This window comes from Acomys russatus, chromosome 15, assembly GCF_903995435.1.
Source record: "Acomys russatus chromosome 15, mAcoRus1.1, whole genome shotgun sequence".
NCBI classification, from domain to species: domain Eukaryota; kingdom Metazoa; phylum Chordata; class Mammalia; order Rodentia; family Muridae; genus Acomys; species Acomys russatus.
Window position 1 is genome coordinate 35,411,724 of NC_067151.1, and position 72,089 is coordinate 35,483,812.

Consider the following 72,089-nt stretch of genomic DNA (forward strand, 5'->3'; position numbering starts at 1 on the left):
GGAGCTGAGATGGTAGTGGGTCAGGCTTAGTTGAATGTATGAGTAATGGTAGTCACCCCATGTTTTGTTTCCAACTGGTCATATCTGAGGATGCAAGTTCTCTGTGTTCTGAGGTTAGTGATTTTAGATTTGCTTTTTCTGACACTGCCAACCAACACCACTAATGACACTTCATAGCTGCATTTATGTCCAGGACTCAGAATTTATCTCTAGGCTTTCCAGTCTCTAGACTTAGTTTAGCAGGGATTCAAGTGTCTCTTGAGTATAGAGAATATTACTGTTGTTCTGCTTTACTGGAAAGCTGCCTCTGGAGTTGGGTCATGACTCCCCTTCTCTAGGCACAAGGATGTTTGTTTAAAAGTTTCCTCCCAAATTTCTGTCCCATGTTAGGTGGGCCATCTGACAGATAGAGGAGAGCAAAACAAAAGGATTTAAAGTAACTTGCTTTTCAATGACTGCTATCAGTAATAAATATCCATGTAAAAGCTAAAGTAAGTTCTGAAGGTCTAAAAAAGTATATAAAGGTCTGAGGAAACAAAGGCTTAAGAAAGTTCTGAAAGTATTAAAAAAAAAGTGTTTTAAGGTGTGTAAATAAAAAGTTCTAAAGGTCTAAGAAAGTGATGTAAAGTAATGAAAAATGTTTCAGATTCTTCCCCCTTTATGCTATTGTTGTATTAAGATTTTAATGGTTCAGGGAACCTACATTTAATGGTTCAACCCAACCACTCATTTGGTGGGGTCTGAAGACTGTTCACCAAGAGGTTGCCAAAAGGAGATACTTGACCCTGTAATGTTTTAACCAATTTCTCAAACAGCTGTCTCCTGTGCTTACTTTCTCTATGGTCAAATTAGAAATAACTGTCAACACTGGCCAGAGACTTATAAAGGCTGCCCATATTGGTCTGGTAGGAGACACGATGCATTTTCAGGAAGGCATTCTACCTTTTATGAAGAGTGGGAGATTTTTTTCTATTGAATAATGCTCCAGCCACTTCAGAGAATGTTGGTTGTGTATCCTTCCTGTGTTAAACTCAGGACTGCCATTTGTGGCCTTGCCTATTGGACAATTAGATTCTCTTACCTTGTTGCTTAGTAACTCCTCTGAGCCAAATATCACTACTATCCCTATCTTTCCCAAATCCTTTTCTTTTATATCATAGACTAGTTTAACAGGGACAGTTTATGGACACACTGGACTCCTCAGATTATAGCAATACCCTGACCTCAAATACTACCACCTACCTCCTATGTCTGACCAATCACTACACCTCAATCCTCTATGGGGCCCATGTCTACTGACGCCTACCTGCTAGGTGGTCTGGGACCTGTGCTCTGGTGTTCCTTTTTCTAAAACTAGTGGTGGTACCCAGTGAAGAAACTTTGCCAGCTTCCATCAGAAAGTTAATAGCAACATGACAGGACAAATGAATGTTTCCGATCCTACCTTTTCTCACAGTCCTGGGTATAACTGTTGGTGTTGCCACTGGCATGGCAGGACTGACTTCTTCTTTATCTATTTACCATTTGCTTTCTTCTAAGTTCATCCAGGATCTTCAATGGGTGGCTCAGGCCATCATTACCCTCCAGGAACAGATAGACTCACTGGCCACTGTCGCGCTATAAAATCGGTGAGGGTTGTATTTACTTAGAGCAGAGAGAGGTGGTCTTTGTCTCTTCCTCAGAGAAGAATGTTGCTTTTATGTCAACCAGTCACATATATTAAAAGAGAAGATCCAGCCCTTCCAGATGGATCTCCAAAAAGAAAAACAACAACACCAACACCAACAAAGAGCTCCATGCCTCTAGCCAGTGGCTCACTGAACATCCAATATGGAATTATTGATATCCCACTATGAATACTACCCTTCTTAACCCCCTTTCTCCTCCTTTTATGGTCCTACTAATTTCACCTTGCCTCATAAAATTGTCTAGATCTGTTCAACAAAAGGTCTGAAAGATTTCTAATGGGGCATTTAATCAGTTACTATTACAGAATTATGAGACCCAGTAACAGGACTGGAGGCCTGCAATCTCTGATATGCCCTGACGGTGACGATCAAGCTTGCCCCAAGGACTTTGATGCTCCCAATAAACAGAAAGTAATCTAATGATAGCCCCTTACTGTTTATTAATAATAAACAAAACATGGGGATTATAGGGTAAAAAGTTTAAGCTCACTTCCTGGTTTTGAAAACCCACCAACCCCTGAGCTTGAAAACCCACCAATCCCTGAGTTTTTCCCAAGATTGGGTCACAGAATCCCACCAATTCCTGAGCTTGTTCCAAGATCAGTCCGCACAATCTCACCTATCCCAGGCCACCCTGGAAATCTCTACGCTGGAAAACTCTGTCCCCCTGTCTCCTGCTCAGTTCCTTACTGCTTCTCACCTAAGCAGAGGCAGCCACCCTCTTGTGTCTTTCCCAATAAATCTCTGTGTGGTTTGTTGTGAGGTACGACTCTGTGGTATTTCTTGGTTCCCAGGTGCCAGGATACCTTTCACCTCTGAGTTTCAGCACTTACACTGGGGAACTTTCCCCCTCAGATAGGCAACACTTGGGAAAACCTTTCCCCTCAAAGCTGTAACATTTACAGGTGCCACCTTACAATAGAGGCAGGTATTTTACCTCTTTGAAAGGACTTCCTGATAAGGCATTCTCAAGGATACTGATGTACCCATTTTGAAAGGGGTGCTCCTTCTCTCCACAGGACAGCCTGGTACGGAGCCAACATCTACAGGACAAGAATACTGTAGGGCTTCTTAATAATATGGGGCCTAGGTTGAAATGGGAAACTCACTAATTGGATTTATGGAGAACTCAGATGAATAAAGTTAGTCTTAGGAGGGCATATTAGAAGAGAAGCAATGTTACCATCTACTTTTAGTGTGGCTCTTTCCCATCTTAATTCAAAATTTTGTCTCCCAGGTGATTTTTTTTAGTCCTATCAACAATATTAACCATTGCTATTGCAAAGACCGCAGATAACATAGCAGACAAAGAAATCGCAAACAAATGTAAGATGGCGGAATGAGGCAGCCTTCACTTAACAACAGCCCCATTCAATTACAGTAAGCAGTACAATTTCTCATCATGAAATATTTGATATGCAAATGAGGGAAGAGGCAATTGACTGATGTTTGCCTCATTGAGGAATTGATAGAAGCTAGGTTTACAGTGCAGGCAGCTGGATGTTCACTCAACATCCTTGCTATTGTGCTCACAGTTTGGCTGGAATCAGCTACAGCTTTCTGTTTGGGGATAGTTTCTGGACCAAGTTTGCTTTGGGGAGCTGTTCTGCTTATGGTGTTTTTTTAAAAATTGTTTTACTTTTTTACATATTCATTTATATTATTACATATATACAATATATTACCTATAGCAAGAAGAACCATGACATAATCAGGAATTATATAATTGTTACATTCTTAGTGTTTTGGCTATTTGTATTTGACAGCCTTGAAGAAGACATCTTTCCTATCTTGGTGAGCCTAAATTTCTGAATGTAAATCAATCTCCATGACACATTGTCATTATCAACTTAAAACACCTTTCTAGACCTAAAAACATCTTAACCCCTGAACAACTAAGCTTCATTGTAAAACTAAGCTACCTGGTCTTCAACTCTATCAGAGACTTGAGAAGGAATATACGTGATTAACTGACTATGCTGGGAGTACAGGTTAGTAGCTTTCCAAATGAGAAGATGACAGAGACAGTTTTCTACCTGAATAGTCACCCCAAACTCTCTATAATATTGGAGGCACAGGAAACAGTGGACTCTTGCTTGGTGCTCACACGTACATGACCAGGTATAAAGAGCAGGCGTGCCATTAGGAGTCTTTTCATCCTGAGCAGATGGATACTGTTCTCCCTTTCCCCATGGGGTATTGGCCTACAGCAGATTTAAAGGCAGAGGTATGCAGTGAGGTCAAGGGGGCAAGTGTGCCCCACAGTTGCATCCTATCCTTCGCTCTTCTTCTTTTCTCTAGGGCTCCCATTGTCCATTATTTCTGAGTTTTAATGCTATACTCTCCAATAAAAGAAAAAAAATAGGTAATGATCTATCTGTGATAGAACTATGGGTGTTTGACCTAATGATGTCTCAAAAGCAATGGCCATTCATCCAAAGCCATATTTTGCAAATTCCAGTATTTTCTTGTCCTAGCATTTTGTGGTCTAGGTCCTTTTGATGCTGGGTGGTATCAGTGTGTTGCAGCTCCCAGGCAGCCTCAGTCATCAGCGAGTGGGTGTCCTGTGACTCTATAGTATATCGTGTCATTATGCTATAGTGTTTATTCAATTTATTTGTGGCTTATGATGCCTTCAACTTACTAGGGCTTATTAGGATGAGCTTGGAAGTGCAGCTGCTAAGCCTTCGCCTCTTAGACTCTCCTCTGAAGAATACTGTTTCCTCAAATTCATGACCATCCTGTCAGCAACAGGACTCCACTCTCCTCTATGTTCTCTCCATGAAAAAGGCAACATAGGAAATAACCAACCATAGGAGCATTTCTTTCTCATTCCCCGAAGGAAGTCTTAAATTCTATAAATCAGGAGGCACAGGGGATTTCAGAAAGCCATTCAAGCACACATTTCGATTTAGAGCTCATTGATCCCATGTTAGCACGCAGGGAGGAAGTTAGTAGAGACTGCCCTCATCTCTGTCTGTCACAGAAGACCTTGTCACTTGTGTAGGGGAGTGGCCAGCCAGGTAGACAAAGGTGTCAAGCATTCCTGGAGACTTCCAGGGCTTGGAGACAAATCTCCGTGGAGGAAGGTTAACGTCAGGAGAGAAGTTTCCTCTCCTGCCTCATTCCGCCGGCATTTCCCTTCAGTCAACAAAGCAAACAGACTCAACCATCGTGGGGACTGTAAAGCTCCCTCGTTAGTAATACTCAGAGGAAATATCACTTATTACCCGTTGCCTAGTTTCTTTTCATTTGAAAACACACTCGGGTAACAAACATGGTGCTACCTGCAGCTAGGAATTGGAGGGTCCTCTCAGTAGCTGTGCTGTTCTTCCCTGTGCCACTGAGATTGGTGGTCTTCACACTGTCTCCTTTCTACAGCCCAGGTGTGTGCACTCAGCCTGAGTGTTGCCTTTCTCTTTTGTGCCTGTTGTGAAGCAGATTGCACAGCTGGAAACAGCCTGAATCCCCTCACTCCTAAGGTTGATATCCTAGAGGTTGGAAGTGACTTTCTACTACCAAAAGGTATAGCTTCATCAAGTCCCTTCCCTCAGGGTTGGGGAAACTGAGGAAGAAGGGACAGAAATACTGTAAGAGCCAGAGGGGATGGATAACACCAAAGAAACAGTGTCTTTCAGACACAACAGGACTGGTGCACATATGAGCTCACAGAAACTGTGGCAGCCTGCATAGGGCTCCACACAGAACCAAGCCAGAAAGGATACCAGTGCTAAAATGGGATCACACTTACGCATCATCATGCCTAGCTTATTTATTTATTTTTGCTTCCTTCATGCTATACTAGCCCTGCAGCTGAGCTTATACCCCCAACCAGTTTTCACAGCAAGATGTGAATATCTGTAGAAGACAAATGACTAGAAAATCATCTCAGTGATATAATCTAGTAATAATCGTTCTTAATTGGATATGACTTTGTGTGTACACATAGAACACACTTTCTGTGTATCATTTAAGTGCTGGAGAGCATCTTTTGTTAGCGAGAAGCTCAATGTATATGAGATAACCTATGGTAGAAGTCGATGGGCCTATGTAGGCTTTAGTGGCACCCCTAGAGTGATAATCATTTCTGCCCTACCCGTTGCTTTGTGTTTCATGACAGTGCTGCTTTGGCCATCAACTCCTGCTATGTGACACCTGGTGTGGGGACCGTTAAGGTATGACAGAGGTGCCTCTCAGGTATGGATTTCCAAAGAATTGAATGGTGGAGGCCTGAGAGAGCTGGGCATCTTTAAGGTCTCTCACAAATCCTTGGGGACTTTTGGTTGAGTCTGGACCAGATCTAGACCTCAGAATGATCTTACGTCATGGTCTTTCTGCTCTTTTCCCACCACTGGGCATTGTTTGGGACAGCTATATCCTACAGCATCATAGATGGTCACTGCTCAACATTTTGTTTATTTATTTAATGTATGGGGTGCTTTATCTGCATGTATTCCAGCATGCCAGAAGAAGGCATCAGATCACATTATAGATGGTTGTGAGCCACCATGTGGCTCGGGAATTGAACTCATTACCTCTGGGAGAGCAGGCTGCACTCTTAACTACTGAGCCATCTCTCCAGCCCCTGCTCAACATCTTTGCTATTCAAATGACCTCAAAGCAGTGGTTTATTGAGTTATGTTTAATGATTGCATCTCTAAAAGAAAAGTCCTGATTTATAGTGTTTGTTGATTTCTATGATGGAAATAAGCTCTCCAAGGCCATGTTAAGCCATGAAAGTAATACCCCTGGGAGCCGGGAGGAGATGCACACATTATAACATCATGCTCTTGAGAGTCCAGTCAGCTCCAGGATACCACTGCCTCAAGCAACCACTCATGACAGAGATCTGCTCTGAGGATGTCAAATTTGAACCATTGTTCTTGCCTATTAGGAAACTGTTAGAGGCATTTTCTAAATAATGTACATATCTCATCTTTTAAAACTGGGTTATACTGTAGTAAATTCTCCACACATCACTGAGAGAAAGGCTTAGAGAACTGAAGTGGTGTGTGTGTTTGTATGTGTGTGCACGTATGTGTGCACGTGTATGTGTGCACATGTGTGTGAATGCACATATGTATTGTGTGTTTTTTAGGCTTTAAAATGTGCTAACACCCGAGAGATGGCTCAATGGATAAAAGAACTTACTATGCAAACATGAGGGTATGAGTTTGGATCCCAGCACTCACGGGAAAGTCAAGAATGAATGCACATACACCTGTAAACCCAGTACCGGAAGGGGCTTCCTGGTCATCAGCTTAGCTCCAAGTTCAGTGTAAGACTCAAGGAAAGATGGTGAAGAGTGACAAGGCAGGATACCTTGTGCCCTCCTCTGGCCCCATCATATGTGCACAGGTGCATATACCACTCCCCAGCAACCTGTATCCATTTCATAATGCTCCTTCTTCCCAACCAATTCCTACATTAAAGACCATCCATCTTTTTTATTCCCCTTTCTCTTTCTTCCTTTTCTTTGTAGCTTCTGGGGAAAGGAAGGTACTATAAAACCATACTTAGTATATAGTTAGCAATGGGATCCATTCAGACACCCAAGAACTGGGCTTTTCCTAGTGTTTAAAGTCATACATCTTTTCAGTGGAATTTGCATTATTTTCTAAGTGTTTGGCCAGTGGTTATAACCAATATCTGCTATAGTCAATTCTCTTTGAGAATCTCAGTTATAAATTATGATACACGTTCACTTTAATATAAAAGTTGACAGTTTCCCCCTAAAAGACTACCTAGAGATTTTTCTTTGAAATGAAAAACAAAACAAGACCTAACTTAGACTATAATCTATCCTGGCCAATCTTTTGGTGGCTGTTTAGAAAGATGATTATGGTCACTGAGATGGATCCCTGTATGGACACAAGTCCCTTCTGGATATTCCTGCTAGTACGACCTTTCCCTGGTCTTTTGGGGATTCTGCCCGTTTTTGTTTACTATTGAAAACTAATTAGGACTTTGGAATAAGTCCAACATTATCAGTAGACTATAGACTACTCCCTGCTGTAGAGGGATGTCAAACTCCTTGGGGTAAGCTTGAGCTCTACCACCAGGGTATAGTTGGGAATTACAGGCCTCTAGTTCTATAGCCAGGGACTAAAAAATGTGTAACTACAGCTGATTAAAAGCCTGGTTAGAAACCTTTTATATCTGTTGTAGAAGAAATCTAGATAAGAAATTTATAAGACAGGGAGCGATAAATAGGATTAGGATGAGAAGGAAAATGGTGGTTAAGAAGGACAATAGAAGGGTTAAGAAGGACAGTCCAGTTCCATGTTGAACAGCCAAGGATACACCAGCCAGTCACTGAGCTGCTCCTTATGGTTTTGGCAATCTGTCTGGAGTTTTAGGATGTTGTCTTTTATCATCCCGATTTGATGATATAGAAGCAATATTCCTCCTTGAAGTAAAGGGCAAAAACTACCCCTCATTGCCCTTGGTAGATCTAATCTTCTCTGATTTTCCCTAATGGTTTTCAAGTGATTTGCATCAAAACAAGAATTTTTCTTAAAGCCCTACAATAACCTTCTTGTTTTGCATAGTAAAACAAATCAAGTGCCCTATTTTATTGTAGAACTATTTCAACTAATGAATTTACCTGTTGTAGATTTGGGTCTCTTTAGTTTAAACAGCTTCCTTTCCTGGTATGCAAATAGGCACTATAGGTAGCCATTTTGTCTCCCATGCCTAACATGTCAACCTTTTGTAGAGGATAAGGAGAGATGTAAGCTCTTCTGCAACTATTTCCTACTTAAGTTAGGACATTATTATCAGGGCCCAGGAAGCCTGGAATGTTAGTCAAAGGCTAGGAGGGGACTCAGGCATTCATCAGAAGCAGCTGGTTAGCTGATACAGCTGAAATGAAAGGGAGCAGTCACATTGACTGGACTGTTTTACATCAGCTTTCAGTAAGTCCAGGGATGGAAGCCATTTGGAGCAGTTTGTAGTTAGGAACTGATTCCTGGATAGTGTCTGTCAGCCAGGTGGATATCTTCTGAGACAAATATAGACTAGGGACAGAAGTTAAAAGTTTAGGAACTTAAAGGAAGATCATACAGATGAAACTTTCAGGTCCATAGTCCTGGTAGTTGGGGGAGGGGAGCAGTCCCAGGACCAGCAGGAGAGAGAGAGATCACACCCTTGGGAATAGACAGGTGGGGAAACAGACTATATTCATCTTGAGTCTGTTTGACTTGTGAGAGGTAGATCCAAGTCTTATGACTCCCTCAATACCCTGAAGCTTACATTTTTTGTTGACAATAAGAGATAAAAGTTTTAGATATATTAGCATTACCACTATTTGTAATCTGTATGAAATCCACACTGTAGAAAAAGCAGAAAACAGGTGCCATGCCTTTGAATCATAGCAAAAACTTTGGGTTTTCCCCCCTCTGTCTTGAGAGTTGGACATATAGATTGGACATAGATGATTTTTTTGATGTTTATACTTTTTATTTTTAAAATTCTGTTTACATCTACAATAAATTTAAAAAAAGAAAAGAAAAAAAGAACTCTTCCATAGCCTCTCTGATGATACTTGCAGCACTGAGGTATCAAAAAGAAAAAAGAAAAAAAAAAATATATATAAACCAAAAAGTTGCTTTCCTAATTTGTAAATAGAAAGTGAATGAAGAAAGGGTGTATTCATGCAGGCTTATCCACTCCTGGCCCATGGGCCCCCCTCTCGGGGCAGGATGGGGACAGGGTGAGGAGAGAGGCAGAGTATCCTGGGAACCTTTGGAGGTGCTGAAATGATCGAACGATATAAAATGATCAGATATTTAAAAATTAAGACTGAAAAAGAATGTCTCCACCCTGCCCCTCCCCTAAGCCAAAACAAGTGTGCTTTGAAACTTTAAACATGTTAAATATTAAAATTGTCGCTTTTTTTTCCCTTTATAAAATGTTGGACATAGATGATTTTTATCACCATGAGAAGTACCTTTAAGTCTATACTAAGAAAACAGTCAAAGGAAATTTAACATCCTGAGCTTGTTACTGAATAGTAAGCAGTGCTTTATCCACTTATCAGAACTCTGAACCTTCACAATAGTGGGGGAAAGAATTATGAAACGATTTTTTATTACCTTAGATTACTTTCTTATACCTTTATACTTTGCATTAACATACCCTAAAACACGATTTTTTCACATCCTCCAACACTTTCTTAGACCCTCAGAACTTACTTAAGCTTTCACATCCGCCATCTAACCATTAACAAGAGACACAAGTAGTTGTTACTGAGAGAAGTCATCGCTAAGCTTTAAATTCTTTTGTCTTGCTCTCTTTCCTCTGTCGTAGTCAGGTGGCTGCCTCACACGAGACAGAGCTTTTTGAGGAAACCTTTAAACAAAGGCTTGAGTCTAGAAGGGGGAGCCTTAACTCAACCCCAGAAACCCTAAGAAAGTAGAATGGCATAAAACCAGCTTTAGTATTATCCATACTCAAAAGACATTTAAATGCCTGCTAAACCAAATCTAGAAACCAGAAAACCTAGAGATAAATTCTGAGCCCTGGCCACCAAAGCAGTCATGGCAAGTGACATTAGCAGTGGTGTGGCCAGCAGCTGGCAATGGCAGAGAAAGCAAACATAGAACCAATAAACGTCCAACACAGAAAGCTCATACACTCAAAGGAGACCAGTCAGAAACAAAACATGGGATGGCCACCATCTTTCATATATTCAACTGAGCCTGTCTCACTTCTGCCTCACTCACAAATCTTATTTATGGACACCAAAGAAAACACAGACCCACCTGCACACACAAAACAGACAAAATTTTCTAAATAGCGAGAACCAGGTGGGAGGGGGATGGCTCACTTTTTGCCCTGAATGGGAGTGAAGAGGGTTTTGTAGCTGGATGATGAGAAAGGGATGATGTTTAGCTATCAATGGGTTTTGGATGTCCCGTACTAAGGATGCATCTAGGAGGCTGGCAAGGAAAATATATGTCATACTGTGTGATTTGGAGGAGGAAAAGAAGGAAAGGAATAGTCAAGCAGATGAGGGATCAAAGAAAATAGAGGCTCCCAACAAGTCAGGGATGGGACAAGTTGGTACTACTAGGGAGGAGAGGGTGAGGGAGATCCTCCTAAAATTAAGTGGTAGGATTTGGTGAGGCTGGTAAGACTATCCCCTGCCCCAACAATATGAAAACAAGAAGGAGAGGTGGGTCCTCAAAACTTAGTCAGGACTGAGTAAGTGTCCCCACTATCCAGAAGGACAGAGATAGGTTCCGCTGATACTGTAATAACTACCAGGGGCTCCTTGTCAGATATGGCGGTGGTCAGGCCAAGGGAGCTGACCATGGCCTTACCTGGAATGTCGGCTAGACCACGATCTAGGCCTGATGTCTGCACACCACATGGGAGTAGTCAACAGCCCAATTTCCCTTCTGAAGGACATGGTCTTGATGGCTTATGAGGGCTTAGGCAGATCTGGGCCCAGTGATCTTCCTGGCTGTATATAAATCAGGGGCCAAGGGGTTCTTGGGCTTTGGGAGGTAAGGGAGCCTAGGCAGTTGCTATGGCCATCTGAATGGCCTTAGACAACATCAGCTAGTTTTGTTTTCAGAGTTTTATATATTGCTTATGGTACATCTTCAAACCTACCACAAAGTGGGCTCTGGGTCCCCTTTCTAGACATTTAATTTTGGTCCTAATGTCAGGCCCCTCCTGGGAGAAGAAGTAGATCATAAGGAGTTGTTTCTCATCTTAGGTTTTGGCATCCAGGCTGGTATATTGTAAGAGGTCCTTTGTAAGGCAGTCTAGGAATTAAGACAAGTTTTCTTGTTTGTCCTGGATGACCTCTTGGATTTTTTTTTTTCATAATTTACCATTTTAAGGATAGTCTTACAGAGACTGGTCAGGAGACAAATTATAAATCGATTCCTAGCTAAAATGACCCCTATCGGGGCATTGCAGATCTCTCAACCCCCACAACTGCCTCAGCCCTGAGTGGGTGGACAACATTAGTTTGGTGAGTTTCCTCTGCGTGTGCCCTAGCCTGTCTTCAGAGTTGCCTGCACCCCTTGGGGAGAAGGTTGTTGGTGAGTCATGTAAGTGTCATGAAAGGTAAGGTTGTCAGATCAATTGATATACTAGAATTCTTTAATAAAGGTGGAAGAATTAGTGGCATATGGCCCCAATCTTTTTTTCTATTTGAGAGAGTTTGCTTAGGGAGAAGAGAACAAGTACCCTGATGAAGCCATCCACCCTGGCCATCCTCGGCAAGGGAGAGCCATGGCCGGGTGAGGCTTGCTAGAAGGAGGTAGAGGGAGTCCCGTAACAGAGCAGGAGCAAGTATCAGGAGGACGAAGGGCTTTGGTGGAATGAAAATGGGAGCGTTGATTTGGATGTCCTATCACTGGTAAGGGAGAAGGGGAAACTGGAGAGGTCAGAGGAAGAACTGAGCTGTGAGTTGAGGCAGATGGGGAAAGCTCTTTAGCTGGATCTAAAGCAGTGGAGGAGTCATCTGTTTTGGTTTCATAGCTAGGAGGAGCTGGCTTCGGGAACAGAAAGAACACAGAGAGTACTTGGAGTTGAGATAAGAGAAAGCCCCAGACATACGCAATTTCTTTCCAGTTCCCTGGTGGCTCACAGTAGTTGTAAAGGTCCAGATTACTATTAGGATATTGGGTGCCGTTATGCAGCCATTTGGTTGTCTAAGGGATATTGAGGCCAAATGGAACACAGGCACCAGGAGAGCCTGTCTGAGTCATCACACTAATAGGAGGGTTTTTCTGGCATAAGGCTGTTTTGGCAGTTAGGAGCCAAAGAATACCACAAAGACACACCATGAAACAAACCTCACACAAGAGATTTATTGAGGAGAATAACACAATGACAGGAAGAGAAACAGCATCTGGCTGGGTAGAATGGCAGGCCTTTATAGGGTCTTTGGAGCATGTGTAGAGAGTTAGTGGAAAAGTACATTGTAGCCAGAAGTATTAGTTGAACTAACCTTGAACCATGGGTGTGGGGATTTTGAAGTCCCAGCTTCAGGGATGGGCCAGGGCCAGGGCCGGGATGATTTTCCAATGGCTTGTTACTCTACATACACCAGGCTTGTTCTTATACTTATTCTCTCTCTCTCTCTCTCTCTCTCTCTCTCTCTCTCTCTCTCTCTTTCTCTCTCCTTTCCCCTGATGGCCATGTCAAATCATGTTTTCTTGTATAAGAGTTGCCTTACCATGCCATGCCATTCTTACCAGCAATAGACCAGTAACTAAAGTATTGTGAGGAGAAGAGAAAAAAAATTTCAAGAGATAGAGGAGTTTAAAAAAAAAAAAGGAAAAGAAAAACAAAAAGAAAAGAAAAGCTATTCAACCTTTGATCTACATGTTCTTATTGGGCCATATCACAACTGGACTAGGAGTGAGGCTATTGTTATGAGATTGGTTAATTCTCTGGGATATCAAGGTATGAGAAAAATGGAGAGCTTCCCCACTGTATGCATGTTCTCCTGCTCAACCAGAATGGTGATCATGCAGTGCCTACTCAGGAATGGCCAAACCTCTCTCTGTCCATCCCTGATTTATGCTTTGTCAGTTGCTGACCTTGACTGCACTTGGCCAGTGTTACTACCCTCTAACATTTTGGGCATTTTTCTCTTAATCTTTGTTCTCACATTTGCAAGATTAGCTTGTAGCTTTGTCATGGCAAAGAGAAAACCCTGCCAAAGTCACCAGGCATAACTACAGGCTTTTCTTGATGACTGCATCCTTAGCTCCTTGTCTGTGGGGTGGCCCTAGGCAGAAGCTTCTGGTTAGAAGCCATTCTTACTTCCAGTTTGGTCTGCTACATTTAGTTGCCTTAGAAACAAGGACATATGAGAGGGAAATTGTGTGTTATACATCTTTCTCAAAGGTTTTTGGGGACCAGGTGGCCTGCCACTACTATCTATGTTTGATTGGATTATCTTTTGGTACCTAGTTTCTTGAGTTCTTTATATACTTTGGATATTAGTCCTCTATCAGATGTAGAGATTTGGCTGCTGCTTTGTCCAAGCAATGGACAGTATCCTTTGCAGTGCAGAGGCTTCTCAGTCCTATTTATTGTTTGTCTTAGTGCCTGTGCTAATGATGTTCTGTCAAAACGTCTTCTGTGCCGATGAGTTCAGTGCAATTCCCCATTTTTTTCTATCAGGTTCGGTGTATCTGGTTTTATGTTGAGATCTTTGATCCATCAGGAGTTGAGTTTTGTGCAGGGTGGGTGATAAGTGTAGATCTTTTTGCATTGTTCTATGTGCAGACATCCAGTTTGACCAGCACCATTTGTTGAAGAGGCCATTTTCCCCCAGTGTATATTTCTAGCTTCTTTATTAAAAAACAAAACAAAACAAAACAAAACTAGCAAACTAACAAACAAACCAGGTGTCCATAGATGTGTGGATTTAGCCTGGGTCTTCAATTTAACTTCATTGAATAATATCTGTCAATCTGTTTTTATGCCAACACAATGCTGTTTTTTTAAATTACTGTATCTCTGTAGTACAACTTGAAACCAGGATTGATGTTGCCTCCAGCAATTCTTTTATTGTTCAGAATTGTGTTTAGCTATCCTGGGTTTTTGGTTTTGTTTTATTTTGTTTTCCACATGAAGCTGAGAATTGTCCTTTTAAGAACTGTGAAGAGTTCTGTTGACATTCTGATGGGGATTGGCTGAATCAGAAGATTGCTTTTGGTAGGATGGCCAGTTTTACTATGTTAATCCCACACACCCACTAGCATGGGAGAGCTTTCTGTCTTTGAAATCTTCAACTTCTTTCTTCAAAGGTTTGAAGTTTTTAATAATACAAGTCTTCTCCTTGCTTGGTTAGAGTTAACCCAAGATATTTCAATATTTGATGCTATTGTGAAAGATGGCATTTCTCTGATTTCTTTCTCAGTCAGTTTGTTGTTTATATCCATGAGGGCTGCTATTCTGAGTTAATTTTGTATCCCAGCACTCAGGAGGCAGAGTCAGGTGGATTGATGTGAGTTTGAGGCCAGCCTGATCTACAACGTGAGTCTAGGACAGGCAAGGTTACACAGAGAAACCTTGTTTGAAAAACAAAACAAAACAAAAAATTGTATTTAGTTACTTTGCTGAACGTGCTTGTCATCTTTAGGAATTCCCCAGTGAAAATTTTAAAGTCACTTACTTATATTATCGTATATCTGTAAATAAAGGTATTTTGAATTCTTCCTTTCCAATTTTTATCTCCTCGTTCTCTTTCACTTGTTGCTCCAGCTTAGACTTCAAATACTATGTTGAGTAGGTCTGGAGAGAGTGGACAGCCTTGCCTTGTTCCTGATGTTAGTGGAACTACCTTGAGTTTCTCTCCATTTAAGTTGAAGTTTACTATGGGCTTGCTGTAAACTGCCTTAATTATGTTTAGGTATGTTCTTTATATATCTAATCTCGCCAGGACTTTTATCAGAAGAGGGTATTAGGTTTTGTTAAAGGCCTTTACTTCATGTAATGAAATGATCATGATTTTTTTTTCTTTTAGTTTGTTTATTGATTTTCATATATTGAACCATCTCTGCATCTCTGGGATGAAGCCCACTTGATCATGGTAGATGATACTTTAACTTTGGAAAGTGGTATGTGTCAAGAAAAATATTCCTAAGGGGAAAAAAAAAAAGAAAAATATTCCTTTATTTTAGATTTTCCAATTTGGTTGAGTACAGCTTTTTAAAATATGTCCTTATGGTTTTGTGAACTATCTCAGTATTTGTTGTTATGCCCCCTTTTATTTCTGATTTATAAAATTTGGGTATTTTCTCTCCACATTTTAGGTAATTTGGATAAGGGTTTGTCAATATTACTGATTTTCTCAAAGCACCAAGTCTTTGTTTCATTGATTCTTTGTGTTGTTCTCTTTGTGTCTATTTTATTGACTTGAGCCCCTAATCAATAAAATTGACTTGCCATCTATTTCTTTCGGGTGTGATTTCTTCTTTTACTTCTAGAGCTTTTAAGTGCAATGTTAAGTTGCTAGCATGAGATCTCTCCAATTTCTTTATGAAGACACTGTGAATTTGCCTCTTAGAAATGCCTTCATAGTGTCCCATAAGTTTGAGTGTGTAGTATATTAATTTTCTTTCAGTTCTGGAAAGTCTTTAATTTCTTTCTTAATTTGTGTCTTGACCCACTTTTCATTCAGTAGGAAACTGTTCAATTTCCATGAGTTTGTAAGCTTTCTGTTGTTTCTGTTGTTATTGATATCAAGATTTAATCCTTAGTGGACTTACAGGATACATGGTGCAATTTCAATATTTCTTGTATCTTTGTGTACACATATGTGATCAATGTTGGAGAAATTTCCAGGTGGTTCAGAGAAGAAGGTATATTATTTTCTGTTTGGGTGAAATGTTCTGTAAGTATCTGTTAGGCCCACTTAGTTTATAATATCTACTAGCTCTAGTATTTCTCTGTTTAGTCTTTGTCTGGATGACTTATCTATTGGTAAGATTGGGGTATTAAAGTCTCCCATTATCAGTGTATGAGGGTCAACATGTTATTTAAGCTGTGGTAGTGTTCCTTTTACAAACTTGGGTGCCCTTGTGTTTGGAGCATAGATGTTACGAATTGCAATGCTCTCTTGGTAGATTTTCCCTTTGATGAATATGTAGTATCCTTTACTATCTCCTCTGATTAGTTTGAGCTCAAAGTCTGTATTGTTAGATATTAAAATGGATACACAAGTTTGCTTCTTATGTCCATTTGCTTGGAATATCTTTTTGAATGAGTATTCAGACACTACCCTGAGGTAATGTCTATCCGTGAAGTTAAGGTGTGTTGCTTGGATACAGTAGAAGGATGCATACTATTTTTGTATCCATTGTGTTAGTCTGTATCTATTTATTGGGAAATTGAGACTACTGGCCATACCAATGACCAATGATTATTTATTCCTATTATTTTGTTGTTGTTGGTGGTAGTGGTAGTGTTCTCTCTCTCTCTCTCTCTCTCTCTCTCTCTCTCTCTCTCTCTCTCTCTCCCCTCTCTCTCTCTCTCTCTCTCTCTCCCCTCTCTCTCTTTCCCCCCATGCCGTGTGTGTGTGTGTGTGTGTGTGTGTGTGTGTGTGTGTGTGTGTGTGCGCGCCCGCACACGCATGCATGCATGTGTGCATTTTCCTTCTTTTGACTTTGCTGGCCTGAGATTATTTATTTCCTGTGTTTTTTTGGCTGTAGTTAATGTCTTTAGATTGAAATTTTCCTTCTAGAAACTTCCATAGGTCTGAAAATGTACATATTGCTTAAATTTGGTTTTATCATGGAGTGTTTTATTTTCTCCCTTCATAGTGATTAAAAGTTTTACTGGATATACTAATCTGGGCTGGGGTTTGTGGTGTCTTAGAATCTGTAGGACATCTGTTCAGGCCCTTCTGGCTTTTAGCGTCTCCATTGATAAGTCAGGTATAATTCTAATAGGTCTGCCTTTATTTGTTACTTGGTCTTTTCTCCTCTCAGTGTTTAGTATTCTTTCTTTGCTCTGTAGGTTTAGTGTTTTGATTATTATGTGTTGAGGGGACTTTCTTTTTGGCTCAGTCTATTTGTGTTTTGTATTCTTCTTGGACTTATATAGGCATCTCCTTCTTTAGGCTAGAAAATGTTTCTTTTATGATTTTGCTGAAAATATTTTTAGTGACTTTGACCTATGTTTTTTTCTCCTTTCTCTATTCCTATTATTCTTAGATATGTTTTCTTTTCATAGTGTCTCTGATTTCTAGGATGTTTTATATCAGGAGCTTTTTTATATTTAAATTTTTTCATCAATGTATCTATTTCTTCTATCGTATCTTCAATGGCTAAGAGTCTTTTTTCCATGTCTCGTATTCTGTTGGTGAAGCTTACCTCTGTAGTTCCTGTTTGAATTTCAAAATTTCTAATTTTCAGAATTTGCTCAGTTTTGGTTTCTTTATTGATTCAGTTTTTACTTTCAGATCTTGAATAGGTTTGTTCCTTTTTATTTTCTTTTAACTGTTTGTATTTTCCTGGATTTACTTAAAGGATTTATTCATTTCTTCCCACTGTTTGTGTTTTCCTGGGTCACTTTAAGAGATTTATTTAAAAAAAGAGAGAGAGATTTATTTAATTCTTCTTTGAGGGCCTTTATCATCATCAAACAGGTGGTTTTAAGGTCTTTTTTGTGTTTCAGCTGTGTCGGAATTTTCAGGGCTTGTTGTAATGTTGCTGGGCTCTAGTGGAGACATATTGCTCATGGTGTTATTGTGTTTTTATGCTGGTGTTTAGGCTTCTGAGTTTGGGATGATTATAGGTCTAGGTGCTGACTTCTGGTTTCTCTTTGTTGGGTGGGTGTTTTGTTCCCTAGGTTCTGTTACCATTCTGGATTTTAGGAGAATGTGATGACTGTGTGCTGCCTGATAGGAAATTTTCTGTGAATCTGATAGTTGTGGACTCTGGGAGAGCCAAGTAAAATGTGGTTTTGGGTATTGCGGAATGACATGTAAGAATGAGGATAGGCTGGGTAGCTGCAGGGGCTCACAGGAGGAGGGCGAGCAGTGTGTTCAACCAGGAGCTACTTATTTAGTTTCCTTGAAAAGAGAGTCGATAGTAAAGAGAGGTCACCTCAGAAGTTCTCCTGTAATGCTGATGATGAGACTAGGGGACTGAATCTGTGACCCTGGCCTGCTCAACTGGTGTGTTCTCAGGGACTGTCTACTGGTGCTGGAGGCTGGAATAATGGGATGAGTTGAGCAAGAAAGGTTGGAGGAGATCTTTGTGATTGGTATGGCATGGGGTCAGAGGGTAAAGAGAAGCCACAGCAGGGGATGAGACTGTGGGGACTAAGACTGAGTCTACTCGACTAAGACTAAGTCTGTCTACTTGACTCCCTGGCAGGAGTGGCTTTTGGGTGAGCAGGGGCTGCCTGCTGGAGTTGAGGGCTGAAATAAAGCTCTGAGTTTGGGGAGGGAGGTGAGGAGGGGAAAGCTTGTGGGATCTACAAGAAATGTGCGCAGGGTTGGGGGAAAGCGAAGGCTGCAGCAAGTGTTCTGTCACAGAGCTCGGGGTTAGACTGAGGGTTGGGTCTGGAGGAACTGAGGAAGAGGAGACAACCTGAAGTCATTCTACCTGGTTCCCTGGCAAGGGTGGCTTGTGGGTTAGCATGAGGTGCTTGCTGGATCTGGGTCACAACCCAGTTTTAGATCATCATGATCATCTCCCAAAGAGAGCATCCCCTGGCCCCATCTTTCCTTTTCCACATCTCTGCCCTCCCTCCAGACCTAGTAAACAGCTAATCAATTTTTATCCTCTATCTTTGTCTGCTGCATACTAGCTTGTGTGATACATAGTCTTTCACTTGGCATAACTTTTTCAAGTTCATCTAAGGGATAGCCAACTGTGACGTGGTCATCAACATACACTATTCCTTTTTATTTCAGGAATTATTCTGTTGTATGGGTATATTGCTTTAAAAACTTTTTTTTCGTGTGTGTGTGTGTGTGTGTGTGTGTGTGTGTGTGTGTGTCTGTGTGTGTGTGTGTAACTTGCTTACCTTTACCTGGATAAGTCTATTTGATAATAGGATTGAAAAGATCACTCTTGCAGCACCACCTTGTGGACAGTAGTGAAAACACTTTCTTTATTGTCGGGTTCAGTTAACAGAAAGAAAGAAAATGATGCAAAGTTTTGCTGAAGTTTAGCATATACCAGTCACCCCCAAGTCCTTTTTTGGAAAGAGATATGAGATGAATACTTTAAATATGGTTAAACCATGGCTGTGGAAGTGCATCTCTGTTGGTAGAGTGCTTGCCTGGCACATAGGAAGGTCTGGGTTAGATCTCCAACTGTATAAATCAGGCTTGCTGTTGCTTGCCTGTAATCCTAGCATTCTGGAGGCAAAGGCAGGAGGAACAGAAGTTCAAGGTCATCTTCAGCTACAAAGAGTTCAAAGCCAACCTGGGATCCATGACACCCCATGCCTCATAAATAAATGAGTAAATTAAGTGAAACTGGATGCTATGAAAGTAACTGGCTGAGCTCACTCGAAGTTGGTCGTCTTTGTTTTTTTTTTTTAAAGCACATTTACTAAAATACCTTTTATTTAGATTGTTTCTGGTGACTACTAATAATGCCTTAAAGATTTATGACAAGATGCATTTCTGCAGTCCAGTTTTTAGTTTTTCCTGAACTCGAGGCTGAGTTCCTGTGAGGCCACTGACCTACACCCCAGGTCCAGCTCAAACATGTCTATCTATAACAAACCAGATGGAAACAACTAGAAGTGCACTGCTCCTTCACTTGGCCTTCTCTGACCTCATCTTGGGTCTGGATTATCTTTTGCCACCACATTTTCTTTCACTGGTGCCATCTGTGTCCCTTTCTTGTGTCCCTTAGGTGGTCACTCCTGCTCTGTGTGTATTTGGGAAGCCTTTCCCCCTGTGAAATTGCTCTCTCTCTCTCTCTCTCTCTCTCTCTCTCTCTCTCTCTCTCTCTCTCTCTCTCCCTCCTCTCTCTCCTCTCCTCTCTCTCTCTCTCCTCTCTCTCTCTCTCTCTCTCTCCCTCTCTCCCTCCCTCCCTCTCTCCTTCCCTTTCTCCCTTCCTCTCTCCCCATTCCATTTTTTCCCTTCCCCAAAGAACATTGGACCAGAATATTCAATATTTTAAAAGTTACATTTAAACAACTACTCTGCCAGAAATGCCCAAGTTTATTTTACTTCAGGCCTGTCTCTCTTCTAAGAGGTCCCATGACTTGAATATGTCTCCCAGTGTTGGTGCAGGCTGTGTGCAGCCCAAACCTAGCCAGCGGGGAGAGCTCCTCCTCCTCTTCATGCCTACTTTCTTCTCCCTTTCTTCACCAGTTACCAAATCAGACCCTCAGAAGGCAGCACTCTTCTTTCATCTTCCCCTTAGCTTCCTCATGCAGCCTAGCTCCGCCTACTCTTTCTTTCACCCTTCAAGGGGCTCGCTTCAGTCTCCTGTAACTGCCCTCAATCGGCTCTGATCATCTCACCCACGTAGCACTGACAACCGTCCAGCTGGTCTATGCATGTACTCTGGGCTTCTGCCAGTCTGTTTCCACACCGAGGCATTTGTTCAACACATAAATCCTGCCAGGCCGATTAAAATCCTTCAAGATTCCCCTACTTAGATCTAGCCAATGGACAGGAGATTATCCACAGTTGTTGTGTGGAGAGTGGGGACTGACTCTGACATGAACTCTGGTGTCCCATATGTGACCACTTCCCCTTGGTGGGGAGGCCTGGTGGCACTCAGAGAAAGAATAGGCAGGCTACCAAGATGAGACTTGATAGGCTGTGATCAGATGGTGGAGGAGGAGATCCCCTTCTGTCACAGATGGTGGTGGGGGGTGGGGAGGAATAGGGTGAAAGAGGGAGGGAGTGAGGAACAGGAGGACACAAGTAAGGTGATAACAATTGAGATGTAATCTGAGTAAATTAATAAAAAAATAAAATAAAAATCCTTCAAGATTATCTAGGGCCCTCCTGTATAAGGCCTTGTGGCAGGCCCTTGCCTGTCAGTCCCACCCTTCCCACCTGCTGTCCGCCTTGTTCTCTGCACAGCAGTCCTTCTGGCTTCTCTGTTCTCCTGGCGAACTTCACACCTGCTTGTATTCCACTCACCGTTTCCTCTGCTCAGCCTTGCCACTTCAGCCTAGCTAACTCTCCCTTAGATATGCCTTTTCCAATTAAAAAAAAGTAAGATTGCCATATCAAGACTCCTTTCCATCTAAACGCTAACCTCAGTTTCCCCTTTGGAGTAATGGTGGGGTTTTAACTCATGCCACCTTCCTAGGAAAGCTAGAGCCCCATGACAGCTGGGAGGAGGTGTGCTGATTTCGCTGTTTTCAGAGCTGCAGCACAGTGCCTGGCACACAGGGAGGAAATGGCCCCCATAGATTCATATTCTATACTTGGCCCTCAGCTGGTGCTGCTATGTGGGGAGTTTCTGGAACCCTTGGGAATTAGAGGTTAGGTAGAACAAGCAGGTTACTGAAGATGCGTCCTTGAAGCTAGCTGTTGGCCTGGCCCCTTCTAGTGTCATCTCCACCTTGATGGCAACAGCTCTGTCTGGCTCTACCCTCCCTACCATGACTGAATCCTATGAGACAATGAGCCCAAAGGAAGAATTCCTTAAGTTGTTGTTATATATTTTGGTCAAAATGACAAGAATAGTAAACAACTTGAATGAATGAATGAGATGGCTCAGAGGTTAAGAGTGCCGCTTGCTCTTCCAGAGGTCCTGAGTTCAATTCCCAGCAACCACATGGTGGCTCACAACCATCTATAATATGATCTGATGCCCTCTTCTGCAGATAAAGCACTCATATACAATAAATACATATTTTAAAAAAGAAGAAATGTCTCAAAGTTCCCACCAAGGCAATTATGACAGTTAACATATGCTTATTGTTTGTTACTTATGTTTAAGTAAGGTTATGTCCAACTGGAAATGAAGGTTACCTGTGATCTGGAAAAGGCAACAGGAGCCTCATCCAGTTGCTTTGGGCTATTTCTGCAAGATGAGGAACCAAGGCCTGCCAGCCCCTTGTCTAGCCCTATCTGGTCTAGTGACATCAGTAAGATTATAGTTGAATTTTCTTTCATGTTTCACCTTTGATAGTATACTATTCGTCTGAGTAACATACTAGTCTATCTTTGTCTTAGGGTTTATATTGCTGTGATAAAACACCATGACCATAGCAACTTGAGGGAAGGGTTCCTGTTATCTTACAGCTGTAATCCATCACTGGAGTCTGGGCAGTAACTCAAGCAGGAAAGTGAAAGTAAGAACTGATGCAGAAGCTATGGAGGGAGTGATGCTTCCTGGCTTGTTCCCAGTGGCTTCTTCAGCCTTTCACATAGCACTTAGGACCTCCTGTGCAGGCATAGCACCACCCACAGTGGGCTGGGCCATCTCACATCAATCAGGAGTGAAGAGAACACACTAATAAGTTATGTACGGGCAAAGCTTATAGATATTTTCTCAATTAAGAGTCCCTCTTCCCAAACGACTCCAGCCTGAATCAAACTGACAGATATTTCAAAAAGAAAATATCTCTCTGTCATTATCCCATTCTCACTTAAAGGCATAGTCAGTTTAGGTCGCTATTCAGAAAAAAAAAGTAATATACTTACCTTCATGTAAACAGCTTTTCCCTTGTTTGAGGAGCTAATGGGGAAAGCAATAAAGTCATTTCCTTTAAAGAAGTTTAAAGGTAAACTGATAGCCTAAGAAATGTACAGCTCGTGGGGAAGGTTGGAAGTCCTGAGTGAACAAAGTCCTGAGTCAATGTGTGTTGTTGACATAGGCATGCTCATGTCAAGGACCATGGCTTTAGACCATGGGAAAATGGCAAAGCTTTACCCCACTTACAGAGACGGCAACGTCTTTCTTTGGTTGGTGTGTGGATGTCTATAGGGTAGAAAAGGCTTACTAGTCTTCCTTCCTAGGTATTTACAGCCGGAGGACGGCTCCCCTACAGATACTGCTTCTATCTAGATTGGCTAAACCTGTCTCCTTGACCAGCTGTATATCATAAACCCTGCCCCTCGTTTGCCAGTATTAACAACCCTGCCTGCTTGTGCAGCTGTATGCAATAACCACCCCCCCCCCCATTCCGCTGTGTAGTAAACACGCTGAGCTTCCGGGCTTCTGAGGCTTCTCCGTCAGAGAGCCCTGTCCACCCACCTTGTCTGTGTTTCTGTCTTTTATTTGTTCCCTCACTGCAACAGTCAGGTTCCTCCCTGGAGCCACGTTGGATGAAAAAAAAATAGCTACTTACAAATAACATAGCTCCATCTTAAAAATAAATCCAGATATGAGTGGGTGCTTCACTTCAAGATAAAATAAAAACTCACTTACCCAGAATATTGGCATGTCATACAAAGTGAAGAATACCTTTATATATAACAATTATTATCTTCACATGTAAACATAAGAGCTTAATCTTTCCTTCACTGTTTTTTTTAAACAATAGAATTTTGTTCCAGGAATAATTTAGCACAGATTACAACATGTGAAACATGGTAAGCTAACATAGCTACAAACAAAGTAAAAATTAAAGACCATGAAGCAAACAAAGAACAAATAAATGTAGGAATAGAAATAGAGGAATTAGGCTATTTAAGGATCACTGTGCTTCAGGTAAGAGTGGTTGGTGTTTTCTCAACTGTCACCCCACTCTTCCTCCTGCAGAACCCTGAATTTCTTTGTGTAGCAAGTCTACCTATGATCAGTCATAAAAAGGACCCACAATTGACCAGAGAGAGTCATACATTCGTCAAGAACTAGGCCCTAGAGAGTTCTTGTGCCAAGACAACATCCTTATTGCTTGAGACTTGGCAGTATCTCTCAGACCGACTGCTTCCTGACGTTTGCCTTCAAGCTTTCTGTCATCAACTCCCAAGGAGACAACTTAATACACCTAAAACAAACTGAAATTTGTTTCAGACCAAAACCTCCCCCAAACCACAATGTAGCTAAGACTAAAGGAGGCCAGGGTTTGTAGGGTTGCACTTACTGTCTGCTCTATTTAAAATTCTAGATGAGAAGACGAAGGTGGTATAACTGGCCATCCGAGCCAACAGACTTCCTCTCCTGACACAATTTACTATTCACATTGAAGCTTTGTTCACCACATTCGTTTCAGGTTATAAAACTATTCTTGAGCCAAATGAAAAGGCGTTTAATAAATTAATGTGGACACTGAGTGCAGAGAATTTCCTTGGAATCTGCCCTCTGGTTTCCACATCCAAAACCCCAAATCTGTGAGTCATCAGATAGGGTGTAGGGATGGAAAACTGTCTAGATGTTTCTCCCATACATCTTCTAGAAAGAACGTGTGATAGTGTGCTTACCTCTTCAGAAAATGTGTGAGCATTTAACTTAAGAGAAAAAGATCCCATTCTTTAAAGGATGTTTTCCTCTTTGAACACCGGGATGAGAAGAAATTTTATTTTATGTAGGAATAAGACTATCTCCATTTATGTTTATGATATTATTTATATCTAGTTTAGGAGAAAGGCACAAATAAAACACTGGTAGGAAGAATGTCTTTTTCCACCTGAGCATCTGCAGAGCTCCTGCCCACAGGGCACAGGCTTGCTGGCACTCTCCCAGCAGGAAGAAGCCCCTTTACTACTTAACCGCAAAGAATCAGCTAAGGCGGCCATGTGCCCTTGAGTCCTTGGAGAGAAACACTGCCTGTACCAGGAGACTTCAGATGACTTGAGATCTTGCCATGGCTAAAAGCTGATGACATATTCCTGATGACTTCATCCCCAAATGCAAGTGAACTCCCAGCTTCAGTTCTTAGTGAAGTCTCAGAAAAAGGACAAATTGGAAAACATGAAGAAGAGAGATTGTTTGATTGTTTGTTTATTTGTTTTCTTGAATCAAGTGAATGAACCACAACTCAGACCCTGGGGTAAAAACATGTTCTCTACAGCACACAAAGAGGAAAAAAAGTGAGAAACTGCCAGTGGCACTTTTCAGTGGAGCTTATGAGAGAGGAATGCTGGAATTAAATGCCCACCCATGTACTTTCTCAAATTGTTTGTTCTGACCCCTCAGATGAGCTTCTAGTTTCCTTTTTAGAGAAAGGGACTAGCTCCATTCCAGTTGACAGTAGCGTCTCTCCATTTGGTTCTGATTGCCATTTCCACTGAAGAAAACCATCTTCCTGATCCGTGTTTATCTTCATGGTGGTCCCCTTCCCAGTGATGGGCATGAGTATCTGAGGATGGGACAGAAGTATTGACACCAGGAAGCCAGCATACAAGAAAAGGCTGTGGCTCTGCCCAGGGAACTATGGTCTGAGAACTGGCTAGGTGGAGGGACTCCTGTAGGCAGTGGGTTGAAATAACCGTATAAAATAAGTCTGTAGTAGCTGGGCTTGCTGTGTGCTGGGGTGAGAATATTCATGCCGTTTAATGCAACATGATGTGACACAAAGGCGTTGGTCACTGATATTGCCAGGGAAACAGGTAAAGGAAAGCTCATCATTTTTCAAGAAGAGATGTTTTTTGGGGGGTAGAGTATAGAAAGGGAACCCAGAACTTGTTTTCCAGGCCTAGGTCGGTATCTTATGGGTCAGATGACATTTGAGAAGGCAGGTAAAATACCATTGCTGTGCTTCATGGATTCATTTATTGGCTAAATATAGCAGCTTTAGAACTAAGAATAGGTATTAGATAGGCTGGTTCATACGGCTATTGGGGTTTTAGTGCTAATGTTACATATGCTCTCAACACCGGGATCAGAACGGAATATGTGTGTTGTTTGTAAGCAGGAAAAAAAAAATGGTGCTTAGCTCACAGGTAAGAAAAAGTAAAAATTGTAATAGATATTAAAGAACATGCAGCCAATGCCACACTAAGTTTAGTGAGCTACTATGCATTTCTCACAATTACAGAAAGAATAGGAGCTGTACAAACACGTTCTTAGGTCCATTTCTAAATGTGGTGAGAATGGCAGAAAGTTAGCTAACCCCAGGCTTATGGTGCTAAATGCAAAGTCACTGACAAAGCCACCCAACCAGAGCCAAGTTTGGCAGACAAAATCTAGTTTGTCTACGTTAACATATGGTCAAAGGTGCCAGCATTTGAAGACATCTTAAGGTTAATCATTTTTCCTCATGAGTTTAAGGAACTAGAGTTGTCATTGAGACAAAAATGGGCTTCCTGTCTGTGTCTTTCCCAGGAGCTGCTAAAGGTTTGCTAGCACTTTTTTGTTTTTGTTTTTTCAAGACAGGGTTTCTCTGTGCAGCCTTGGCTGTTCTGAACTCACTTTGTAGACCAGGCTGGCCTCCTCGAACTCACAGTGATCCACCTGCCTCTGCCTCCCAAGTGCTGGAATTAAAGGCGTGCGCCACCACGCCTGGCTGGTTTGCTAGCACTTATGCACAGTGAGTTCCCACCAGTCCATCCCAGGATCTGGCTCAGAATTTGCCCTCCAGAAATGCCTTTTGAATTAATCTGAACAAAAATTAATTCTCGCTTCAGCTGCTTATGTCATTGGTTGATTGTCTTGTGTTTGCCTTTGTACAGACTTGGCCTGGTGGAGCTCTGTGTCTCCTGGGGCCGTGGCCACCTCATGCTCAAATATGTGGGCATTGCAGAAGGATTTCTAGAAGTTGGACTCTTCAACCTTTATTTTATCTTATCTAAAGTTTGTTACTTCTCCTTGTTATTTCTAATGCTAACACATACACACGCACCCACACATATAGGCACATGCCCAAAAATGCCTCCATTTTAAACCCCACGTGACAATGGATTTAGACCAAGGCATTTAAGAAACCGAGTCTAAGTATTTCTTGCAGTGGTAGCATGAATAACCACACAGCTGATAAACAAGGACAGCCATCTCTCTGGATGCACTAAAGCACACACTTGGGAATCTCAAGTGCTCACCTATTGTAAGATGTACAGGCTTTTTCTGTGACGGCTGGCCACTGTAAAAGTGCAGATCAAAGACACGCTCCATTTTCCAGTCTGATAAGAGCTGTCTATTTGTGCAGAAAAGGATGCTGTAATTTCCATTGATGTTGCACAACCAAATAGGGAATGTGGGAGTCTTCAGCATGCTGCCCACCTGGAAGGGGAAAGGAGAACGCAGATGAACATCCAGATCTTTCTGAATAGTGAAAGAGCCTGATGCATTCTCCCATTTAAAAAGCAGTTCTGAGCTTCCTATTGGCGTGTGTAGCTTGCTGATCATTGTATGTGGTATAGTATTCAAAATCAAGGCTCCGTGGAGAATGAATTTGCACTTACAAATGGTTTTGCAGAGTGGTAATGCCCCACTTTGCTCTGAATAGATTGTGCCTTTTAAAAGGCAGCGTCTTTATGGAGAAAGTGAAGATGTTCTAGTTTGGCTTTACAGTGTGGCAATATAATAACTAATGAAGTATAAATGTAGATATGGAAAATGAGAATGCCCATTCTGTCTCTGTCATTGGCTAGTGTGATTGCTCACAGTGTAATTCCCAAGGTTTTAAGGTTGGCCCCTGCTTCATGCCAGCTCATGTTAAGTTTCTGGTAACACTAACAATGTATACTAGAGAAAGAAGCTTCTAGGAAACGTGGGAGACACACTGATGCACACATACACCTACAAGTTAGTATGTAGGTTATTGGTGAAGATGTACATACAACAGAGTGTATTTGGTTCATATGACCATGGTGGATTGAAATTGAGGTCAGTAAAGAATGCATTCAAAATTGATGAAAGTCAGGGCAAGTTTAATGCAATGGCAGTGGGCAGAGTAGGGCTAACATGGTCTGACCCAGAATGATGGACTGGTCTTCTTCATTTATGGGGCCTTCCCTCCTTTTTGTTCCCTCCTGATACCTACTATGCAAATAAGGGACTAAGTGTGGCACTTCTTACTGGTCAACATTTGGCTCTGGGGATTACAGGGCAGTAACTCTGTTATGAGGTTGATTTTGATTGGTTGTTTTAAGTGGTAAGATGGATCCTCCAGAAGTTGATAGCAGTCATGACACGGTAAGAGTTTAGTAGACCATGACACTAACATGTTGGGTTGTTAATGGCATAGAATGTTTCTAGTTGTAATATGTGAAGCCAACTGACTCCCCTAGTGTCCCAGACTTGTTTGTTCCCCACATTTGTTCTTGATAGAGCAGCAAGGCCAATCTTGGGTGTTTGGGCTAAAGATATTTTCTTAAGGCTGAACAAATTCATATCATCACTGTCCTACCTACTGTAGTTGTTCAGTCAGGGCACTGTGGGAAGCAATCATGAAGGGCAAGTTGGCTGGTATACAAATAAATGCCTGCTGGCCTGCTCAATGGCCCTGTAGGTAATGGGTTGTCTAGAATTCATGCTGAAGCATCATCAGCACCCAGGATTGTTTGATTCTAGAGAAGACAGGTTTGACAATTCAGTTAAAAATTCAGGCACCCTACACAGAGATCAGGTAGACAGTGGCCAGTGGTGTTAGAAAGGGAATTATCTAGGAAAGCCACCTAAAGACAACCTGCCTAAGACAGCCAACCCTGGGAAGCCCTCACTCAGATTTTAATGAGTTAGCTTTTAAGACTTTTTTTTTCACCTCATCTCCAACTGTTGTTGACTTGTTTGTATAGCTACCCCATTTCTTCTCTGGAACCAGACAGATACCTCTTTGAGCAGCCATTACTAAATAAAGAGCACAGCAGTTTAGGGAGACCAATCCTATCCTGTATACCTGAAGAGCATTTGAAATGAAGCCAAAGGTCAGAGGCATAGGGACCATTACTATGTCTAAGGTTCTTGAAAAATAGGTCACCATGCAAGTGGCTAGCCCCAGCATTTGGCAGAGGATGCCTGGGGCAGTTGTCTTTCTTTCATGAGTCTATAAAGACAAGGGTTGTCTTAAGGCCAAGGGCAGTAGTTAGGACCTCTTTGTGAGACTATGCACTTTATCCATATTGAAGTCTGATGTACAGACTGATCTTTAAGATCCTGAAGGCCAAAAAAAAAAAAAAAAAATCCTGAAGGCCTCATAAAGAGGTTTATCTATGAGTCCAAAGAGCAATACATATGTAGCAGTCAGTACCTTCCAATACTAGACAAGAACATAATTGTTATCTATAGGCGAGAATGGCCATGTCTAAGGTTCATTTCTTGAAGGAGCTGGGCAGCTTGAAGGAACTTGCCCGGGATGTACTTGGACAAAGAAGAAGGCATCCATTAAGTCTGGAAGTAAGCAAGGAAGTTTCTGGGAGTTTTTCCTAAGAGAGTGTAAAATTTGGTTCAACATGATATGGAGAAGCCTTAGCCTCATCAATGGTTCTAAGGTCTTGCCCAAGTTGGTTAAGTATCATCAGGCCTTGGTCTATGGAGATGGGTATGTTTCCAGGGATTACAGGGGGCAGTACAGATTGATGGGCAAAAGTTATGAAAAGGGGTTGTAGCCGCCATAGGCCTCAGACTTGAAGGAGTATTAGAAGAACCTAGAAAAGTTTGAGAAAAACTCTTTCAGGGGTTTCAGACAGTGTCATCCAGGAAGAATGGCATGTCAGACTTCAGAGGAAAATTTTGTGTCACAAGGACCTAGTTGTGTTTCTGAGAAAGTTTATGATCAAGATTATTAAAGTAACTTGGAGTACATGTAGAATCCAGCAAACTAGAAAGGGGCCACTCATGGTGAGGAGAGAAAAAGAGATCAGAGGTAGTATGAAGCTGAAAAGGAGAAACTGGAGGCAGGTTTAGAGAGGACAGGTTCCTCACACCCAGCCAGGACACACTCATCATGGGCGGTCTTCTATCTGGGCAAGAATTAGTGCCTCTGGTGTAAGGGTAACCTGAGTGGCTGGCTAGTTTTATGGCAACTTGATACATTGAAGAGGAGGGAAATGCCTCTACAGGATTAGGCTGTAGGCAAGCCTTTAGGGCATTTTCTTAATTAGTGATTGATGTGGGGGGGGGGACCAGCCCATTGTGTGTGTACCCACCCCTGGGCTAGTGGTCCTGGGAAGCAAACCAGTAAGCAGCACCTCTCCATGGTCTCCGCATCAGCTCTGGCTTCCAGGTTCATGCCCTGCTTGGGTTCTTGCCCTGACTTCCTTTGATGGTGAACTGTGGTGTGGAAGTGTAAGCCAAATAAACCCTTTCCTCCCCAACTTGCTTTGGTCATGGTGTTTTTTCACAAGAATAGTAACCCTTCAAACCAGGGATGAGTGTGCACTACCTACATGCAAAGAGAAACACCCCTAGGTTTAATTTCAGACGCATTTCCCTCAAGTTGTAACTAAGATTTTAACTGTCCATGAGTTAAAACGATCACAGTCTTTTCTAGGCCATCTTGCAATAATTCTTGCTTGGGCTAAGATTATATGTAATGAAAATATGATACATATGGCAAACAATTATTAATATTATTAATATTAATATTCTGAGACAGTTTTGGTGAATATCCTCAAACTTGCTATGTAACCCAGGCTAAGCTCAAGCTCATAACCCTCTGCCTTTGTCCTCTAAGTGCTGAGATTACTAGTGTGTACCACCATACTCAACTGGAACACAAAATTATTTATTTATTTTTAATTTGTTCATCCCAATTGTTGCCCCCTCCCTTGTCGCCTCTTGGTCCCACCCTCCGCCCTCCCCACTCCTCAGAAAGGGGAAGCCCTCCTCCCCTATCATCTGACCCCAATCTATCAAGTCTCATCTGAACTGCCTGTATTCTCTTAGTCTGCATAAAAATATATTTCAAAGAACATTTGTAAAATGGATAAAATTCTACTGGTCCTCACTGCATGCACCTGGCCTGGTGCTGATACCCTGGCATTTTTACTTTATGCAGCAATGCACCTGCTGTCTGTCCTGAGCTCAAAGCTACTGGACCACTTCTGAACTGCACAGTGACCAGATTTCACCCTGAGCAGGCCGTGTTTCCTGCCCGGAGAGATTGTGATGGAAAGGAAATGCCCTGCATGACTGTCATGGCACTTTGGGTAACGAGTCAGGAGATGAGCCTTAAGATTACCACTGAGAAAACAGCTGGTCTAAAGTAACGTAACTGGTCAGGCAGAAATGAAGATCTTCTAACGAGACATTAGTGACTCTTTAGCAGCTGTCAGACCATTAAAACAATGGACCCTAAAGAAATGAGACTTTCCCTGAGAATCTCATGCTGGGAGAAAGAAAAGGCCCCAGGCAAGAGAGAAATGTGACTCCAGTTCCAACAACCTGTCCAACCACCTTACAGGATGGACCTGGAGGTGGGTGGATGGAGGGCGGGGCCACCCACTGCCCAGGATGGTTTAGATATGCATATCCTTGACCTCACTTCAGGATCCAAGGGTGGGCCTAGAGGAGTGATTGGATCTCTCTGGTCCTCTTCCCAATGTGCCCACACTGAACAAATATCCCCTTTCTGCCTTCCACTGTCGATTTAGCTCTTTTAATTGGCTTATTGAGGACAGGTGGCTAAACTTGTCTTGGGTCACAGCTGTGACACCCCCACCCCCAAGTTTGAAAAACACTAAGTCCTGCACAAACAAAACCAAACACCTTCTGGTTAAGTCCTGTCAGCTCTGGTTGAATGTTGTTACCCCAGCTTCTACTCCCCTTTTGGCACACCACGTGACCATTTGAGGGATATTTTCCAGTTTAAGCGTTTTAATTGTTTTTGGATAGACATGGCTTACAAGCTAACCCTCCCCCCTTGCAGGATTCTAAATATATTTTATTGGTGAGATTCCACCAATTCTGAATTTGTGCATGTTGCCATGGTAAAAAAGGAAATTAAATTGTGATACAGTGGCACTATAAATAAAACACCTTCGCTCTTAGCTTCACTTATTGTGTAATAAGCTCAGTAGTTTCAGCATTACTTACACCAACCAAAACCTCTGTGACACCAACCTTTCTTTAATCCAGTGTAAAAAAACGGTAAGCACAGGAAAGATGGGCACGGTCTGACGCTAGAGAGCAAATACTGATGCCATGTAGATTTTCCTCTTGTGCCCCTAGTATAGTGGTACTTAGAAAGTGTCTTTGCATAATGAGCTTAATATCGTAAGTCCCAGGGCCCCAGGCTGGTAATGCGAGTGGGAGAAAGGTGTCAGAAATGTGCTTTCTTCCTTGAGCCCTGGTGACAATTTTAGCGCCTAACTGTTAATGCTCTGGCTTTTCTCTCTGCCACCTGGAACACATAGTTGCCGGCAACTTCTCCGGCAGAGTTTGTAAGGTATGTTGTAAAGACAAATTAGATCATGCTTGCAGGGGCGTAACCTTGGCGACTTAGTGGCAAGTGCAGTGAGAGAGCCGGGTCATTAGGTATTTTTCAAGGTTGGATTTCTTCTCATCAGGCTCTCCAAAGGGAAGATGTAAAGAGAGGAGAGAGTACCACTGGGATGGAAGTAGATGCTGCCAGGGCTGCTGTGGGAACGATTCTGGCAAGGCTTAAATGACTTCATTCCTTTCTAAAAACCAAGAGTTGATTTTTCTTCCCACTGGCAGGTGTGACGATACCGCGAACCTCCTAAGGCTTTCCAGATGGTGTTAGACTCAGATCGCTTTATGTTCTCGCTTAGGTATTGGAGCCTCACACTCAAACCTGTGCCTTCAAATAGAAAAGTAACAGTGAGGCTTCAAAATAGTGCCTCGCCTCATGGGTAGCTGGCTGCTTCCTGCAGGAACTGTCAGTCTGGTGAGCTCTCGGGGGCTTGCCCTGTCATCTAATGAGAACACTATTTTTTTTCCTTTTCTTTTCTTTTTAAATCTCACCCACTGAGCTGTGACATTGGGACAGGAAGATGTGTGATTTTTTTTTTTCAATCTCTGCAGTTTTTATCACAGAGCAAGAAAAGATTGAGGAAGACAAAGGCAGGGCTACAGAGTGGGTTTAACCGCAGCCACTGACCCAAGCTGTCAGGCAGCTGCAAGTTACCTTCTAAACTTAGAATCCTTTCTTCTGTTAGGTTCTCCTCATCAGTGTGTAAGCATATTATTCAAATCTGTTGCTCTCACCCTGGGTAGGACCCACCGCATGCCCTGAAAGCAGTACACAGCACACCCATGGGTCTCATGTGGTGTTACCATGCCTTGGAGCAGAGAGGAAGGGCCCTGGCTGTGGAGGGTCACCAAGCCAGCAGGATGGGTAACGCGATTCTGAAACCTTCTCATTTTCCTTCTCAAGCAAATGCCTACTCTGCAAGGTGTTTTCATTCCAAGATAGGATGTTGTGAAATATTTGACTTCAGAGTCCACTGAAGTCAGCGCAGATGGGTACAGCACGTCTCTGAGCACCATTTAAGCTTGTCCTAAAGAAGGCAGAAAGTGTAGATACCTGATTGATGTATCTGCCTTTACAGAAATTAAGTGGTGGAAAATACTTTAGAAAGCATCTGACCCGGGATTCATATCAACATAAATTCACAACAGCTTTAGCTTTAAACTATTCAATGGTCATAGGTTAAAACCCTTATGCTAGGCAGTGGTAGGGCACATGTTTAATCTGGAAGCACAACCAGGTCGATCTCTGTGAGTTCGAGGCCAGCCTGGCCTACAAAGTGAGTTCCAGGACAACCAGGGCTACACAGAGAAACCCTGTTTGGAAAAAAAGCAGAACCAAAGCAAAACAAAAATCCTTGTCACTGTTTAAATATTAGAGCCTTCCATCATTGCGTCTCTGGAAAATACTAAAGGTTGCATAAGATCAAGCTGCATTTATACTTGATTCTTAAAGTGCTAAGCACTAGTATTCTAAGAACTAATATTATATATTTATATTTTATTGGAAAATGACTGACATGGGACATCAGAGACTGTGAGCTTCGAGGGTAAATAGTACAAGCCTCACAACCCTGCTCTGACACGTGACTAGTCAAGGCTTTGAGCAAGTTCCTCTACTGGCCTTCCTAATCTCTTAACTGAAAGACCAAGCAAAAAAAAAAAATCTAGATTTAATATTTTAGCTTTGAGATAGTAGGAAGTCTGGCAAAACTAGGTGATCTCAGGCTGGAGACATGGCTCAGAGGTTAAGGGCACTGGCTGCTAGTCCAAAGGTCCTGAGTTCCATTCCCAGCAACCACATAGTGGCTCACAACCATCTATAATGAGATCTGGTGTCCTCTTCTGGTGTGTAGGTATACATGCAGGCAGAACACTGTATACACACAATCAATCAATCAATAAAAACTAGGTGCTCTTTGCCCACAGCTGTGAGCAACAGTGAGCAAAGCCACTCAATAATATACCAGCCCGCTACCATCTGCCAGGAGCAGTGAGAAACACACATGTGAGTGTGTGTGCAAAATTATGTCAATGCTAAGTGAGCTGCAAACTGATTTTGTCCTGATATAGGAAGAAAATATGAATAGAATTTAAAAAATACTACACATAAAACCAGCCGTGTATGTGTGTATTTTATATCTCCACATTTCAGAAGCTTAAGTAAGACAAATGTCATCTTGTAGCTGCTCTATAATGCGTTTTTTTAAAAAGCCAAACTCCAAGTGCATGACAGAAACATCATCGTAAACGTCCCCAGGGTTTCAAGCCATTAGTGTACAATTTCAGGCAATTTTCACTGAGGGCACATTCATAGACATCTCCCTGGGGAGAGAACTCTGAGTCCAAGAAAGAAGGATGAAAAGTCACATTAGTCACTTTCCTAAAAGCTGGAAGCATTTTAGATTTGATTTCTATGTAGATTTTAAAGTGACCCCAGGCAGTCTCTAGGCCCTGCCCTACTTCGAATTGGCAAGCAAACCTTTGGATGGTGCCCATGTACTCTCCTGCATCGTGCCCTCTTCCCAGCAGAGAAGCTCTCATTTTTTTTTTTTTTTTTTTTTCCTGGATGTGCTGTGGGCTCTCATCTGTCTTTAAGGTCCTTGCAAGCATCCTCTTCTTATTAGAGGATGTTTTAGGCTCTGCAGGTTATTTTTCTTTAGAACATAGTTCAGTCCTGGATCCCTGTGAATTCTTAACTCTGATGCACTCCACCCTGGTGGCATTTTCTCGGATGTGGTCCTTTTCTTCAGAGCAGCAAGGCAGCTGCTTTGCAAACACCTGTTCAATTTCAGCCTCAGATAAAGCCTGCAGCTTGTTCGCAACGCCTTGCAAATGTTACAAGGGAACAAAAGGCTGTCCACCTCATCAGCACCGGCGAGACAAGGACATGCTGTTTCTCATAGGTTCTGCTGAAAAGCTGGCTTCCCGGGTCCTCACATCATGAATTTAATCATTGAGCCAAAGGAGGGTCTTTAATCTCCTCCTTCCTTTAGAAAAGTAATTCTCATATAGGAACAGTCCTCTCTCGTCACCCAAGGGGGACATTTGGAAATGTTTGGATTTGTCATGATAGGGATAGAGCAACTTGTGTCTAGTGGGTGCTGCCCGAGAGCTTGCAGTATGCATCACAGGGCCCCCCAAACGCATTGGCAAGTATCCACAGTGTCCAAAGCTGAGAAGCCTCACTCAGGACAGAGGTTTCTCAGCCCTCACTGGCCCTTAGGGTCACCTATTTAAGTTCAAGTGTTGAGGGTCCCACAGATGAAGTGACACTATTTGGAAGTCAAATAGCCTTTCATTTTTAGGGCCCCATGCAGAATGAGAAGGAAGTGACTCTTGTTAAAAACTTAACTCCTGGGGATGCCCCCAGTAGTTTCCAGAACTTTCTGAATGGGGTTGGTATGCAGCCAGGCCTATGTTGTTGCTAACCTGCATTTACCACTTGTGTTATTCCAGAACAGCGGTTTTCAACCAGTGGGTCACCAACAACCCTTTCACAGGGGGCATTTAAGAACATCGGAAAGCACAGATATTTACATTGTGACTCGTAAGAGTAACAAAATTATGGTTATGAAGTAGCAACAAAAACAATTGTCTGGTTGGGGTCACCACAACATGCCGAGCTGTATTAAAGGGCCGCAGAATCAGGCAGGTTGAGAACCATTGCTCCAGAGTAATCAGCACATACCATGTGTGGCCCACTTAGGACTCATTTTTGTTTCTGCACACAAGTTCTTTCAACTAGGTGATGCCGAATAAGCCTGCCCTGAACACTAGATCATCTGCCATAAGTCTCAAATGTGCAGAGGACACTTTGGCCCTCCACGGGGGTTAAGATTCATGACTCCGTTTGCTTTGTACCAGTCCTACAGCTCAGAGGTCAGCGGAGGCTCCTTCAGTCACGAGCTCGAGCCAAGTGACTGGACAGGTCTTGTCCCTGCTGAGGTTCCCAGTGTCGGTGGATTACCAGGCAGGGCTATTCTCTCTATCACTGTGAGACCTATCTTAACTTTGCACCAAGACTTCCAAGCACGGGAGGGGCTGCCCATTGCTGGAATGTGGTGTGGAAGCCAATGGAAGGGAAGAAACTTTTAAAACAAACACTTATTTATTTAAATGTATACAAAGAAAAAATAATTGCTGGGTTTATATCACCACTGCAATAAAGGTTACAAAAACGATCTTAAAATTAAGTTGATTTAAGGGGGAAAAACCCATCAATAGTAGTATAGGTGATGTAGGGAAGTGGTACAGCTTCTAAACAACCCTATAATACTGTGAAAGACCTTTGTAATAATAGATGACGTGCTACAATTATTGTCACCTGTGTGTCCTACCTCTTGGAATGCGACCTAGTATTTTTCTCCAGTTTTTCTCAAAACAGAATCTTGGCACATTGCTGAGTTCTGAGAGGTACAGAGTATTAGACCATAGGCGTGCAGTGACTATGTATGGCTAACAGAAAAGCAAAATATGTGAAAATAAACCTTTACTCCTCCTGCCTGATTTTCTTTATTATAGTTGCCAAAGTCCAAAGTGAACCCCCAAATTTTCTAGAAAATGTGATTAGGGATTTTACGACCATAATACACCTGTTCTCGTCCAGGATGTACCAAAGTTTAGTCTTTTCTGCTCATGTAGTGGCATTCTTTGGAGCCATGGAATTCACTAAAGGCCTGATTCTCATTAGCATATAAAGGTGAATTTGAAAACTATTTCGGGGGAGTAATACAGGATTATACAGGAGGAAGAAAAAGAGAAGAAAGCATTTCTGAAAAGAAAGACCACTGGGGAATGGGATTGGGTTAATTTCTCTTAGTTTATTCCATACTTCTCACTTTTTGTTAGATGGATCTGGATTATACATACACTTAAGGCGCAATAGAGAAACCTGCACAACACATTTGTACAGAAAAGTGAGCAGCCTGCCAAGCTTGGTGCCATTTTCTTGATGTCATCCAGATACGTGCGTAAGAGGCCAGGTCTGTGAATAACACACGCATCGTAGCTGGACACAGGTGGAGAGGTAGGCGAGGTTATGGATTTGAACCCACCCTGTGAGAAATCCTGTGCACATGAAGGGTATCTGTATCAGGAACAGGAGAACTGGCAGGCAGTATAGGGGCCAAGCACGGTCTTTGCTTGCCACCAGGGTTAGGAAGGGTGGGCAAGGGAGCCTTCAGCATAGGGAACTGCCAGGTATCAAGATTACTCCAGACAAGGGCTGCTTTCCACAGAAGTGGCCTCGCCTCTCCCAAGTGTCAGGATGAAAAGGCCTAAAAAGCTTTGGATTATGGTTTGGGAAAACCATTTGCTCTTTTACCTCTGCTTGTACACGGTTTGCTTTCTGCTTTCAGAGGTTGTATATGCCCTGAGGTGAAGATGTTTGTCACAGACATATCATAACTGGGGTCCCCATTCTAGTATTTAAAAAAATATTCATCAATTGGAAAAATACACATGTCCATTTGCATAAATAAAGAATTGGGGGCACAGCTATTAGCTGGCAGGATTTCAGAGAAGGAGCCTGTGGCTGCCTGGGTAGAAAAGAAAACTTCCATGCGTCTGTGTGTTTCAAATACTGTCTTTTAGTAAGTGTTTTCACACATGTTTCTCATTTTATATGTACTTTGTAGGCATTGCAACGTGAAATGCAGTGTGAGGATCATAGTCTTGGATGTTTCCATTTAGACGCTGTGAGAGAGAGAGAGAGAGAGAGAGAGAGAGAGAGAGAGAGAGAGAGAGAGAGAGAGAGCAGCAGGAGGGGGTATATATTCCAAAGGCACCAAAAGGAAAAAGACACTCAGGTCTGAATTGATATCAAAACTTTTAAAAATGGCAAAATACTTGCATTCTGGTTCTAGAGTTAAGAGTCAGGACGCACTAACCTGTGAGAGTCGGTCACCCTCAGAAGTCTCTTTACCCCACTGCAAGTAGCCAACATCACTGCGGGTCAAGACGCCATGTAACGTTTCCTCATCCTGCCCTTTCTCATAGCCATTGAAGACATTTGGACTTGCTCTCCCAGTCAAAATCATGTTTATAACGGCCTAGATTGAACATTTTGTTAATATTTACGTTGGGTAACAATGAAATGAAGACTTTGTTTTTAAAAAAGCAAAAAAACTATTACAGAAATGGTCTGGGGTGCAGTTCAGTGATAGAGTGCTTGCTATCAGGCCTAAGGGCCTACATTCAACCCTCAGCACAAAAGGGAAAAAAATCACATCAAATGACCATTTTTAAAAAAAAAACTGAAAAAGAATGCAGCTATACAAACACAATTCTGGAAAGGCCTGTGTGCGCTATGCAATTGGTAGAGTGACCAATAGTTTTCTTGACTTTTCTTGAGTCTGGCCCTAGGACTCATCCCTCCCACGGCTCACTGACTTCCTTTGTATTTGTTTTAAAAGTTTTCCAGTGTTTATAAGTCAGGAAGCATGAGGCCAAAGGGTTTTATGCCATTTGATTCTGTCAGATATCAGGGAGTCTTGTCAAAATTCTGTTTCCGAGATCTCTGGCTTCTGTGGGTAATCTAGGAAGGACTGTGGAAGCCAGAAGCTAGGGTCTGGTAGCAGTACTTCATCTTTCGAAGACAGCATGGTTAGGTTTTGCTCGAGGAGAGAATGGACTTCCTTAGAAACCAAGCCCGATTCAATGTCTACAAAAAAAAAAAAAAAAAAAAAAGTAGTCTTCCCACCTACCTGCCTGCACAAGACACTTCCAGCCTGAGGCTGCAAGAGATGAGTGGTGCTGGCATCCAGGTCCCTCTGAAGCCTGAAGAACGAAGGGAGACGTCAGCATCTGGCCAGAAACAGTGGTCCTATCGGGATACAGCAGTAACAAGGCTACCGTCCCCTGCACATGTCCTTCAATGCTTCTACGTCTCATAGGACTAGGACCTATGCAGGGGTGACGGGGGAGCGATGCTTTGGACAGTGAAGGAAGGAACAAATGGTAAGGAAGGGGGATAAACACACAGACATACAGTAGAAGGCCACAGAATCTCTGTGTGTGCTCTAGATGAGTGCTAGAGAGACCGCTTATCCCATGACAGGTGTTTGGCTGACCGTGGTGACGCATGACTGAGCCAGAAGAGTGTTGGCTTAAAGCAGGTCTGAGCAAACTTATCAAGTGGAAACCAGAGTGGCTGCAGCTTCATTCTTAGCTTAAAGATCAGAGAGCAGAGGCTCCTACCATTGACGGTATAAGGAGGCCAATGTGACGCTTGCTGTCAACCCTGAAGCGTAAGTGCTGAGAAGGAAATAGCATGCATTCTTGTGTTGATTTATTCGTGAGACAGAGGGGCATGCCCTCTGTAAACGATGCCTAAAGATTTGGTGAGATCATGGGGCCGAGAATAGCGCTTTTCAAAGTACAGCATAAGAGACGGTGGTATAGATCTGAGCATTTAAAATTTAACAGTAGCTAAGCTTGGTGGCACAGTATGTGCTAAGTCCCACCTATGAGGGAGGCTGAGGCAGAAGGATGGCAAATGTGAGGTCCGCCTGGACAAATTAGCTAGAACATTCCTCAAAACTAAAAAATGAAACAGTATTTAAAGGCCTAGGTGTTGTAGCTCAGGAAAAGTACTTGCCTAGTGTTTGTAAGGCCTTGTGTAGTTCTAACCTCAGCGCGCACGCACATGCATGCCACCAGCCCCCATGCACACAGAGTTTATAGAGACGTATTATTAAATACATGGTTTTGGTTGTTATACTTGGGGTTGAACCTTAGGCCTCATACATGCCAGTCAAGTGTTCCATTGCTGGTCTATACCCCTAGTCTTATATTAATAAAATCATGACACATCTATAAGAGTCAGAGGACAACTTGTGGGGGACATATTGTCTCTCACACTGTGGGTTCTGTGCCTCAAACTCAGGTCTGAAGGCTTGGTGACAAGTGCCTTTCACCAGCTAACCCTTCTTGGCAGCTTACTAGCTCCCATTTCACTCCTTATTTTGAGTTAAAAATCATACTAAGTTGTCAAGCCTGGCCTTTAACTCACCCTGTAACCTAGGCAGACCTTGAACTTGTGACCCCCCTGACGGAGCCTCCTGAATGGCTGGGCTTACAGGCCTGTGCAGGCATGACTATTATATCTTTATCGTAGCAAATACCTTAGCAAGAATTTAAATATTAATGTTTAGAAATAGCTCTACACTTAAATACATGCTTATTTAAATAAACTTACTAACCAAATAATAGCATAGCCTATACAAGTGTGAGTCATAGAAGACAAATTTTAGTAACACTGGTTCAGTTCTTGTAGTCTTCTCTCCTAGGAGCCACTACACCTTGTCAGACCCTCAAAATTGTGTGTTTATTTTAGAACACAGAAAAAAAATGCCTACTTCTTTCATGAATCTTTCTGTGCTTACTGTAGGACCACTCCTTCTCTAGAATCCACCAAGAGTCATTATTTTTACACCACTTTGAGATGTCAGGTACTGCCCAATATTGGGTTTTGCCCAGTGTTTCTGGATTTATCTGTTATCTTTCCCAGAGTGGAACCCACAGAGGATCAGTGCCTCATCTTCCCTTCATACTTCCCATGATGCCAAGCATAGAGCATTGCATAGCACAGACAAAAATAAGACATCTGAGGGTATATTTTTTGTGGATAATAAAATATTCACAGAAATACTTGACAAAAGACACCTTGCCTATTCATATGGACAAATCAACCAAGGAAAAAGACAATTGACAGATAAGCATCGGATAAAATAAGGGATGAGAACATTTTACTACCCAAGAGCTCACATCTATGGACATTTGTGACATTTACCTCTCAAACGTTCTGGAGAGCACCAGGCTGTAGAGGAAGAGGATGACACCATGGCTTCCTTCTCCCATGAACTATTAAAAAAAAAAAAAAAAGAGAGAGACAGACAATTTTGCTTAAAAGCACTTCAGATAGAGGGCACATGTGTGGGTATGACTTCAAGGTCTTAGCTCTAAGAAAAGCCCTTCTCCTTCCTCATCACTGGAATCGTGGAGTCTCTCTTCTTTCCTGAGTTGTTATCATCATCTCTCTCCATCACCTCTTTCCCCACTTGAAGACCACCAAAGGGCCAGCATTCACCAAATGGCCAGCATTCACTCAGGATTCAACTTAGCCTTTCTTTCTTCTACTTCTATCTAGTGGTTCTCTTTGAATCACAGCTAAGATGTACAGTTTGTCCCCTAGTATGAACCTTGGTGCTACACTGAGCTGTCTTCTGGGCCCTGCCTTTTCTAGTTACCCTATTAACTCAGAAGTTGCAAGAGACTCACAGAAACAGCTTTGGTTTTTTGTTTTTGTTTTGTTGTTGTTGTTTGTGTGTGTGCATTTGCAGGTGGGCAAAGACAGTTTTATCCAGCAGCTTCTTTAGTTTTAGCAGTTTTTAATTTTATCTGACACTTTCAGCCATCATTGCCTTGTTTTCTCCCTGGGATTTGTTGCAAAGGTCAAATGAAATAATTAATTATGGTATTATTATAATTGTATAATATAATGGTATAATTATCTTGGTTCTTGGAACATTTTGGATCCACAGAAACTGTCCCTCCTTAAAGCTGTTCTGCTTAGAATTTTCAAAAGGTAATTTGTGACCCCATGGATCATATCCAAACTGTCTGATCAAATCCAAGCCTCTCAGGGGCTAGCCTTAGCTTACTGTCAGTATTCTTCTTACTGCAAATTAGCCCCTTTGCTGGCCTTCTGAGTGTCGAGGGATAAAGCAGAAAGGCTTTTATCAAGACACATTTATATTTCTTTGTGGATGAGTGTGCCTATGTGTCCATCTGTGGTCTGGTAGAGTACAGAACCCACTGGCCCGAGAACAGGCTCCAGTGGCTTAGGAGGCAGACAGGAATGCAAATCAGTGTTCTTCAGGGTGTAAGAGAAACGGGCAGGGTGGGGCCTGAGGCTGACTGGAAATCTGTTGTGTATTAGTTACCTAATTGCTGCTACAACAATACCACAGACTTCGTGGCTGAAAACAACACTGAGTTACTGTCTAGAGCTTTAAGCTCAGCATGGGTTTCAAGGGACACAACTGAAGTGACTACCAATCTGGGTTCTAATGGAGATCAGCTTTTCCCAATTTGAACTCTGTCCTCATCTCTTATTCATGACCCACTACCTAGCTCTTTTCTCTATCCTTACACCTCTTTACCTTTGCTACCCCCGCCACACCCCACTTCTCCATTTGTAATGGACACCATAGTTAATAAGCTCTACCAGTGTAATTCAGAGTCACCCCCCCCCCCCCATTTCAAGATCTGGAGTCACACCTGCACGTCTCTTTTATCAGCTGTGACTCTCCTTCATCCTCTCACAGTTTATCCCATGGCAGAGGCAGCCTGCCATTTAACCAAAGATGTAAAAGAATGTGAGACCAGTGTCACCATCTTTCTGGGACAAATTCAGATTCCATGATTCTGATGTGAAATTTTCTGACTATTTTTTCGGCACATGTGGATTCAGATATGAAGAGTTGTGTAATACTATGCAGGTTTGTGCTCAGCTCGCGTGAGACAGTGTACTGATTTCCCAAGGTTTCTGTCACACTAGATCACAAAACTGCATGTCTTAAAATAACAGGAATCCATATCCTAATACTTCTGAAGAGTAGACGTTTGAAATCAAGGTTCAGAGCAGGGCAGTGCTCTCTATGAAGGCCCTGACCAAGGGCCCTTCCTGAATCTTCATACATTGCTTGCTGACGTCACTGGCATTTGTTGCCTTGCAGGCCCATTGCTCAGACCTTTCTCTGCCTTAGCTGTTTCTCATGGAACTCATCCCATGAAACAGTTTGCAAATTTTCCCTCTCACCAAATACCAGCCATTGGATCCTGGCTTACCCTGATCCAGTCTTGAAAAACTCATTTCCAAAAAAGGTCACATTCCTAGGAACTTCAATCCACATGTTTGCAGGGCACAGGAGTGTGTGTGTGTGTGTGTGTGTGTGTGTGTGTGTGTGTGTGTGCACCTAGGACCTTAGTATTCACATAGTAGGGGTTAGTTCAACTGACAACAGTGATCCTCCTGCCTACAAGTAGCCCCAAGTCTCCATGCTGAAATCTCTCTCTAAATAAAATGAGTTTGGGGACAAATGCAATTGATAGTAAGTGGGACTTGATTGAGGTCTGTTGATTACAATGTGCTGCCTCACCTTAGGGGATGGCTCCCCCTCACTCAAGACATGGTACCTGTTCCCCCTTAGTGGCTTGGCTTGACTCAGGTGGCACTCATGCCAAGTACCAGCAATGCATAGTTCTCATGGGCCTATGGCATTTTCTACTCTCGTCTGCCCAATTCTTACTTAGTTTTTGACCGGGACACGCATTTGCGGCCTCGGCTTTGATGCTCTGACGGAAACCCTGTCCACATTAGTTTAACCAAGGTTGTCTAATTGTGTAAATCCTCACGCCTAAGTTCTCTGCCCCAATTGCCTTTGCAATGAGTTTTATAAAGCAAGCTTCCACACATGCACTCTGCAGCTTATGGGCGCTTCACGGTTAACTGTTAATTATCCTCTGCTTTCCCAGTAGTTTTCTAATTGTTCAGAAAATCATGGTTCATTTTCTTTTCCTCTATAGAAGAGTCTTAAAACAAAACAAAACAACAACACCTTTTCCTGCTCTACCCTGATTATTCACTACTTTGCCCCCTCCTTACCCCGCGTGGAGAAGAAGGACAGTGCATATCCCATGGAAAGTGTCATTAGATGAGGTGAAAGGACTTTGCCTTTGCAAGGCCATAAGTCACTTACTTGAAGTCAGGGTGACCCATCTTGCAGACAGCTTAGTTTTCCTCCATTTCTGTTTGTTATTCATTAGGTGTTAAGCCTGCCTTAACATTTTTCTCCCCTCAAAAGAAATCCTGCTATACCGTCTTAGAGGTGCTATTCTCTGGCATTGATTAGCTGAAGAAAGGAGGCATCCATGAGTGGCCTCTGTGTGATCAGGCCTCTTTCTAGGCTATGAGGAAGGAGAGGCAGGCTCCTCTGTCTCTTGTTCTGCCCTTCCTTAGCCTTCAAAAATGACCTGGTTTTCTTAACAAGCACCATTAGGAATACACTTTATAAAAGAATGAAGATCTCTGTAAGCTCAGTTCCACATGAAGGAATTATCCCAGCATTTAAACACTTACACATTGTAAATGATCATAGATGAATTTCTCAGTGGCTCCTTTCTCTGAAAATTCAAACAGCTGGAGCTAGAGATGGGGAATTGAAGATAAAAATGAAAAGGATGATAAAAGGCACCTCTAAGATAAAGCATTCCATGGTTATTACCTAAAGGGAGGTTTTTTGGGTTCATTACAAAAATCACATTGCTAAAAACTGACATCCAACACAAGGCCACATAAAATATTCATTATGAAGTCATGGCAATATCTCCAATAGCAAGACCATAAGCAGATTTTTTTCCTAATAGAACTTAACTATATGGTAACAGACAGAGAAATATAGTTAATGATGATTTGCAATGTGGATTTTCCCTTTTTTTTTTTTTTTTTTTTTTTTTTGTTTTTTGTTTTTTGTTTTTTGTGAAGCATAGCAAACCCAGGGCTTAGTAGTACATGATACTACTAAGATACCTTGAAGCCTACCACCAACCCAGATGCAGAATATTCTTGATTAAAATGAACATTAGGAGAAATTAGCCACTTCAGCTGTTCTGGTCACTTCCAACCCTTGGTGCATCCTCTGAAGATACTTCTGGCTAAGTCAGGTCATCAGTGGGGGCTGTGCTCCCGTGACCATGAGCACACTCAGGTGTCACTGCCTTTTCAGCAAACACAGTGGCTGGAGTGCACTTACCCTCTCAATGAAATTGTCAGTGGAGTAGTGAAGAGTCGAAGTGCTACGGAGGTCTTTGGTGACAAAACAGAGGACGGCTTTCTGAGCTGCTCCTGCAGCCCATAGGATGCTAGCCAGCACTGCAGCTAGAGCCTGCTCCTGCTCACGCTGGCTCAGGTTACATAAGCTGCAAGGCAGGCAGTGAGGGAATGAGCAACCTGGCCTGTGATGGTTCTGCCCTTCTCTGGGTGTGGAGGATAGCCTACAGGTTCCTTCCCAGCCTGCAATGTGAGGATGCTGCAGGACACGCTGTTCTCTCTGCATGGATCATACCTGCAGTCCTCGCAGCCGCACTTTGTTTCCCTCAGCAACATCAGCCTATCCTGTGCACTCCCTTGCCCTCTGCCTCTGAACTCCAAAATGGGTCGCCCTGAACTTGCAGCCAGCTAACACAGTCATTTATTCCAGTGCAATCCCAGATAATCCGTCCAGTCTCATCTCCCGGATGTCCGCTTTGCAAAACCTCTTCCCAGAGGGATCCCTGAGAACCTCCCTGCGCATTTCAACCCCATGCCTTTCCCTCAGGCACATATACCTTCTGTTTTCACAACCCCCCTTTCTACCTGGTCACATCTTAAAGAGGTAACCGCAGCTCCCCACTTTGCCATCACTCATGGCGCCCAGAGCTTTGCACATATCACGCCGTTTAATCCACGAAAGTGCCGTGTGGCAGTAGTAAAGGTGTTCCCTTTTCAGACGTGAGGAGAGTGAGATACAGACAGAGGGTTAGGCTCTGGACCCTCAACTTTAACAGGAAAGACCTCTGGTCTGCACTCAGGCTATCTGAGGGCCTCCAACTTCTCTGGGAAGTGAGAACGGTCTTTCCTCTGCTTACTTTTTGCCTTTAAATTTACCATGTGCTTTTCACAAAGAAATGCTGAACAAGGCTACCCGATATTTATATAGTTTATCTAGCTCTTTGATGGGATGGAATAACTGCAAAGCTCGAGAACAGACAGAAGGACAAAGACAATTGGAACAAAGACGGTTCAGGAAGGCTACATGGAGCAGGGTTCCCAGAGCAAAGACTTGTTTATATTTATTCAATGCTTTATTTTAGCCCAGGCCACACTCTAGGCTGCATGTGTGTGGGTCTGTGCGTTGTTTCAGATCGCTCCTCCATGTTTTCCCTCCATTTACTTTGGGTCCTGCTCCTTGCGACTCCAACTTTTCCACTTTTCTAATGGGTTTGAGTCACTTTGCCCAGAAGTGACTACAAATAATGTACTTTCCCTTTGGATGACCCATCACCAGTGACTGGCTGGGGTGGGACATATAGAAGCCCTGCCTCTTAATTGAACATGGGACACACTGAAGAGCAAAATGTGTTTCCTGGTTTCTCCTCCAATCTCACTGATGTGTCTGGGGACCACTGCCCTCCTTAGGTGACTTCCTTGTTCTTCCTTGCCCTCTGACAGATGTCTCCCGAGGGAACTCCCCTAGTAAATCACTTGCATAAGGAATTTATGCAATGTATTCCATCGTCTCCAATTTGGGGTGATAAGCTGCCTTGATGGAGGATAGGCATCTGCCTTTTGCTCATTTTTATTCCTTTACTATCTAACACAGAGATGATGAGAGCGGTTTGTTAGTTTCTAAGATTAACTAAATAACGTTTGAGCTGATAATTTAACAAAAAGGCAAGTACAAAACAGCGTCCCGTGTCAGCAGGTTAAGTAGGAAGATGGATTCCTTGTCTGTCAGATTTTTCATCTGACAGACTGCTTGAGTCTCTTTAGAGATGTCAGATTGGATCTTGCCATAGAATATGGACAAGAAGCATCCCTGGAGCCCAGTGTTTCACTTTATGTGGCAGGTTGTCTGCAGTAGAACACAGAGTTTGCCAAGCTCATTCTGCAGGTGAACACTGAATGTGATGTCAGGAGAGCCCTCCCCAGGTAACCCAGGCTCTCTGAGCCATTTCTGTCTTTTTGGTTTTGTTTTGTTTTTGTTTTTGCCATTTCTGTATTAACCGCAAACATCCTTTCTGAAGCAACCTGAGAATTCCATTGTGACTGCTTAGCATATAAAGATTCTAGGTCCTTAGGCCACTCCTAAGTGCTACCTACAATCCTCTTACCTGTGAAGGCTGCAGCCTTTCCCCTCCTTAGTAAACAGTAAATATTTGATGATCGATCCTTGCACCGCCATCTGAATGCTCTGGGCACCTCCCTGATGTGGGTAAAAAGAACAGTGAGGTAGGAAGGCTGGCATGGGGCTTTGGATCCCAGTGGAAGCCAGGGCCAGCATTACAGAAGATAGAAAGTCTTGGAACCAGATGCTGTTGTTGTCTATGCTTCTCTGCAGTCTTCTCTCCCTGGTGTCTCCTGGGTCTTAGTGAAGGGACCCTACTCTTGTGTGTCACCTTCTCTGTGGGCTATGTCTGAGAGCCATCACCAAGCTAGACACCACAGTGACTGTTTTCTGTGGTGCCCTCAGCCTGGTGCCTGGGGATCAAGGTCCTCTCCCTCCTGTGTGCTCCACACCACACTTTTACATCGGAAGGAAGCAAGAAGCCAATTGGCTAGCTCCTGAAATGTAGGTGTGACTAGTGATTTCTGACATGTTACTGATATTCTAGATTTTTCTAGATTTCCTTCAGGAAGCTTTATGTGAGGATTGAGACTTGGAGAGAGGCAACACAGTGAGAACTGATAAGGGTTGGAGGAATTAAGGCCTGCAGGCTTTGTCAGAACCTAAACCATATTTGGTAACTTTAAGAAGTCTTTTTTAATCATTTGTAGTTTATGTATTCATGTATACATTTGATTGGCCCATGCATCCACCAAGAAGCACAGGTCGGCATTGGGTTAGGAACTGGAAATGACTGAGCCAGCCGTCACCTTTTCTACTTGTAAAGCAAAGGCCAGGTCAGAGAAGGGATCGTGAAACTTGAAGTGTGCCTTTCTCCAGTCACTGCTGAGGACTTGGTTAGTGTTTCCAAAGAGGCTTCTTTGCAGCATCTGAAAAGGTAGGGGGAAAAAAAAAACAGGGAAATAAGTGATCCAGCCAAAGAGAACACGTCCTGGCCACTCCCGTCTTGCCGAAACCATCCTGCCTTACATCTATGTTCAGATTTGCCTCAGACTTGAGGTCCAGTTCTCCCTGTATAAAGGCCTGGCCAGAACCTTCACATCAGGCTCTCTTCTGACACTGACCTGAACATCTAGTGTGTCTGGTTGTGTCTCTGTGTCCTGTCCCCCCGTCAGCCAGCTCCAACACATGCATCCGCTCTGTTCTTGTGCCTCTTGCCCTAATATCTGTGACTCAAAGATAGTTGAGATTTTTCTCTTGATGCAAGGGAGGAGAGGAAACAGACAGGACCCTGCATTTTTGTCCTCAGTACAATAGTAAGTGATTTCAACCATATCACCAAGCATCTTGGATATTTTCCTGGATACTTTAGAGCACACTAAGATCTGTGTGGGACTGTCCAGGAGTGAGAGAGAGCAAGCAAGTAATCTTTTATTAAACCAAGTCCATGAACATAAATGGAGGAGGAGGGTTGATTTTATTGTCATTATGACAAACTGTTATTTGGCTTATGATTTCAGAAGGTTTAATCTTATTTTTGTGGGGGGAAATATATGACAGAGTAGAATAGCGAGGAAGTACAGACAGGAGACTGTTGGAGCTTGGATATTTTCCTATTTCCCCTCTTACTCTGTCAGGACCCCCAGCATATGCATGTGGTAGTGCCATTCACGTTCAGGACAGGGCTTTCCCAACAATAAATCCTCTGGGAAAGCCCTCATGGCCATATTTCAGGGTGTGTCTCAGTCTCTTAGGTGATTCTAAGTCGAGCCATACTAATAATAAAAACCAACCACACCATTCATAGTAAAAAAAAAACCTTATTAGCCACAGCATAGCACATCCTTAGCACAGAATGGGATTTAGCTACATTAGAAGTCTAATATCTTCAAACTACGCAGGCTCCCATATGGGGCATGCCATAGGATGGTAAAAGTGACATGAAATAAAAAGAGAAAGGAAAGAATATTCTAATTGAATTACTCAGGCTTTATGGCAGGGTTTGGGTTTTAACTAGGCTGGTAAACGCATGTGTTGAACATTTTATGTGTACCAAGCATGGGACCAAGCACTTTTCATTTAAAATATTAAGTTTTTAAGGTGTGTGCTACCATGCCGGGCTCTTTATATTTTAAGATTTATTTATTTATTCGTTTCCTCCATTATCATCTTCATTGTTGGTGGGAATGTAAACTTGTACAACCATTTTGGAAATCTACCTAGTGCTTTCTCAGAAAACTGGGAATAGGGCTTCCTCAAGACCCAGCTATTCCACTCCTTGGAACATACCCATAAAATGCTCCACCACATAACAAGGACATATGCTCAACCATGTTCATAGCAGCCTTATCCATAACACCAGGACCTGGAAACAGCCTAAATGTCCCTCAGTTGAAGAATGGATAAAGAAACTGTGGTACATTTACACTATGGAATACTACTCAGCTATTAAAAACAAGGAAATCCCAAAATTTGTGGGCAAATGGATGGGACTAGAGATGATCATAATGAGTGAGTTAACCCAGAAGCAGAAAGACTCACATGGAATATATTCACTTATAATTGGGCACTAGGCCAAAAGGCACATCCCACAAAAGTCTTCACTTATCAGGAGATTGGGATAGATGTGAGGCCATCCTACTGAGATTCTAGGTAAGAGATATATAGGAGATGGGGAAATAGAAGGACCCAGAGGGTCCTAGAAACCTACAAGAAGAACATCATAATGGGTGGATTGGGGCCTAGGGGGTTCTGCTCAAACTATTGCACTAACCAAGGACAATACAATAGTAAACATCAAACCCCTATGGACAGGACAATCTCCACAGTTTTGTGGAGAGCAGGGACTGACTCTGACATGAACTCTGGTGCTCCATATTTGGCCACCTCCCCTTGGTGGGGAGGCCTAATGGCACTCAAAAAAATAATAAGCAGGCTACCAAGATGAGACTTGATAGCCTATGACCATATAGTGGGGGAGGAGGCCCCCCCTCGGTCATAGACCTAGGGGAGGGGAATAGGGTGAAAGCGGGAGGGAGGGAGGAATGGGAGGATACAAGTGATGGGATAACGATTGAGTTGTAATCTGAATAAATTAATAAAAGTAAATTTTAAAAAATATTTATTTACTTATTATTCATACAGTATTCTGATGGCATGTGAGCCAGCAGGTCAGAAGAGGGCACCAGATCTCATTATAGATGGTTGTGAGCCACCATGTGGTTTCTGGGAATTGAAGTCATGACCTTTGGAAGAACAGCCAGTGCTCTTAACCTCTGAGCCATCTTTCCAGCCCCTACTATATTAATTTAATTCTGGGAGTAGGCACCATTTCTGTGATGGTTAAGGTTACATGTCAACTTGCCTGGATCTGAAAATACCTGGGAGGCAAGCCTCCAGGCACACCTGTGAGAGATGAGAAGAGATTGTATAGATTAGGTCAAATGAGGGGAAAATACGCACTAAAAGTGTCTGGGTCTTGAACTGTATACAGAAGAGACAGTGAGCTGACTACAGCATTCATGTCTCTGCCTCCCAGTTTGGGATGAGTAAGACCAGCTGCTTCAAGCTCCTGACGTTTTGACTTCCCCGCCATAACACACTGCACTCTTGTAAGCAGAGATAAACCCCTTCTCCTTGAGCTGCTTCCATCACAGTATTTTATTATGGTCCTTAATTCCTGACTGTTTTGCTCTGTCATAAGGTCCCCACCATGATAGAATGGAACTCTCTGACGCTATAAGCCAAACTTAATAAGCGAAAGCAAGATGCTCGCCATCCTCCTTTTATCTGAACTGGGGAATGGAAGGCAGAGAAGGGAAGCATTTGCAGAAACAATGAGCTCGCACCCTACTCCTCTATTATGCCTCCCCCCACTTTTTAGCACTTCCTCCAGTGAAAGCAAAATCACTTACCAAATGTCATCTTCTAAATAAAATAAAAGTTGAATGGGGAGAGGTGTGGCAGTGTACTGCCTTTTACTGGGTCTATCCCCTAGCCTGCCAGAGTGGAGAAAGGGACAACTTCCTCCAAGATAACAGCTCTGTAGTATGTTATTTAATGCTACATCCCTGGGAGCAGAGACACTCATTCACACTCTGAGACAGTCTCAACGAAGAGGAGGGCAGGCTCGTGTCCAGGGTGTCCTGGGATGGACTAGTGAGAAACTGGAGAGGAAGGTCAGGGTGGCACAAAGGATGAGCAGTGAGAATGGAGGAGGGCACCTGTGGCCCAATCCCAGAGGGCTTTAGAGCCAGCTACAGAGAAGGAATGAACAGGCTCTGGAGCACAGCTGGTCCAGAGCCATGATACATCCTTTTCCTAGCTTTGCACAGAGCAGATCCCCTGGGGTTGAAGAAGGACATTTAGAAGGAGGTAACATGTTTTCCCCCATGCCAGCCAAGGGACTGGCCTCACAGCTGGAGTTGATTTCCTGTCCACCTATGTGCCAATCTTCAAGAAAAGTTTATCTTTATAAAGATTACAAGTATGTGCATTTCCTTAGGAGCCAGAGCTGAGTAGGAGAAAAACTCTCTGAGCTGAGGGCCAGGACAAGGGTATGGCAAGGAAAAGCAGCAAACATGCCTAGTGGCTGGAGATAAAAAATCTGCTTTGGGGGATACAAGACAAGGACATACTATTGCTAAGAGGCCATTGGCCCACAGTGCGTGCAGAAGAAGAATGACAAACTAATGAGAAGTGGTTCCCCAGCCACAGAATTTGAAAAGCACAAAAGAAGAATTTTAATAATCCTGCCTCTGTGCTAGGCTTAAAAGCCATCTTACAGGTAGGTATATAATCCTCTAATCCCAGTACCCTGAGGGCAACAAGGTGGGCCTGGTCAAAAAGCAAGTCCAGGACAGCCAAGGCTACACAAAAAAACCCTGTCTTGACACACCCTCCAAGCCATCTTACAGTAAAGACAAACCAGGTCCGCTCCTGTGTTTTTTTAAACCTCTGTTTCTCAAGGATTGGGCTCTGCCCCTCCTGTGACCTTAACTGCAAATGGTTCTGTACTGCCTGTTCCAGAAATAGCAATCATGTCTTTGTTTCAAAGGGTTATTATGACAACCTGTTGTTATGACCACCTTGTTCTAACTACCTTGTAACAATGTCTTTGTTTTAGGAGGTTGCTGTGAACAAGTTGCGATGCTTAGTTTCTGCTTCTGTAACTCCATCTATCTGTAAGCCAAATCTCTCATTTGAAAGTCCAGGAAACCCCCTGCTCCTGGACTGGAAAAGCTCTTATCTTCCCCATGTCCAATGCTGTTCTCTTAAACCCTGTCTTCAAAAAGAGATCACTTGGGTACATAATTTTTTTTTTAAAAAAAATCTTGCTTCAATTAATTTCTTGCTTTAATTAATTTGGCCATGATTTGGTTCAATTATCTTTCTCTCTGAATCTGTGGGATTAACAGCTTCCAACCCAAGGACTGAGAGCTCCAACCAGCTGACCTCGTTGACCATGGAACCATTCTTATTTCCATATTGAGGAAGTGGGGCAGCTGCTCTCATTCCATATCATGCTGGTTGTTGAGGGAGAAGCACGAAAAGGGACTTTGGGAACCATGAGAGCTGAGTAAATGCAGACTGTCACCATCTTTGCAGAAACCCCGCCTGTTGGTGTGCAATGGAAAGAAAGCCCCAATACATATGGGAGACTTCCAGAGACCAACAAGAAGGGAGGATGAGCCATGTATAAATTAAGACTAAGAAGGCTTAGGATTCAAATTCAATTTAAAATGATCTACAAGCTCATCCAGACTTCCTGTTGCTGTTGCTAGCTGCCACCCCTAACTTTAGTTGTACCTCTGGGGTACTCTGAAGCAGAGAGTTGGAGCACCTCCCTCCCAAGCCAGTGTAACAAAGGGGGCCTCTCTTATGTGCATAATGTTCACTTTCATATCAGATATAATTTATGATAAAATTAGTCTGACACACACTTAATGATATTTGTGTGTTGTGCTGCCTGGGAACTAGACAAATGGGTATAAAAGATGACTGTGACATTATTATGCAACATGAGAAAGCACAGTTTATAGTGTTCCTATCTTCATTTGCTACTTTTCTGGTATTTGTAACACACACATTCAGTCAGGTGCCCAATCATCCTCCCCATTGATTTGATGTCCTCCCATGTTTGAATATGTATATGTAGCTTTCGTGTGGATGAGATCACTTTTATTGTCACACTCATGGACATGAAGCCAGGAGAGAGAGGATTTTTATTACAAATACAGGACTATTTATGAACATGTTTGCATGCTGTGGGGTCACCACAGCAGTTAGTAATTGTATGGGATCTTGGGAAAGCATCTGTGACAGGACAAGATAAAGCAAAACAAAACAAAACAAAAACAAAACAAAACAAAAAAGCCTTCCTCCATCTTGTATTCTTCCTGAGGCCTTTTAAGGTTTAACTAGAATCTGATCTCCTTGATGGAAAATTATCCAACTCTATTCTAGGAACCAAAGGTCACGATGCCCCAGCTCACTTACCTTAGCCTGTTCCTTCAGAACCCCCTGAGCACTCTTAGCTTCTGCTAAACAGCTTGCTTCTGTGAAGCCCATCACCCCACTCCTGCAGCTGAGGAGCAAGATGCCAGAATGTGAGGTTTGCCTTCAAAATCCTGTGCTCTGAACACTTGGGGTCACACTTAGATTCCCCAGATACCTAGGTGTGGCCAGCAGAACTCAGGGTAAGTGTAGTAGAAGTTTTGGTTTCCTAAAACATACAGTTATGTTTTTGTTTTAATCCCAAGTATGAGATTCAGGGTAGCTTTTAGTTTGTCCACAGATGATAATTGTCTCATGAGACTAGGGGTGTGTGTGTGTGTGTTCTACATGAACTGCAGTTAGTGGGATTCTGAGGACCCTGAGGGGATATGTATGCCAGAGCTCAGAGAGAAAGGAGGAAGATGCAGAGAGAGAGAGAGAGAGAGAGAGAGAGAGAGAGAGAGACTCTTTGAGGAGATTGTCAGAGGAGGAAGAAGGCTGCTTGTTCCTCCTACTGCTGAGTTTGCTGTTTGCTGGTTAGTTGGACTACTAGTTATCCTGATGAGAACGACCTTAAATAGGCAGAAGTAGCCAAGGAGAACTCCGCCCCCTTCCCCCACTATTCTTTCTCCCCTACCTAGTGTTGGGGTGTTGGAAGGTATTAGGCAGGATAAGGAGTGGGGAAGGGAGGTAGAGGGATAAGACACTAAAATGAAATAAAAAAAAAAATATGTGCAACAGGTGAGAATTTCCCTATTGATGGTGGTGGTGGGGATGTTTCTCTCTTTATAGAAACCCTAGAGTTCAACTTCATGGGCAGAAAGCAGGATGGGAGGCTCATAGCAGACCTCACTGGTGGGTCCTAAGATGCCTCAGAGGGATGTGCAGAAGCAGAGAATTAGTAACTCCCATTGAGGCCTGTCTATGCACAAGACCACACCCTGGTGCAGCTGGGTCGGCCTTCTTAACACCAAAAGCACACAAGCTATCCCTCTGACAGATATGTTGATCTCTTGCAATCACTTTTTGAGAATGAGATTTCTAGGGAATTTCCAGCTATATCCGGGGGTTTTGTTTATTGGCTGCTAATAAGCTGTCACCAGAATACATTCCTGCCTGGGTGTGGGAGAAGGGTCTGGAAGTGGAAGAGGATGAGGATCTGACACTGAAGGGATGGAAGGCTGTTGGATAGAACTGGATAAGAGCCCAGTGGTCCTGTTCCTGTTTCATCAGGGTCTGTTAGCTCTTTCCATCCACCAAGCTTGCCATAGAAGTCAAGGAAAACAAAAGTTCTGAGACAAAAGGCAACAAAAAGCGAGAAGCAGGAAAGGTGAGGATAGAGCTGGTCAGAAGCTTGCTGTACCCGTCCCCCATTTCCTGAGGGGATTCCCAGCAAAGAGACAGCCTGTGCCCTGTCAGAAAGCATCATGCATCAAGAGCAACAGAGCCACACAAAAGACACTCAGTGAGTATGTTTTCACTCGGAGCCTGATAATTTGCCAGGCGGTTGCACGGCTGAAATGCTGATTAGAATTGGTCAAGCTTCCAAGACTCCTCCCTGGGACAGGCTCCTTCAGAGTCCTGGAGCTCCACAGCAGAGGTCCCAAGGTGTGTTTAATGAGTGCTGCTGTTATTTGGGGGACACACTAGCATCTGGGCCACATAATGGGAATACATCCAAATTCATTTTTTTAAAAGAAAAATCAATTCTCTCTACTTCTGGGACTTCCTTAACACTCCATCAACTTTTTTTCCACTGCGCTGGTTTGAATCTTTTGTTTTACAGCCTTTCCAAAGGGAAAGGACTGCCTTGGGGAAGCCGGGAAAGCTCCCCTGGCCTCTGTGAGGGCTGTGAGAGGAGCTTTCAGATTTGTGCCCTCCTGCATGCCCAACACAAGGCTTTCAAACGTCTGTGAGTGCTTTCTTTATTTTTAAAATTTGTGTATGTGTGTGTTTTAAAAATAGACAGTACATTGTGTGGCTCAAAAGCCAGAGTACAAAACATAAAAAGACTTCCTCCCATTTGCTCACCCCCCACCCCCACCTCTCTTTGTGGCCTAGGAAGCTTTGTGAAATTTATCTCTTTATTTACAGGCAAATATCAATATAGAATCACAATTCTCTCTCTCTCTCTCTCTCTCTCTCTCTCTCTCTCTCTCTCTCTCTCTCTCTCTCTCTCTTTCTTACACAAACAGTGGTCTAGCTTTCCTACATGTATCTTATGTAGTAAAATGCATGTACAAGCTGGTTGACCCTCATCCAGAATGCTTGGGATGCCATGTGTTTCAGAATTTAGAATATTATGTGTATACACTCATGTATTTCTCTCTCTCTCTCTCTCTCTCTCTCTCTCTCTCTCTCTCTGTGTGTGTGTGTGTGTGTGTGTGTGTGTGTGTGTGTGTGTGTAAGATTGCTTGGGAACAACGCTCAATTATGAATATGAAGCTGGTTACAGTTCATATAAATCTTACGTCCACTGCACAAAGGTAGTGACATTTGGTGTGCCTGCTTTTTTACTACAACCTGAGGTCAGGTGAGGGATTTTCCTCTGGTCATGTTAGTGCCCAAAAAAGTTTTGGGCTTTGGAACATTTTGGGTTTTGGACTAAACATGCACAGCATGTATATGCCATAACTTCTGAACTATTGTTCAGTATGGGCTTCATAACCTCTGAGGCCCACAGCACTCCCAGGATTACACACTACTGTTTACTATTTAGAAAGAGCATCAGCAGCTGGGCACAATGGCACACACCTATAATCCCAGCACTCAGGGAGGCAGAGGCAGGTGGATCTCTATGAGTTCGAGGTCAGCCTGGTCTACAAAGTGAGTCCCAGACAGTCAAGGCTACACAGAGAAACTCTGTCTCGGCAGAAAAAAAGTGAAAGAAAGGAAGGACGGAAGGAAGAAAGGAAGGAAGAAGGAACAGCTAATTGGAGATGTAAGTACAAGCTGAGACTCCATTTCAGGCTTCACAGCCATCAGTGAAGTGGAGCATCTTGGGTCTTATGAGAGCTCTGTTGTACGTTTATGAACCAGGGAAAGAAAAAAGCTTGCGAGGAAGGTGGATCTATCTGTGAGAAAGCACGCCAAGACTTAAGACCAAAAAGCCCAATGAAGACTTTATATGTTAGGTCCATGTGGCATTTCCAGGAGAGGTTTTAATGTCTCTGCTCATGGCTCTCAAGTGGGACCTGGTAGAGTGCACAAACTGCAGCTTTCTGTATGTGGTGGGTCTGACTGCTCAGCAAATGCTGCTGGTCTTTGCCAAGATATTTAGGCTGGTTTTGACTGTCTTTGCAACTGTCCAGGTGCACGTGTCTCTGAAGGGAGTCCTTCTTGTGACTCTCACCCTTAAGCCTTGGGGTTCTAGAGCGTGGCACAGACCGTTAGAGGAGGATGGGGAGAGTGTGCGACATTGTCTTGGATGCCTGGGTGTTGTTATGATTTAGCAGAGCCTATTGGAGGGCCCTAATCAGCAAGGACACTCACCCTCACTGGCACTTTTGCCCTGGCTTAACTTCACTCTTTTACCAGCTTTCAGCCACATCTTTGACCGTGACAGAGGCTCCTTCTGACATTTGCCGGGATCTTGACTCCAGTCCTGGTTTGTTTGGCCCAATGGAGTGGCACTCAGTTTTCATTCTGGGTATCTGCTGCAACCCTCACTCTCACCAGGGTCTGTGGTAATGTTCTCTGAGGCCAGAAGCTTCCAGACCACCTTAGAGCCTCAAATGTTAAGCTCTTTTTGTTTGTTTGTTTGTTTGTTTTGTGACAGGGAACCTCTATGTAGTACTGGCTGTACTGAACTCATTATGTAGACTAGGCTGGCCTTAGACTCACAGAGATCCCCCTGCCTCTGCCTCCTGAGTACTGAGATTAAAGATGTGTGTCACCATGCCTGGTCTGTCAAGTCCTTTTTAAGCCCGTATATTAATTGATAGCTCCCTGAGCTGTTTCCTTCTGAGATCGATGCCTTGTTCTAAGACCGGACCTAGGAAAGGTCTCTCTCTCCCTCCCTCCCTCCTGTCCACTCAAAACCAGGGCCCTCTCTTATCTACATAATTTTTACATATTTGCAGCACTCATCCATCTGCCACTTAGAGGGTCTGTCCTAGTGTATGCTAAATAACAAACCATTAGAATGTAATGTCTGGCCTCCCTCAAATACAACTGTCAGATTGAGGAAGTAAAGAGACGTAGGGTCTGTGAAGAAAAGACAGCCACCACCAGTGTCCTTCACAAGTACCATAAATAAGTCATTTTAATTATATCCTCCTTTTTACCAGTAATAGCCATCTGTAGTCTCATCTTTGGTAATCCTGTCACACGACAGGAGATCAGATTCCCCAGTGTTACTGTCTGGGGGGAGATTGCATTTCATTTCATGTTTAATTGACAAGCTATACTTACTGTGGCCATTGCCGGGGAGATAGGAAAACCATCCAGTGTTGGAGAGACGCTGGAGAGTCTGGGAACAGAACTAAAACTGCAGCATGGCAACTGTTCTTGTCCTTTGGGCCGAAGCATTCCATATCTTTCTCTAGTTTCCTCAGCAGATATATGGGCGCCATCGGGATTCTGTATGAAATGTCATCCTCAAGTAAAGCAAACAGCTAGTGGAGGAAGACCTTGCTTTGTCTTCCAGTGTTCAAAAAATGTTTCATGTTTAAAGATGTCTAAACTGTGATAAACAGTAGTATAAATAAATAAATAAATAAATAAATAAATAAATAAAAAGACTGAAAAAGCCCAATGTCTGTGTCAAAGAGATTTTTCCTAAACTTTATGGAACCCGGGAGGTGAAATGTAACTATGGAAAAATAATCAGTGCTATCAAGATCTTGGTTTGAAATTATGTTTAAAGAAAGATGTAAATATCGCTATGTCTTGGGGTGACAGCGTTTTGTAAGAGTTGAATGAGTCATCCGTCCAGGCCAGGTTATTCTTCTTATCTTATTAACCAAACAATCAAAGAATCCACACACACACCCTTTAATTCTTTCTGACTCTTATTCCCTCTCAAAGGAGTGTAACGTTTAAAACACTCACCCATATCTTTAAAAAAAAAAAAATCTATTTTTCTATTTCCTGACTGATGCTTCTGGCATTTGTATGTTAGCTAACAGCTACTCTTTCAATTTATCATTCAGATACCAGTGTTATGAAAACAGCTTCCCAACTAGTAGTAGACCATGAAAGACACTGCCTTCTTAATTCTTCTGTATTCCTAGAGGTGAGGATGCTTTCTTATCTCCTGAACACAGCATCTGAGCCACAGACAGCTGATGGGATGAGATGAATTTCGTAGCCCAAACGGGAAAGCTTCATGTTTATGCCAGTGGGCTTACCCACCCCGTGTAAGACCATAATGTGACGTTTATTTACTCCTTCCTTTCAAAAATTGTCTTATCTTTTGAGTGTTCTATCTCCCCAGAGGTAACTATCAAAATTTAATATTTCCAGAACTAAAGTAGAAACATTATCTCTCTGATTCTAATTTAGACTATGGCTAAGGGGACTTTAGGAAAAATAAATAAATAAGGCTTTTGCTCACACATTACTTGGAGGAAGGTGCTTTCGTGTTGTAGTTAAAATTAACAATTCAGTTATGATCACACATATCAGTGCCAGGAAAAATCACCTTAACATTTGGTGCTACATTGGTTCAGAGATTGAAATGCATCCTGAAATTCAAAGTCACTACCTTCTTATGTTGTTGAGCTATGTGGATTACAAAGACCTTTTATTTAACACTATATGAGAGATTGAAAAATGCCCTTTCAACATTTGAATATATATTCTTCCCTTACTTAAAAAAAAAGGGAATCTGGATGTGGTGGTACATGACTTTAATCCCAGCACTTGGGAAGCAGGGACAGGTGGATCTCTGTTAGTTCGAGGCCAGCCTGGTCTACAAAGAGAGTTCCAGGACAGCCAAACCCAAAACAACCGAACCGAACCAAACCAAACCAAACAACCAAACAAACAAACAAACAAAAAAAAAGAACAAAATTTTAGAAGCCTATAAATATATACAGATTAGTATTTTCAAAGCTACTTTTCTTTTGGGACCACACTCAACACACTCGGTTGTCACAATGTAATTTTGTTTCACAAGTGTGGGAACTTTCTATTCTAATATCACTTTTTAAAAAAATAATAGCAATATGGTGTGATGTTACGCACATTGAATAAATGTGTGCTATTTAATGTTACTACTTGAAGAGGCAATTAGAAAAAAGAAACACATTGGCTTTGAGAAAGTAATTACCTGAGGCGTTGTGTTATTGCTTCCCAACCTATAAGTGAAAGAGAAAACATAGAGTAAATTACTCAGTCCATTCAAACCTCATATCCTCACGCCTCCCCAGACCCAGACTTAACATCCAGGGTCCCCTTGGAGGAGTGAGACAATAACAGCATCTTACCTGTGGCTCTTACCTGAAGATTTCCTTCCATTTGTCAAGAAATAAGATTTTCCTAATAATGTCACTTAAATCCAGTTCTAGAGAATCTTGTTTCTGGACTGAGATCTCTGGATCCATGTAGATAAGTGAGGACCCGGGAGAAAACTGTTGAGATGGGAGAAGCAACCTGAGTGTGGAGAGGTGAGCTGCCTGCAACACAGGCCGGTGATGGCAGCGCCCCAGCAACCCCAGGCTCAGGCCACACACTTGGGGGGGAGGGGGTGGGCTCTGAGCAGATTCTATTAAACTTTCATTGGAGGTGGAGCACATTTTGTATTTTTGTCCATTGTGGAGGTGCCATAAATGTTTAATCCAAGATAGATTGATAAACAAAAGAATTTCAATGACCTGTATCAAATGATTGGAGAGTAATTGATGAGATACTAGGCGGGTGGAGTATGATTGTTCCTTCTGCTGGAAGTCGTTTTGTGGAGCAGAAATACGCTGGAGCTGAAAACCATCCTGATCACAGGATGCTGACCAGCAAACAAGTGTCTGCCGTGGAATTTAGTGAACAGAAATTTGGCACACACAGAAGGACTGGTCTGATTTGTTTCAGGGAGAAATCTAAAAGGTCTTATCTCCTCCTGTTGGCTGAGTGCATTGTACTTACAATAACTGTCACTGTAAAAAATATACATATACATATCAGTGGTTATTAGCATGTGGTTTGGCTGCTGCTTTGAAGACAAAGGAGATTAGTTACCAGCAAAAGTTTTATTCCCTCTTCTGACTACTGAGTGTTAACATTGAACCTCTTTAGGAGCTCGTTTTCTCTGAAGACATTTCTGGACATCAGTCCAATAAAGTCCTAGGCATGCAGAGAGGTCACTTGGGTTTATTATAACTAAAGTGGTCAGAATAGAGAGGAGTGTTTACTGATACTATTTCAAAGGCCTTGACACATAGCAAGGCCCTAAAAACACAGGCAAATTTAGACATGGACCGTCCAACCTGAGAGCATTCTACCAGTGTGTCTTAGACTCATTTTTGGGTGATGCTAACTGTTTCATATTCACATGCCCTGTAAATGTCTATCAGATTTAGTATTCTGTTGTAAACCTACAAGGTATAAATAAATCTTTTCTTATTGCCTCTCCTTAACCATAAATTTTATTCCAAAAAATAAAAGGCTTTTTGTTTTCCTCTTTATAATTTTACAGTTGTAATGGTGCCATCAATGTTTAATATTTATTAGGCACCCCTACTACAAAGAAAAAAAAAAGAAAAAAGAAATTGCATAGTTCTTTTTCTCAATATAATAATAATGAGAAATGTTCTCAAAATTCCTATTTAGAAAACAGTATTAAAAAATAAATTCTAGCTCTGCCATTTAAATTATTTAAAGGCTCAAAAACAAAGAAAGGAGAACAGCTAAGGTCATTTTTCTTAAGAATCATTATTACATCTGTGTGTTTGGGGCTATGTTTTTGTTCTAACTTGCATGGGATGCTTTGAAGATAGGTACATAAATCCCAGTGAGTGATTAGACAAGTTATGGATAAATATGAGGGGCATTAGCAGATGCCACAATGAATAGAGACACACACATATAGAGGAAAGGCTGTGAGGGTAGCACAGACCATGTGCAAGAGATAAGCCAGGTTAGTTGCTCAGCCCCTGGGCCTAGGCTGCTTATTGCTGGGTCGTAGCTTCGCCCACTACAAGCTGCCTTGGACACATTATTTAATCTTTTTGTACATAAAATCTTTTTAAATCTTTGAAATAGGAATGATTTGCTATCTTTACTCTATTAAGATGTATAATCTATGAACATGGTATGCCCTCTTGTTTAGACCGCATTTATCTTCCACATGCTCTATAGACTTAATCCAAGGCTTGCTTAAATTAAATGATACTGAGCATTTAAGCTTACTCAGCCTTCCTGATCATCCCCTGTTCATACTTATGTTGTTCTCTTAACTTTTCTTTTTCCTTTTCCGTTAGGTGGTGGCACAGAATCCAAGGTAGGAAAGGCTGCTTCTGCATACCAGGAGTTACCAATGAGAGTTAGCCACATCCAGCAGAGCCACCAGTCTTTTGTGCATTTGGTAAAAAAGACATAGAACGGAAAGGCTGGATATGAAGGGGGAAATGAAAGGAGAAGATGACTGTGAGGTCCTGGACTGGGGCTGGAAGGCTGGGGCAGTGGAAGGCACAGGACAATGATTCCTCTTTCTATGTTTTATATCTTTCCCCCTACCCCACAGCATACCGTGGCCCAGTGCTCCTGCCCCAAGGCTGCTTTTGTGCAATGAAGAAGTGTGGGTAATTTGAACACAGAGTATGAAATTTCAACCCTGAGAAAAGTTAGTGTGGATTCCAAATGTGAATGTGGCATGTGTGACAATGCAGTGGCATCAAGATGTACTCTGTTCCTTTGGGAAGCAGCAACTATCTTAATAATCATTTGCTTTGTTCAGCCTTGTAGTCAAGTCTATAAGCCTTGCGCTTGCGTAAGCAATCTTGTTAGTGTCTAATTAACCTCACTTCTGGAAGAGTCTTCTTTAGGATCAGGTTAAAGTCTGTAGGCATCATTATTCATTTTTTCGAGATCTACTTTATGACATGGAACTTTCTGGATATATGGCTTCCTAGCACAATTCTGCTAATTCATATCTCCTACGAGATGGCTTCATGCTTCTCCTTTTGTTCTTTGGTAGTGTAGTGAGGAGGAGGAAGATGGCGTCAGGCCCAGAGTCAGGTTTCTGCTCTTCTAACAATGTAAGCATAGAGGAGTTACATAGTCTCTCAGTCCATTTCCCATACTCTCTTTGATTCATGTAGTGGAACCCTAATGATTGTGACTTACCAGAACACTAATGTTTCACCAGTGTTTTCTCATAATTTACATTTTATAATTCCTCCCTTAATATTTTATATATGTGTTTTAGTTTGTTTTTTATTTTCAGAGTGGCATCAAGAGTCTTTGACAGGCCAGGAACTCCAAAGTGCCGAGAGAGAAATTGGACTTTGGTCTCAACTCAGCCCCTCAGCCTTTGGCCTTTGGCCTGTTAGCAATGGCTGTGGGTCTCAGTCATACTGGAAAGGTGTACAAACTAGGGCAGTACATAGAAAATACATGTTTGGTTTTTTTGCACCTGATTCCTAAAAACTTGGGAACTCCTGAATAACAAAGGAACTAGGCAGTCCTTCCCTATGAGCTGGCAGTTGTAGAATAAAGGCTGGCCACTAGGAAGAGTAAGCCCTGATTAGAACATTGGGACTTTCAGTTTAAACTTCTGACAATCACCAAGGCTAATGGCTCAATTCATCAGTAATGGCAAAGTAAAAACACCCCTGAGCAGTAGGATTGAGGGAGCTTCTCAGCTGATAACTGTGTCCAGGCACTAGAAGGGAGGCATACCTCATCCCTTGGGGACGGAGGCTTCTGCCCTTGGAGCTGTCCAGACCTCTCCCCTTATGAGCATCTTTATCTCATTGATTATTTGCATCTTTTACGATAGATATGTGTAAAGAGGATTTCTGAGTTCTGTGATCCATTCTGGAAAGTCCCCGTGGTGTCTTGAGGACCATGGTATTAGAGCTGGTAGGTCAAAAGTACAGGCAACCATTATAGATGTGAAAATGTTGAAAGTCAAAATTGGAGAGGGGAGTGTAGATCAACAGAGAGGAGTTTGCCTGTGTGTCAGGTCCTTTCCTTTTCACTATAACCAAATACCAATCAGAACCCACTTAAAGGGAATATTTATTTTAGATCACAGTCTCATGGCAGAGAAGGCACAATGGATAACACAGATAGATCACAGTGTCATGGCAGAGAAGGCACAATAGCTAATATGGACCACAGTTTCCTCCAAGAGAAGGCACAGTGGCTAGCCTGGCTGGATCTTCTGTAGTAGAAGCTTGGGATGCAGCTTGTTTCCATCTTGGTAGATGGGATGTGGAGCTGAAGACTGGGATCAGAGTCAGGCTATAAACCCTCCCACATCCACAGTAGTCTACTGCCTGTCAGTTAGGCCCAATGTCAAAAGGATCCACAATCTACAAAACATCCCATCAGCTGGGGACCAAATGTTCAAACACATGCACCTGTCTAGGGCAGTTCACTTTCAACTGTGGGTTAAATCTGAACAACAAAATAGCATATGGGTAAACTTTCCTTTGGTTCCCCAAGTGTTATCACAGGGAATCTGACACCAGCCGTTAGAACACAAGTCCTAAAACCAGATTGCCCTAGTCGGGACCTTTACTTCTCTTTGTGTTATTGAAGTACAAATCATCATAGACATGACAGCTTCAAACAGCACCCATTTGTTATCTCCTGTGTCAGGGGGTCAGGAATTTGGACATGGCTTAGCGGTAATCCTGCTCAGGAGTCCCCCAAGCCAGTGGACCAAGCTGGGTTCCCATCTTTGTTTAGACTTTGTAGACTAATTATGAGCTTGCACAGTTGATAACAAGAGCTCTTTTGTTTTGTTTCTTGTTTGCTTTTTGTTTTGGAAAAGGGTCTCCCTATGTAGCCTTGGCTGGCCTGGAACTTGCTATGTAGACCAGGCTTGCCTCAAACTCATAAGAGATCTGCCCACTTCTGTCTCCTGTGTGCTGGGAGTAAAGGCCACCACACTTGGCCCAGAATTTATTTCTTTTTAGTGATAGAGTTGGTTGCTTCAAGACTATGGCAAGAGAAGGCTCTTTGTGCCTATAGTCTCTGACCCTGGGGAAAACATACTCATGAATCAAGGGCCCACAGCACAGTTTGTGATCTCACTGCTTGGGATGCCTTGGCAAATTTCCAGTCTAGCTTTAAAACAGAGACAGGAATAGTCAAGCAAACAAACAACAGGGACAGTTCACCTCTCAAACCGTATTACTCCTGAGTGATTGACAGGAGGGTAAGACAACTGTTATTTCAAATGACATAGTATTCCTGACTGATTGCTCATCTCTCCACATCACTATTAAGTCATTAAACCCGAGGACCACACGCTATAGTGACGGCATTGAAGTTTATCACTGGATATCTCCAGCAACATGGCACACCCTGTTCTGTTTTTCTTTATGGTGTTAACAAATGGCTGTTGTGTTTTCTTGAGTGCAGTGAGCCATATGGGTGTTGACACTAATGGACTGGGAACACAAAGGCTCTTCCCGATTAATCATGTTGATGGTTTGTGTCTGCTAACTTTTTGTCAGCTCTGAGCTATTAGCTCTCTAGTTTTAGGTGCCACTCCTCCTGCATCTTGGTGGCAATGAGGGAGCAACATGGTCTGATTGTTGAATCTGCTGGCCAGTCTTGCACAGGTAACTTCCCTTGATGGGCCTGAGTAAGTGAATAAAATACTGGGTTGGACAATAGGAGACAATCTCTATGTAATATGTTCCTGGCTTATAGACTAAATTCTCAGCTCTGTCCAATTCTCCTGAAGTCTCTTGATTGGCACTGCCCTGTTTGTGATTATGTTCTGTGGCACCTGCGCTTCTTTCATGGAAATTAAAAAAAAAAAAAAAAAAATGTTCCGTTGTCTTTGGAATCAAGAAAGCTTCTTTGGAGGCAACAGAATCCATAAGGAATGTAATTCTAGGAGCCAGAAGCCTCATGTATTGCTAACAAAACCAGAAAGGGAGGCAGCCTAGGCAATGTGCCCAATAAGAAATGAGGTGCAGTGAGGCTCTTTGAGACTCTGCACAGGTAGGGCGAGGCCTCCTCTCCTCCCACCTCTTACACCATCTGCCATGTGTGTCCAGCCAGCAATAGCTGCCATGTGACTCTTGTTGGTAATGCATGCACCTTCCCCCAGCTCCTGGCAGCTGTGACTGTAAGGTTGTGTCGGTCTTAAGAGTGTAGATCAGGATTTGCCTGGCTCTTGTAAGTAAATGTAATCAGATCCCTCACCCTCTCTCCTGGGAAATAAGTTATAAATAACAAATCAGAGAGCTCTTTCATCAGAGGCTGTGGTTACTAGGAGACAGGCACTGCAATCAGGTTCTTTGTTGCCGCTGAACATCCACATTGCAGTGTGAATTTGGGTTCTTGCCCTTGGCCTTTCAAATAATTCTTTTAATAATTTATTTTATTGTATGTGCATTGGTGGGAGGGTGTCAGATTCTCTGGAACTGGAGCCACAGACAGATGTGAGCTGCCATGTGGGTGCTGGGAATTGAACCTGGGTCCTCTGGAAGAGCAGCTAGTGCTTTTAATCACTGAACCATCTCTTAAGCCCCTGGAATAATTCTTAAATATACATTCTTACATAATAAATGATACTTTGGTGGCTTTTAAGGAATGAAGATGAGTTCTAATTTGAACTGCTATGAAACTTTGGATGAACTGACTTACCTCTCTGGGCCTTAGTTTATTTCTAATTAGAGAGATGAGATGGTTGGACTACATTAATGACTGGCAAACAACAGTCCACAGTCCATATTTATTCTTCTCTCTGGTATGATATGTCTTGCAATTTAAGAGTGATTTTTATATCTTAATTTCTTATTGTTACTACTATTTTGACTTCTTGAGACAAGGTTTCTCTGTGTAGCCCAGGCTGGTCACCTGCCTCAGCCTCCTAAGTGCTGACAGGTCACCAGCCCTACCTGATTTTTATGTATTTATGTGACGGAAGAACTGAAAGAAGAGCATTTATGACATGAAATATTACACTGTTTCATCACATACTACAGAGTATACAATTATAGAAGTTATGATCATTTAATTGCATACTGTATGACAACATAAAACTTCATAACTGAACATTTGGGTCTATAAATAGTTTTATTGAGATACAGACACACTGCGGTTTCAGTGCTGTCTGTGAGCACTTCTACACACAATAACAAGAGTGGAAACAGACACTGTAAGGCCTGCCAACCCTAACACACTTTCTATCTGACCCCATCTAGAAACTTTGCTGACCCCAGAACTAGATCCTCTTAGATTTTATTTTTATTTTATTTTATTTTATTTTTGCAGCTCCACTTTACAAATGCCCAATCACAACTTATTATCTACCCTGAAAGAGATGCTAGGCTCTGGGCAACCTAGGCCTGGGATAGTAGTGGAGGGTCTCTATTATTTTGGCAGGCCCTCCAAAGGTCTAGGACATGTGCTGGCCAGGGAAAAGGCTGGATGCTGAATTCAGGATGCCCTTCTTGGTGTCAGTCCGGGCCTCAGACAGGCTGAAAATGCCCAAGCTTTCCATGAGTGTCAGGGGGCTGCAATAGTTCTGAAGTTAGAATACCCTTTTGTGGCAGAGAGATTCCCAAATATGCAACTGAAGCACATTGGAGGCCCAAGAATCCTTCCCATAAAAGCCCAAGTCATTGAATGTCAAAAGATACATAGCAACAAATTATAATGTATTGAGTATATTTGAAGACAAAAACAACAACAAAAACAATTAGGGAAAATTAAGCACTGCGATTTTGATGATAAAAAGTATTATTTTCCATGTTTGTATCGTTATTATATTTTTTAAAAGAGTTCTGGGTTGCTAAAATATTTATGGATAAAATATATGATGTCTAGAACTTGCCACAAATAATCCCGCCATTTTGTCTCCTGCCATTAGCTGTGCATTCCAGAGCAGATAGGAAGGTGTATGGACTTTAAGAGCAAGACACAGAATGTGCGTATGACATGTTTGCTCTTATTCCGTGTGCCAGGATCAGGCCACCGCTAGTGTCAAGGGGGCAGGGTTGAAATTCAGCCTGGTGGAGCAGCCGGCCATTTCAGTCAGAATGTTATTGCTATCCAGGAAGGGAATGGTAGACGTTGAGGGACCATAAACAGCTTCTTCCCTGAACGTCTTAAGTGTTTGCTACAGGGTCCTAGGTGCTTCCTTCAGGTCTGAGCCTGTTTCCTGCCTTTTCTTCCCCCGCTGTTCTGTACTCTGCTCCTTCTGCCCTTCTTCCTGCCTTCTTGTCAATAGCTTGGTTCCTGGGTCCAGTGAGCACAGCTCATCCGGCCCTTGTGTTTCCGACTCAGCTGTCCTCTCATTGGCTGTTCCTGCGCCCTACTCACTCCCCCACTCTTTCCCCTACCACAGTCACAATTCCTTTGTAGCCATGGCTTAAGCCTAGCCACCTTTAATACAGCGGGAACCACTGTAAGCCCCATCTTTCTCCCCTTGAAGAAGGTGTTATTGCCTCATAGAGAAGGCTGCTTAACCCACCTTGGAATATGGCTGCTAAGATCCTGCCAGAATCGAGGCGAAGATGGCTTGGGTTCAATGAAGGGCAAAGGATCAGGCAGGGGAAGTGATGGGAGGAGGTGTGCTGTGCTGCGTGTGCCTGGCATGTGGTCACGCTACTTTTTGCACTAAGGCATTCCCCAGCATCTGGGGCATGCTTCAGACTCTCATCCAGCCATAGCTCCCTGATTCAGATGTGAAAGCCTGGCTTGAAGATAGTAGATGTTTCTTTAGGGAATTCAGTATTCCAACTCCAGGGTCAGTTGTTGATGATGATGATGGAGATGCTGCTGCTGCTGCTGCCATTGCCTGAGGTCTGCAGGGATTACCTCATACCTGGGGTCTAGAGAGTCCATTTCTTTGCTTACATTTGTTAAAGTACTCTCTCTCTCTCTCTCTCTCTCTCTCTCTCTCTCTCTCTCTCTCTCTCTCTCTCCTTTTTTTTTTGTTTTCTCCTCCACATTTCCTGCCTTTGAGACCAGATACAGATGTCATGAAACTCACTGTGCAGCCCAATCTGATCTTTATCTTGGGGTCTTTTTGCTTTAGCCCCTCCAACCTGAAGACACATTTCTTTTACAAGAACCTTAAATAAGAGGGCTGGAGAGATGGCTCGTCAGCACTGGCTGTTCCTCCAGAGGACCAGGGTTCAATTTTTAGCACCTGTGTGACAGCTCGCACCTGTCTGTAACTCGTTCCAGGGTTTCTGATACCCTCACACAGATATACCTGCAGGCAAAATGTCCATGAACGTAAAATAAAAATAAATTATATATAAAAAGAACCTTACTAAGTAATTTTATTATTAACAGAAGGAGGAGGAAGAGAAGCTGCAGCAGCAATTTAGAGTTACAAATCGGTGCCCTTTCCACATGCTCAAGGTAAAAGATAAATTGTAATTTCTTATGTTCTGTTCTGGTAGCAGTCAGAGTTAGCCATTAGAAATGACCCCACCAGGGAGCTGGAGAGTTGGCTAAGAAGTTAAGAGCACTTGCTGTTACTATAGGGGTGCAATTACCAGTAGCTTACAATCACCTGCAACTCCATCTCCAGGTGCGCGTGCACACACGCACACACACACACACACACACACACACACACACACACACACACAGAGAGAGAGAGAGAGAGAGAGAGAGAGAGAATAAAATAGGAAGAAGAAGAGGCCCATCCAGTAATCATTGACACTGAGGGGAAACGTGAGTTTATAGATGCATATGTTTACCAGAGTGACTATGGAGTAACTAATTATTGCATAATTAATTCTAATTATGTAATGAAATGTATTTTGCCTTGATAAAGGAATTTTGTGTACTATGATAGAGGTGTGGAGATGGGATTTCTGAAGAGTCCACCTTTTGCCTGCCCTCTTTTCATCATTAGAGGCAACTCCATCTCCATCATAATCATTTGCTTTAGTGTCTGTGTGTAGGAACATGATTCCCACTCCATGCTGGGTCCAGTGGCAGGCGAGCTTTACTGTGCTGGATTTGCAGGCAGGGATCATGCCTTCCCTTGTGTTCACATGGCTATTTAAGTTTGCCTTCCAAGACACCATTTACACATTAAGCACTGAGAATGGAACCTCTGGTCACCCCTCTTTAGACCCTGCCTCTAAGGCTTTTCTTCTGGCTCCTCATGTCACCTGTATTGTAACACATGGATTGTTTCTTTATAAAACAATAGGAAAGCTTTCACTAGACCCTTGTTGAAAATAGCAAGACAGTTAATGGGTCAGTTGCCCCTCCATCCATGCAATTTACCCTTCTACCACCTCAGTCAGTCTCATTCTCTTCTGGGTGAGTTTCTGTGAAGTGTTCTTATGGTCTGTCTTTTGATTCTGTCTCTGTCAGGCCCCAGCATGCTGTTTGGGAAAGCAGATCTGATTAAATCATTTCTGCCCAGTGGGCTGCTGGATAAACTCCAAGCACACAAGACCTTCCCCAGTGTTTGTGCTTTTATGCTCCGAGAATTGGCCTCCACCAGGACACTGAGTACTCCTCAAGATAGATTCACTCACATTTCTGTTGTCTTGGCTCCATCAGCTCACTGCATTAACACTGCTTTCTCTGCATTTAATGGATTGGGGGTCATGCCTCAACTGAAGGGAGTTATCAATTGGACCTGAAATCCAAAGGGCTGCGATTCACAGGACAAGAACATTGAACTATATGAGCAGTGAACAGATTTGGGGAATCCTCAAATGTCTCACACAGAAACTTCCAAATTCAAAATAACCATTTTAAAAATTGCAGATAAGCCTCACACTGATTAAAGAAAAATGAAAAACAGAAAGGAAATCACAGGACGGAAGATTAAGAAGGGTAGGGTATAGAGGCTTGAGATATGTCTTTGGGAGACTATATGCAGATCTAAAATATCACTGGCCTGAGATTGCCTGAGTAGGGCAGGCTTCACACTACTGCTCACTACTGTGTGGCAGAAATAAATGCTCCTGAGGAAGCACACACCATCTAGTAGAGTTTATTGAGGCATCATTAGCCATCCAACTGTGATGGTGGATCATATTCTTTGTTGTGAGTAATTCCATCACAGAATGATTCCTAACTATACAGAATATGGGCTGAAGAACTTTCTAGATGCACTAAGCAGATATAAAGGGAAAATAATAAGACTGAGGCTTCTTCTTGTCAGAAATGTTTGCACCTATATATGCAGAAGAGAAAGCAGGGACTTGCTGTGAGAGACGATAAGAAGACATGTGGCATCCCAGACACAAACCAGGCTGACCAGGCTGGTTAGAACAATGGCCAAAAGTACCTCAGTGCCAGGAGGGCTCTTCTCCTGACCCCCCCCCCCATCACAGGTCTTAGTACTTTCAGAGTGGGGAGGGGGCCACAACATTCACTTGGAACAGCTCCTCTGTTGTGGTTATGTCGTTTCTCATAGAAACCTAAGGTTGGCTGTGAGCTCTGCTGATGTAGAAACTGGAATGACAGACTTATTTCTGAGGACCCAAAAGGACTTAAAAATGTCAAGAATAAAATGGGCGGGACTTGAGAAGGAGGGCAAGGGTGAAGAGCAGTGTGTTCATTCTCTGTTAGAAGGGGCTACTGAGAACCATGAAAGGTTACTATGATTGTTATCTGTGTTCACATCCTACAGAAGCCTGACATGATTGTCAACTTGGCTACATCTGGAACTAACTAAAACTCCAAAATGGAGAAATATACTTGGGAGAGAGTTTTACTTAGTTTGAAATGTGAAGGTTCACTTCTAATCTGGGTCTTTGGGGTGTTAAAGTTATTTTTATAAAACTGTGTTTGTTTCTCAGTTTCTTTCTTAACTTGGATATCACACAAATAACTGAGACTCTTTTATAATTTTTAGTGAGCTTTACAACACAATAACTAAGCAGTTATTACTCTATTCTTTACCCTCTAAGCTAACCTGGTTACCTCCAAGTGTATATCCCAGAGATAACTTGCACTTTGTAGCTTTCTCTGCTCTAGCTCCTCTCCTTATGTGACCTAGACCTCTCCTGTGGCTGGATCCCCTACTTCCTCCTCTAGCTCCTCCTCCTTTTGCTGGATCCCCTGCTTCCTCCTTTAACTCCTCCCCCTTTTGCGGGCAGGGAGTCTATCCCTATTTTTTTCCCTGCTCAGCAGTTGGCTGTAAGCTTCTTTATTGGCATATAAAGAGT

The 72,089-nt window shown here is 42.7% G+C and overlaps 1 protein-coding gene across 1 annotated transcript; it reads right to left on the bottom strand.

Moving 5' to 3' along the window:
* Positions 1-25,266: 25,266 nt before the first annotated feature.
* Positions 25,267-60,353, bottom strand: Mindy4b (MINDY family member 4B). Its single transcript, XM_051156901.1, has 12 exons — positions 60,247-60,353; positions 60,080-60,113; positions 58,219-58,386; positions 48,120-48,239; positions 47,357-47,448; positions 45,238-45,403; positions 44,565-44,630; positions 41,214-41,284; positions 39,127-39,199; positions 38,311-38,472; positions 27,088-27,268; positions 25,267-25,409 (listed from the first exon to the last, which is right to left on the bottom strand). The coding sequence occupies exons 1-12, from the start codon at positions 60,351-60,353 to the stop codon at positions 25,267-25,269; spliced, it is 1,383 nt and encodes a 460-aa protein (XP_051012858.1).
* Between the last annotated feature and the right edge of the window lie 11,736 nt (positions 60,354-72,089).

Coding starts and splice junctions, on each gene's coding strand:
- Mindy4b (XM_051156901.1), bottom strand. CDS start 60,353: ATGGATCCAGAGATCTCAGTCCAGAAACAAGATTCTCTAGAACTGGAT. Junction 60,114..60,246: donor TGGAAGGAAATCTTCAGGTA/AGAGCCACAGGT, acceptor TTTCTCTTTCAC/TTATAGGTTGGGAAGCAATA. Junction 39,200..41,213: donor CTCTCCAGAACGTTTGAGAG/GTAAATGTCACA, acceptor TTCGTTCTTCAG/GCTTCAGAGGGACCTGGATG.